The following is a 72,089-nucleotide window of genomic DNA, read 5'->3' on the forward strand; positions in this document are numbered from 1 at the left end:
AACATTCACATATAGAGTGTCTATGGTTGTTCCGAAATATATATAGATGTGTCGACATGATAGGTCGAAACATTGTATACGTGTCTATGGTATCTCAAGATTACATAATATACAATACAAGTTGATTAAGTTATGGTTGGAATAGATTTGTTACCAATTTTCACGTAGCTAAAATGAGAAAAATTATCCAATCTTGTTTTACCCATAACTTCTTCATTTTAAATCCGTTTTGAGTGAATCAAATTGCTATGGTTTCATATTGAACTCTATTTTATGAATCTAAATAGAAAAAGTATAGGTTTATAGTCGGAAAAATAAGTTACAAGTCGTTTTTATAAAGGTAGTCATTTCAGTCGAAAGAACGACGTCTAGATGACCATTTTAGAAAACATACTTCCACTTTGAGTTTAACCATAATTTTTGGATATAGTTTCATGTTCATAATAAAAATCATTTTCTCAGAATAACAACTTTTAAATCAAAGTTTATCATAGTTTTTAATTAACTAACCCAAAACAGCCCGCGGTGTTACTACGACGGCGTAAATCCGGTTTTACGGTGTTTTTCGTGTTTCCAGGTTTTAAATCATTAAGTTAGCATATCATATAGATATAGAACATGTGTTTAGTTGATTTTAAAAGTCAAGTTAGAAGGATTAACTTTTGTTTGCGAACAAGTTTAGAATTCACTAAACTATGTTCTAGTGATTACAAGTTTAAACCTTCGAATAAGATAGCTTTATATGTATGAATCGAATGATGTTATGAACATCATTACTACCTTAAGTTCCTTGGATAAACCTACTGGAAAAGAGAAAAATGGATCTAGCTTCAATGGATCCTTGGATGGCTCGAAGTTCTTGAAGCAGAATCATGACACGAAAACAAGTTCAAGTAAGATCATCACTTAAAATAAGATTGTTATAGTTATAGAAATTGAACCAAAGTTTGAATATGATTATTACCTTGTATTAGAATGATAACCTACTGTAAGAAACAAAGATTTCTTGAGGTTGGATGATCACCTTACAAGATTGGAAGTAAGCTAGCAAACTTGAAAGTATTCTTGATTTTATGAAACTAGAACTTTTGGAATTTATGAAGAACACTTAGAACTTGAAGATAGAACTTGAGAGAGATCAATTAGATGAAGAAAATTGAAGAATGAAAGTGTTTGTAGGTGTTTTTGGTCGTTGGTGTATGGATTAGATATAAAGGATATGTTATTTTGTTTTCATGTAAATAAGTCATGAATGATTACTCATATTTTTGTAATTTTATGAGATATTTCATGCTAGTTGCCAAATGATGGTTCCCACATGTGTTAGGTGACTCACATGGGCTGCTAAGAGCTGATCATTGGAGTGTATATACCAATAGTACATACATCTAAAAGCTGTGTATTGTACGAGTACGAATACGGGTGCATACGAGTAGAATTGTTGATGAAACTGAACGAGGATGTAATTGTAAGCATTTTTGTTAAGTAGAAGTATTTTGATAAGTGTCTTGAAGTCTTTCAAAAGTGTATGAATACATATTAAAACACTACATGTATATACATTTTAACTGAGTCGTTAAGTCATCGTTAGTCGTTACATGTAAATGTTGTTTTGAAACCTTTAGGTTAACGATCTTGTTAAATGTTGTTAACCCAATGTTTATAATATCAAAAGAGATTTTAAATTATTATATTATCATGATATTATGATGTACGAATATCTCTTAATATGATATATATACATTAAATGTCGTTACAACGATAATCGTTACATATATGTCTCGTTTCAAAATCATTAAGTTAGTAGTCTTGTTTTTACATATGTAGTTCATTGTTAATATAATTAATGATATGTTTACTTATCATAATATCATGTTAACTATATATATAACCATATATATGTCATCATATAGTTTTTACAAGTTTTAACGTTCGTGAATCACCGGTCAACTTGGGTGGTCAATTGTCTATATGAAACCTATTTCAATTAATCAAGTCTTAACAAGTTTGATTGCTTAACATGTTGGAAACATTTAATCATGTAAATATCAATCTCAATTAATATATATAAACATGGAAAAGTTCGGGTCACTACAGTACCTACCCGTTAAATAAATTTCGTCCCGAAATTTTAAGCTGTTGAAGGTGTTGACGAATCTTCTGGAAATAGATGCGGGTATTTCTTCTTCATCTAATCTTCACGCTCCCAGGTGAACTCGGGTCCTCTACGAGCATTCCATCGAACCTTAACAATTGGTATCTTGTTTTGCTTAAGTCTTTTAACCTCACGATCCATTATTTCGACGGGTTCTTCGATGAATTGAAGTTTTTCGTTGATTTGGATTTCATCTAACGGAATAGTGAGATCTTCTTTAGCAAAACATTTCTTCAAATTCGAGACGTGGAAAGTGTTATGTACAGCCGCGAGTTGTTGAGGTAACTCAAGTCGGTAAGCTACTGGTCCAACACGATCAATAATCTTGAATGGTCCAATATACCTTGGATTTAATTTCCCTCGTTTACCAAATCGAACAACGCCTTTCCAAGGTGCAACTTTAAGCATGACCATCTCTCCAATTTCAAATTCTATATCTTTTCTTTTAATGTCAGCGTAGCTCTTTTGTCGACTTTGGGCGGTTTTCAACCGTTGTTGAATTTGGATGATCTTCTCGGTAGTTTCTTGTATAATCTCCGGACCCGTAATCTGTCTATCCCCCACTTCACTCCAACAAATTGGAGACCTGCACTTTCTACCATAAAGTGCTTCAAACGGCGCCATCTCAATGCTTGAATGGTAGCTGTTGTTGTAGGAAAATTCTGCTAATGGTAGATGTCGATCCCAACTGTTTCTGAAATCAATAACACATGCTTGTAGCATGTCTTCAAGTATTTGTATCGTCCTTTCGCTCTGCCCATCAGTTTGTGGATGATAGGCAGTACTCATGTCTAGACGAGTTCCTAATGCTTGCTGTAATGTCTGCCAGAATCTTGAAATAAATCTGCCATCCCTATCAGAGATAATAGAGATTGGTATTCCATGTCTGGAGATGACTTCCTTCAAATACAGTCGTGCTAACTTCTCCATCTTGTCATCTTCTCTTATTGGCAGGAAGTGTGCTGATTTGGTGAGACGATCAACTATTACCCAAATAGTATCAAAACCACTTGCAGTCCTTGGCAATTTAGTGATGAAATCCATGGTAATGTTTTCCCATTTCCATTCCGGGATTTCGGGTTGTTGAAGTAGACCTGATGGTTTCTGATGCTCAGCTTTGACCTTAGAACATGTCAAACATTCTCCTACGTATTTAGCAACATCGGCTTTCATACCCGGCCACCAAAAATGTTTCTTGAGATCCTTGTACATCTTTCCCGTTCCAGGATGTATTGAGTATCTGGTTTTATGAGCTTCTCTAAGTACCATTTCTCTCATATCTCCAAATTTTGGTACCCAAATCCTTTCAGCCCTATACCGGGTTCCGTCTTCCCGAATATTAAGATGCTTCTCCGATCCTTTGGGTATTTCATCCTTTAAATTTCCCTCTTTTAAAACTCCTTGTTGCGCCTCCTTTATTTGAGTAGTAAGGTTATTATGAATCATTATATTCATAGATTTTACTCGAATGGGTTCTCTGTCCTTCCTGCTCAAGGCATCGGCTACCACATTTGCCTTTCTCGGGTGGTAACGAATCTCAAAGTCGTAATCATTCAATAATTCAATCCACCTACGCTGCCTCATATTCAGTTGTTTCTGATTAAATATGTGTTGAAGACTTTTGTGGTCGGTATATATAATACTTTTAACCCCATATAAGTAGTGCCTCCAAGTCTTTAATGCAAAAACAACTGCGCCTAATTCCAAATCATGCGTCGTATAATTTTGTTCGTGAATCTTCAATTGTCTAGACGCATAAGCAATCACCTTCGTTCGTTGCATTAATACACAACCGAGACCTTGCTTTGATGCGTCACAATAAATCACAAAATCATCATTCCCTTCAGGTAATGACAATATAGGTGCCGTAGTTAGCTTTTTCTTCAATAACTGAAACGCTTTCTCTTGTTCATCATTCCATTCAAATTTCTTCCCTTTATGCGTTAATGCAGTCAAGGGTTTTGCTATTCTGGAAAAGTCTTGGATGAACCTTCTGTAGTAACCAGCTAGTCCTAAAAACTGGCGTATGTGTTTCGGAGTTTTCGGGGTTTCCCACTTTTCAACAGTTTCTATCTTTGCCGGATCCACCTTAATACCTTCTTTGTTCACTATGTGACCGAGGAATTGAACTTCTTCCAACCAAAATGCACACTTTGAAAACTTAGCGTACAATTCTTCCTTCCTCAATACTTCTAACACCTTTCTCAAATGTTCACCGTGTTCTTGGTCATTCTTTGAGTAAATAAGTATGTCATCAATGAAAACAATGACAAACTTGTCAAGGTATGGTCCACACACTCGGTTCATAAGGTCCATGAACACAGCTGGTGCATTAGTTAAACCAAATGGCATGACCATAAACTCGTAATGACCGTAACGTGTTCTGAAAGCAGTCTTTGGAATATCATCTTCTTTCACCCGCATTTGATGATACCCGGAACGTAAGTCAATCTTTGAATAAACAGACGAGCCTTGTAGTTGATCAAATAAGTCGTCGATTCTCGGTAGTGGGTAGCGGTTCTTGATGGTAAGTTTGTTCAACTCTCGGTAGTCAATACACAACCTGAATGTACCATCTTTCTTCTTGACAAACAAAACAGGAGCTCCCCACGGTGATGTGCTTGGTCGAATGAAACCACGCTCTAAAAGTTCTTGTAATTGGCTTTGCAGTTCTTTCATCTCACTGGGTGCGAGTCTGTAAGGAGCACGAGCTATTGGTGCAGCTCCTGGTACAAGATCTATTTGAAATTCAACGGATCGATGTGGGAGTAATCCCGGTAATTCTTTCGGAAATACATCGGGAAATTCTTTTGCAATGGGAACATCATTGATGCTCTTTTCTTCAGTTTGTACTTTCTCGACGTGTGCTAGAACAGCATAGCAACCTTTTCTTATTAGTTTTTGTGCCTTCAAATTACTAATAAGATGTAGCTTCGTGTTGCCCTTTTCTCCGTACACCATTAAGGGTTTTCCTTTTTCTCGTATAATGCGAATTGCATTTTTGTAACAAACGATCTCTGCTTTCACTTCTTTCAACCAGTCCATACCGATTATCACATCAAAACTCCCTAACTCTACTGGTATCAAATCAATCTTAAATGTTTCGCTAACCAGTTTAATTTCTCGATTCCGACATATATTATCTGCTGAAATTAATTTACCATTTGCTAATTCGAGTAAAAATTTACTATCCAAAGGCGTCAATGGACAACTTAATTTAGCACAAAAATCTCTACTCATATAGCTTCTATCCGCACCCGAATCAAATAAAACGTAAGCAGATTTATTGTCAATAAGAAAAGTACCCGTAACAAGCTCCGGGTCTTCCTGTGCCTCTGCCGCATTAATATTGAAAACTCTTCCACGGCCTTGTCCATTCGTGTTCTCCTGGTTCGGGCAATTTCTAATAATGTGGCCCGGTTTTCCACATTTATAACAAACTACATTGGCATAACTTGCTCCGACACTACTTGCTCCGCCATTACTCGTTCCGACACCATTTGTTCCTTTCGTTCTATTAACCCCTGGTCCGTAGACCTCACACTTCGCCGCGCTATGACCATTTCTTTTACACTTGTTACAAAATTTGGTGCAGAACCCCGAGTGATTCTTTTCACACCTTTGGCATAGCTGCTTCTGATTGTTGTTGTTGTTGCGGTTATTATTGTTGTTGGGATGATTGTTGTAGTTGCTGTTGTTGTTGTTGTTGTAGTTGTTGTTGGGCCGTTTGTTGTAGTTGCGATTGATGTTGCGATTGTTGGGATAATTGCTGCGATTATTGTTGTAATTGCTGTTGTTGTTGTATTGGTGATTCTTATCACCGTTTTCCTCCCACTTTCTTTTGACTTGCTTCACATTGGCCTCTTCAGCAGTCTGTTCTTTAATTTTTTTCTTCAATCTGGTTCACTAGTTTGTGAGCCATTCTACATGCCTGTTGTATGGAGGCGGGCTCGTGTGAACTTATATCTTCTTGGATTCTTTCCGGTAATCCTTTCACAAACGCGTCGATCTTCTCTTCCTCATCTTCGAATGCTCCCGGACACAATAGGCACAATTCTGTGAATCGTCTTTCGTACGTGGTAATATCAAATCCTTGGGTTCGTAACTCTCTAAGTTCTGTCTTGAGCTTATTGACCTCGGTTCTGGGACGGTACTTCTCGTTCATCAAGTGCTTGAATGCTGACCACGGTAGTGCGTACGCATCGCCTTGTCCCACTTGCTCTAGATAGGTATTCCACCATGTTAACGCAGAACCTGTGAAGGTATGCGTAGCGTACTTCACTTTGTCCTCTTCAGTACACTTACTTATGGCAAACACCGATTCGACCTTCTCGGTCCACCGTTTCAATCCGATCGGTCCTTCGGTTCCATCAAATTCCAAAGGTTTGCAGGCAGTGAATTCTTTGTAGGTGCATCCTACACGATTTCCTGTACTGCTAGATCCAAGGTTATTGTTGGTATGTAGCGCAGCCTGTACTGCGGCTATGTTTGAAGCTAGAAAAGTACGGAATTCCTCTTCATTCATATTCATGGTGTGTCGAGTAGTCGGTGCCATTTCCTTCAAAATAGTTAAATGGAACAAGTTAATCATACAGAATATTAAGAGTAGTTAATAGTATTTCGTAGCATAATATGAACTCATTTATAAAAGCTTTTTCTTCATATTAGCGTTTTATAAGTTTAAATTTGGGTAGTACCTACCCGTTAAGTTCATACTTAGTAGCTAATATACAATTCAACTACTACAATTCTATATGAAAAACTGATTATAATAATATTTCGCGTTCAAACTTTTACACAATATTTTACAAACTTACAATACCGCTTATTTTACATATAGCATGAAATATAGCACACAATAAATTTGATACAAGATGGTTGTGAAGATAATTCTAGCTAGTACACAAGTCGTTCAGCAAAGGCAATAAAGACACGTAATTCATACGTCCAGAAACAAGTCATGCATTCTGGTTTTACTAGGACTACTTCCCATCCTTGGTCTTGTGGAACATAACTGTTATGGCCGTTGATAAGACAGCGTGTTGTAACGTCGTCAAAGGGACGAGGGTTACGTAATGTCCAACAGTCCCGTAACAATCTAAAAACCTCATTTCTTACCCCAATTACCGACTCCGTCACTTGTGGGAACGTTTTGTTTAATAGTTGTAGCCCGATGTTCTTGTTCTCACTTTGGTGAGAAGCGAACATTACTAATCCGTAAGCATAACATGCTTCTTTATGTTGCATGTTAGCCGCTTTTTCTAAATCACGAAGTCCAATATTCGGATATATTGAGTCAAAATAATTTCTTAACCCATTGCGTAAAATAGCATTTGGGTTCCCGGCAATATATGCTTCAAAGTAAACACATCGTAACTTATTGGTTTCCCAATGTGATATCCCCCATCTTTCAAATGAAAGTCTCTTATAAACCAAGACATTCTTGGAACGTTCTTCGAATGTCTTACAAACTGATCTCGCCTTAAATAGTTGTGCCGAAGAATTCTGACCGACTCTAGACAAGATTTCATCAATCATGTCTCCGGGTAGGTCTCTTAAAATATTGGGTTGTCTATCCATTTTGTGTTTTTATACTGTAAAATAGACAAGAGTTAGATTCATAAAAAAAAATACTTATTAATACAAGCAATTTTTACATATATCATAAAGCATAAGCACACTATATTACATATATTACACCACACGAATACAACTATCTTATTCCGACTCGCTTGTTTCTTCTTCTTCTTCGGTTTTAGTTCGTTTTGCCAAGTTTCTAGGGATATATGATGTTCCCCTAATACGAGCCGTCGTGATCCACATTGGTTTAGAAAAACCTGGTGGTTTAGAGGTTCCCGGGTCATTGTTACAACTTAAGGACTTCGGGGGTTGACGATACATATAAAGTTCATCGGGGTTGGAATTAGATTTCTCTATTTTTATGCCCTTTCCCTTATTATTTTCTTTTGCCTTTTTAAATTCAGTTGGGGTAATTTCTATAACATCATCGGAATTCTCGTCGGAATCCGATTCATCGGAGAATTGGTAATCCTCCCAATATTTTGCTTCCTTGGCGGAAACACCATTGACCATAATTAACCTTGGTCGGTTGGTTGAGGATTTTCTTTTACTTAACCGTTTTATTATTTCCCCCACCGGTTCTATTTCTTCATCCGGTTCCGATTCTTCTTCCGGTTCCGATTCTTCTTCCGGTTCCGACTCTTCTTCCGGTTCCTCTTCGGGAACTTGTGAATCAGTCCACGAATCATTCCAATTTACATTTGACTCTTCATTATTATTAGGTGAGTCAATGGGACTTGTTCTAGAGGTAGACATCTATCACATAATATCAAACGCGTTAAGAGATTAATATATCACATAATATTCACATGTTAAAAATATATAGTTTCCAACAAAATTTGTTAAGCAATCATTTTTCAAGTAAACACGGTCGAAGTCCAGACTCACTAATGCATCCTAACAAACTCGATAAGACACACTAATGCAAAATTCGGGTTCTCTAAGACCAACGCTCGGATACCAACTGAAATGTCCCGTTCTTATTGATTAAAAACGTTCCATATTAATTGATTTCGTTGCGAGGTTTTGACCTCTATATGAGACGTTTTTCAAAGACTGCATTCATTTTAAAACAAACCATAACCTTTATTTCATCAATAAAGGTTTAAAAAGCTTTACGTAGATTATCAAATAATGATAATCTAAAATATCCTGTTTACACACGACCATTACATAATGGTTTACAATACAAATATGTTACAACAAAATAAGTTTCTTGAATGCAGTTTTTACACAATATCATACAAGCATGGACTCCAAATCTCGTCCTTATTTAAGTATGCGATAGCGGAAGCTCTTAATAATCACCTGAGAATAAACATGCTTAAAACGTCAACAAAAATGTTGGTGAGTTATAGGTTTAACCTATATATATCAAATCATAATAATAGACCACAAGATTTCATATTTCAATACACATCCCATACATAGAGATAAAAATCATTCATATGGTGAACACCTGGTAACCGACATTAACAAGATGCATATATAAGAATATCCCCATCATTCCGGGACACCCTTCGGATATGATATAAATTTCGAAGTACTAAAGCATCCGGTACTTTGGATGAGGTTTGTTAAGCCCAATAGATCTATCTTTAGGATTCGCGTCAATTAGGGTGTCTGTTCCCTAATTCTTAGATTACCAGACTTAATAAAAAGGGGCATATTCGATTTCGATAATTCAACCATAGAATGTAGTTTCACGTACTTGTGTCTATTTTGTAAATCATTTATAAAACCTGCATGTATTCTCATCCCAAAAATATTAGATTTTAAAAGTGGGACTATAACTCACTTTCACAGATTTTTACTTCGTCGGGAAGTAAGATTTGGCCACTGGTTGATTCACGAACCTATAACAATATATACATATATATCAAAGTATGTTCAAAATATATTTACAACACTTTTAATATATTTTGATGTTTTAAGTTTATTAAGTCAGCTGTCCTCGTTAGTAACCTACAACTAGTTGTCCACAGTTAGATGTACAGAAATAAATCGATAAATATTATCTTGAATCAATCCACGACCCAGTGTATACGTATCTCAGTATTGATCACAACTCAAACTATATATATTTTGGAATCAACCTCAACCCTGTATAGCTAACTCCAACATTCACATATAGAGTGTCTATGGTTGTTCCGAAATATATATAGATGTGTCGACATGATAGGTCGAAACATTGTATACGTGTCTATGGTATCTCAAGATTACATAATATACAATACAAGTTGATTAAGTTATGGTTGGAATAGATTTGTTACCAATTTTCACGTAGCTAAAATGAGAAAAATTATCCAATCTTGTTTTACCCATAACTTCTTCATTTTAAATCCGTTTTGAGTGAATCAAATTGCTATGGTTTCATATTGAACTCTATTTTATGAATCTAAATATAAAAAGTATAGGTTTATAGTCGGAAAAATAAGTTACAAGTCGTTTTTATAAAGGTAGTCATTTCAGTCGAAAGAACGACGTCTAGATGACCATTTTAGAAAACATACTTCCACTTTGAGTTTAACCATAATTTTTGGATATAGTTTCATGTTCATAATAAAAATCATTTTCTCAGAATAACAACTTTTAAATCAAAGTTTATCATAGTTTTTAATTAACTAACCCAAAACAGCCCGCGGTGTTACTACGACGGCGTAAATCCGGTTTTACGGTGTTTTTCGTGTTTCCAGGTTTTAAATCATTAAGTTAGCATATCATATAGATATAGAACATGTGTTTAGTTGATTTTAAAAGTCAAGTTAGAAGGATTAACTTTTGTTTGCGAACAAGTTTAGAATTCACTAAACTATGTTCTAGTGATTACAAGTTTAAACCTTCGAATAAGATAGCTTTATATGTATGAATCGAATGATGTTATGAACATCATTACTACCTTAAGTTCCTTGGATAAACCTACTGGAAAAGAGAAAAATGGATCTAGCTTCAATGGATCCTTGGATGGCTCGAAGTTCTTGAAGCAGAATCATGACACGAAAACAAGTTCAAGTAAGATCATCACTTAAAATAAGATTGTTATAGTTATAGAAATTGAACCAAAGTTTGAATATGATTATTACCTTGTATTAGAATGATAACCTACTGTAAGAAACAAAGATTTCTTGAGGTTGGATGATCACCTTACAAGATTGGAAGTGAGCTAGCAAACTTGAAAGTATTCTTGATTTTATGAAACTAGAACTTTTGGAATTTATGAAGAACACTTAGAACTTGAAGATAGAACTTGAGAGAGATCAATTAGATGAAGAAAATTGAAGAATGAAAGTGTTTGTAGGTGTTTTTGGTCGTTGGTGTATGGATTAGATATAAAGGATATGTTATTTTGTTTTCATGTAAATAAGTCATGAATGATTACTCATATTTTTGTAATTTTATGAGATATTTCATGCTAGTTGCCAAATGATGGTTCCCACATGTGTTAGGTGACTCACATGGGCTGCTAAGAGCTGATCATTGGAGTGTATATACCAATAGTACATACATCTAAAAGCTGTGTATTGTACGAGTACGAATACGGGTGCATACGAGTAGAATTGTTGATGAAACTGAACGAGGATGTAATTGTAAGCATTTTTGTTAAGTAGAAGTATTTTGATAAGTGTCTTGAAGTCTTTCAAAAGTGTATGAATACATATTAAAACACTACATGTATATACATTTTAACTGAGTCGTTAAGTCATCGTTAGTCGTTACATGTAAATGTTGTTTTGAAACCTTTAGGTTAACGATCTTGTTAAATGTTGTTAACCCAATGTTTATAATATCAAAAGAGATTTTAAATTATTATATTATCATGATATTATGATGTACGAATATCTCTTAATATGATATATATACATTAAATGTCGTTACAACGATAATCGTTACATATATGTCTCGTTTCAAAATCATTAAGTTAGTAGTCTTGTTTTTACATATGTAGTTCATTGTTAATATAATTAATGATATGTTTACTTATCATAATATCATGTTAACTATATATATAACCATATATATGTCATCATATAGTTTTTACAAGTTTTAACGTTCGTGAATCACCGGTCAACTTGGGTGGTCAATTGTCTATATGAAACCTATTTCAATTAATCAAGTCTTAACAAGTTTGATTGCTTAACATGTTGGAAACATTTAATCATGTAAATATCAATCTCAATTAATATATATAAACATGGAAAAGTTCGGGTCACTACAGTAAAAACGTGACTTTTTAGCCGATATCAGTATTTATAGCCTAAAACAACGTAGAATCGCGATACAACGAAGAGTCCTAGTCAAATTCCAATTTCAGCCCGTCAAGTCAATCTCCCGATACGAGAGACTTTCTCCCAATACGCGAAGTAGTTCTGACCAACTCTCCCTATATGAGAGCCACCTTCCCATGCGAGAAACTTTCTCCTTGTATGGGAGACCTTCAGCTGCACCAAAACATATGTTCCCACTATAATATTATGATACGATTTAATTAAATAGCTGGATCCTTCGCACTTTTATCGAATAGAAATCAAACCACCTATAAGTCTGTTGAGGATCCAACTATTTAATTAAATCGTATCATAATATTATAGTGGGAACATATGATATTAGTTGGATCATCAACAGACTTATAGGTGGTTTGATTTCTATTCGATAAAAGTGCGAACTGAATCGGTTTTGTAATCTGATAGAAAATGAAATTGCAATTATTAACAGTTAATATTATAGTAAATTATACTGATGATCCTTATGATTTACGTGAAATTATACTCATAAGTCTTTTGAATTTAGCGGAAGTATCCTTGACTTTATATCAAACGCACGACTCTAGTTCTTTTGGTTAACGTAAATTACTAATTCTCATTAAATATTGCAAGTATATGTCAAAGGAGGCAATTTAGACATTTTCATTATTAGTGCCACATCATATTTTGGCATTAAAATCTTTTAACCATCCACGTGGTCATATTTTGTCGTTGGTCCATAAACTTTGTACTAAACATCGCAGGTAATTTTAAATTTTTTTTTTTTACTTCGGTGACCCCGATCTTTTAAAATATTCCATGGATGACCATGGATTTAACAGTTGTTAATTTTTGGTCGTTAATTTAAATCACGTGAGTAACACACGGGGGTATTTTGGCCAGTTTACGTTTTTATTGTATCCCCTAAAAACTTACGTGCGTATAAATATGTAATTCATAATCCTCAAATCTGAAACGCCCCCAAATTCGAAACCCTAATTTTTGAATCGTTTCTAAAATCAAAACCGTAACCCTTATTCCAAATGGTAGAGTGTTGATGTGGTCGAATCGCTATGATACGTACATCATGGACATACATAAATCTAGGTCGTAGGTTTTATGCGTGTCTGATTAAGGTAGCTGAACCAAGTTTTAGCAAGATTGTAACTTGTTTGACAAGATCTTTAACTTCTTTTCGTGTGCAAAACTCTTTAATTGGACATGCGTAAAACCTACCCATTGGATTTCTGTTTGTCCATGATGCACGTACGTATCACAACGATTCGACCACACTAACACTCTACCATTTGGAATACGAGTTAAGGTTTTGATTTTAGGAACGATTCAAAAATTAGGGTTTCGAATTTGGGGATGTTTCAGATTTGAGGATTATGCGTTATATTTATACGCACGTAAGTTTTTTTAGATATAATAAAATTGTAAACTGATTAAAATACCCTCACATGTTACTCACGCGAGCAATTGTTAACGGCTAAAAGTTAACAATTGTTAAATTTATGATCATTCGTGAAATATCTTAAAAGAGCGAGGTTAACAAAGTCAAAAAAATAGTTTAAGATAAACCGTAATCGTAAGACATCAACAAAATTTTATTTTTTTCTTACTATTTTTTAACAAGATTTTATTATTAAGGATAGCGTTTTGATGACTATTAAACAAGTAAATAAAAAACCCCACATTCACTCTTAAACACACTGCTCCACTACTGTCAAATACTCTGCACAGGCTCGAATCTCCAAGTATCAAAATGGACGCTTCCGTAATCGAAACCCTAATTCCATTTCACACTCCAAAACTCACGTCACTGCACAAATTCAAATTCCTAAATCCAAACATTCAAATTCAATTTAAAACCCTAAGCAACAACAGTGCGTTAGTAGTCAATGCAATCGACGGCACCGGCGGAGGTGATGTGGATACGGCGGTGGTGGAAAAGGAGAAGAAGCCGGAGGTCTCACGCCGACGGTTTCAGGTTTCGAATGGCTATCCGACGCCGTTTGGTGCTACTGCTCAGGAAGATGGTGTTAATTTTGCTATTTATTCACGTAATGCTTCATCTGCAACTTTGTGCTTATTGACTCCATCTGATTTGCCTGAGGTATAACACTACAATATTGAGACATACACTTATTGTATTTCCATTGAAGTATTTAATTTAATTTAATATAATCCTGAGACTTTGAAGTTAATAATGTCAAGTTTGTGATATATGATATTTAAAATTTTGATTGTTCATAAATGTATCTTCAAATATTTAGATTGAATACAGGATTTGATACATTGCTTACACATTTAAACTTACAGTTGACAGTTTGTACTTTCATTTGATGTAGAAAAGAGTTACAGAGGAGATACCTTTGGATCAACTTACGAATAAAACCGGAGATGTATGGCACGTGTTTCTGAAGGGCGATTTTACAGATATGCTCTATGGGTACAAATTTTCCGGGGAGTTTTGTCCAGAGGAAGGACACTACTATGATTCTTCTCAGATCTTGTTAGATCCTTACGCTAAAGTTGGTATTTCGTTTCATCTATGACATTTAAATATTAATAGTAATAGTATTGCTAAGTTGTCAAGATAAAGTTACTTCTTTTTCCTTTACCTGATTTTTCGACGTGCCTTGACTTTTTTGTTCATTTATTCAGGCTGTTGTAAGCAGAGGGGAGTTTGGTGTTTTGGGACCTGATGATGATTGCTGGAGTCAAATGGCATGCACTATACCTGTTATAGATGAGGTGTGATTTTGAAAAGATAAGATATTGGACACTAACGTACTAAAGTAATAAATCCATTTATTTTTCATCTTATTTCTATATCTTAAGCATAACGAGTAATTGAAAAATCCTTATAAGATAAATACACCGCTTAATGTTGTCTATTGGTTATAGACTCGAGTAAGAAATGATACTGTAATCTCGAAATCCAGTCGTTATGGCAGGACAGGATGACATATCAGATAAAATTGGAAAGTATAGTAAATAAAAGGAAATGTAGAATTAAAAATGGACATGGAGTATATTTTATCATCATACAATTTTGCAAATTTGAGAAATGTAAGTTATATTTCTTCTTTACTTGAAATAATCTGCTTTGGTATGTTAAACCTTATTTTCACTTCTAAACCACATTGTGCTGCGTTTGACATTTGTTCACCATGCATATGAATTTTATGTGATTTAGTTTGATTGGGAAGGAGATCTACCTCTGTCATTTGCGCAAAGAGATCTGGTAATATACGAAATGCATGTTCGTGGATTTACAAGACATGAGTCCAGCAATACAGAATCTCGTGGCACTTACCTTGGTGTAGTGGACAAACTTGATCATTTGAAGGTACATGCTGAATGCACTTTACCTCGTATGATTTCATCCTTGCTTTAGAGTTTGCATATGTATGTAAGAGCCTATGCGTGATATACTGGGGTTAATTTTTCTAAAAATACATCATTTATCACTATAGAGATATGTTAAATGAGTTTCTTTTTTTTGACATATTAATCGCAACCAAATTTGTGGAAGGTATCTGGTTAACACCTTACCGGTGTTAATTATCTTATGTTTTAGTGTACTATCGTAACCTATAATAAGATAAGTATGATATAATCTATAAGGGTATGTTAACACCAACAATCTTTACTATTGTGGCTTAATGTGTATTTTTGATGATGTAATAAGAACATGCTTCTTTATCCCCATGGTTTGATTTATTTGTGACAATAAATGTTCAACTCTGATGATGTACATCTAGGTTGAATAATTTAGATAACGAATATCTAATTAGATTAATACCTTCTTTGGGGCATGAGCTCTTCCAAACTATTTTTCACCCTTATATATTCGCCATATGTTTTCAAAACCTAGTTATTTTCTTCCCCATTTGTGGCCCACCCGAGATCAACTCATCCCATATCTGGCCTAGCTCCTACCCTGGATTAACATCCCTTAACATCCCTTATATGTACCTTGGGTGTCTAATAACACTTACTTGAATAAAATCAGTATCTGAATATTCAAGATGAATTTATACATAGAAAACACAATAATTCAACACATCCTAGTGTAGATTTTTATAAGGTATTCATCCAAGCATGATAGGAACACAATAACAAACTAAAAGAATTAATGAATACGACTCTTTTCTGACTAAGATCCTTCACATCACCCTGCTTTTTTTTTTTTTTTTTTTTTTTTGAAAGGCAAACCTACAATCTACACACGAAACCACGATCACCCTGCATTTTTTACCTAGATAGGGTTAGATAATAGAAGAAGCTAGACTTGAATACACTGAAATCACACAACCAGCATCTGGCGAGGATTCCCTAAACCAACTTTAATGTTATAATACGCGTTAACTCATAATTTTCCAGTTAATAATTTTGCAGAAGTCCATACTATGATTACATCTTGATTTTGATTGCATTTAGGCCATTTACATTTTCCGTGAAATTCTCAATAATTTTCTAGGTAATAATGTTTATGTTACTCGTTGGACATTCATTTCTAAAAGTCTAGGGTTTACCACTGTTTTCTTTCCCGGACGAAGTCTGCACCAATAAAATAACCACTTCTATACATCTTAAAGGGATTGTAGTAAGCTTTTTTAACAAAAATGTTTTTAATACATGTGAGTGTTTGTGCTTTTAATTGGATTCTTCACTGATGCTTCACACTACCATAGAAATTTCTCAATTGGTAGAGCATAGCCTTGCCAAGGCAGAGGGTTCAAGTCCCTACTTCTAATCCTGGCTTCATTGTTTATTTATTCAAAGTTTCATTTGTGATATGATATACTCTTATTATATTAATAAACATCAAAATTGTGTAGTTATTGCCATGTTTAACTAAGTTGTTATATTTATAAATCACTGGCAATAGCTTTGCTATTCATATTCTTCTCGAATAACTGTTGTATTCATACTAAAAATGATTGAATAATGAATAAGATTCTCTATATCTCAATTTTGTATTTCCGGCCGAAAATTGCCTACAATATGTGGTATGATGGCATTTCTACGCAGGCATAGCTTAACTGTCAACTCACCCGTCAGTCCGACTCTTGATCTTTAATCCAAAAGCATTGATCCTAATAACTTAATGATCTTTATAATTTGGCCCTGGATCGTCACATTTTGACATATATTTTTGAAAATATATGATGATGGTGGCCTGTTTATGTTTTGTTTCAGTTTCCTTGTTTATAGCTTCTTTGGGTTCATTGTTGCCTATTCTAATTTCTATTTCTATTTCTAATCATTTTGAAAGACAGGACTTAGTCTAGTATGAGGCATAAATTACCAAACTAGGAAATAGAATATTTGACACAAGATTTATGTCATCCTTATTCATTTTATTTTCTTGAACTTGTTATTTTTCCTTTAACACATGCTACACTAGGATACAATTTACGCTGATGTATTGGGATTTTGGGATCTCATATGATATTTCCAGTTATGGTTGCTGTTAATAAAAAAAACATTTTCCGTAATGTTTGTAGCATCATCGGGTATTATTGTAGTAATAACTTCATGTTCAGCATGAAAGGTTGATACCGCATGGTGATGTTGCAACTCTTATTTACGTTGTAGGAACTTGGTGTCAACTGCATAGAGTTAATGCCATGTCACGAGTTCAATGAACTGGAGTACTATAGCTACAATCCTGTCTTGGGTGACTATAGGTACACAAGTCCCCCCTTTCTAAGAATTGTTGCATCTATTTTGGTACAACCCCAAAGAAACTGTTGCATTAGTTCGCAATGTATATATTGAATTTTTATTGTTTTCTAAGTAGCAGTTGCATTCACAAGTGAAAAGTTTTTAGTGTACTTGCTAATGCTATTGAGCATTTATATCCTTATGTAGATTAAATTATTGGGGATATTCCACGATTAACTACTTCTCACCAATGTTGAGATATGCATCTGCTGGTGCCCGTAATTGCGGGCTCGATGCAATAAATGAGTTCAAACAGCTTGTTAAAGAAGCGCACAAACGTGGAATTGAGGTGATACTTTTTCAGCATAATATCTAATCGTTTCTTTATTTTCGCAGTATTCTCTTTTTAATTCTGATTTTTATAGGTGCTCATGGATGTGGTATTCAATCACACCGCTGAAGGAAATGAGAATGGCCCCATTTTGTCTTTTCGCGGTGTTAATAATAGTGTTTTTTACATGCTTGCACCCAAGGTATAGCACTATCATTGCACTACTTTATAAACTTTAAAGAATGAGAATCATGTTGAACCTGCATATTAGTATTTGATAATTTACTTAAAAGAAGCTTTTGGTCTATTTATAAACCGACATTGTCTAAGGTGCTGTTTGTTTTTTAAGACATTTTTGTCCGAAGATTTGCGGACCATGTCTATAAAGAAGATGTGGCTCAAAAGTGTTGAATAGTGAAGACTGTTTGTTTTTTATGTCTTTAAAATTAACTTAATCTTGTGTGCAGCACTTGGAAGCATATTATTAAGTCTGCAGCATATTATTAAGACATTATTTTATGTTCTGTCTGCAGAAAAACAAACGATATGCAGTAAAAACGTCTGCTAGCTTATATACAAGACGTAATAGGATTTGCAAACTGAAAAACAAACAACAACTAATATTTATACCTAATATTTATGATCGGATAATCTTATCTGAAGTTGGATAATTTATGTATGATTTGGTAGGGAGAGTTTTACAACTATTCAGGTTGTGGAAACACGTTTAATTGCAACCATCCAGTAGTCCGCCAATTCATTGTGGATTCCTTGAGGTAGATAACCTATTATGCATATATGCATAACGATCTTCGATGAACTTAAATATTTATTTACGGAATCTCAGTACAGATATTGGGTAACAGAGATGCATGTAGATGGATTTCGCTTTGATCTTGCTTCTATCATGACAAGAAGCAGCAGGTTATCTTTTCTAATATACTGCAAGTTTTATTCGTGTTTTGCTGACATTTCAAAACATCTGTATAACCTGTATTCATTTCCTTTTTTTTTTGACCTTTTGTTTCAGCCTTTGGGATGCAGTAAATGTGTATGGAACTCAATTGGAAGATGATGTGCTGACCACCGGCTCACCTCTTAGCAATCCACCATTAATTGACATGATTAGTAATGACCCAATACTTCGAGGAGTGAAGGTACTTTGTGTGGGTCCATCATCATTTATATACCTTATTATGATAAATCTATTTATATTTATGCCATTTAAGTTATACTTTGAGTTGAACATTTCTGGACGATTCTTCTCATCTTAAGAAGACTTTAAAATTTAAACTTTTTTGAAAATGTCTTTTATTTGAAATTTTCGACGTTAAGTGATGATTTCTACTTTTATGCGATATATTGACTTCTCTTGCAAAGTTTTGAAATTTGTGTGAAATTATCATATCATGGGAGAGTTTCCAAGATTTTTAGTATCTATATTTAATGTACCCACGTTGACTTCAATGAAATTTGGAGTCGATTTGGGTTAATTGTTCGCTGGTTGGGTTGGGTTTCTTTGGATTCGGCCGATCTCTATCTTAGTATGCGAAAAGAACCCGCATATAACAACCCTTCATCTGCAGATTCGGCCAAACTCTATCGATTTCACGTTGACTTTAACATTGTGTTTTTTAGCACTCGCAGACCAGAAGTGAAATCATTAAGATAGAGTTTGGCCAAATCTGCAGACGAAGGGCTGTTATATGGGGGCTCTTTTCGCATACTGGTGTTTGGAACTAGGTGATAAATTGTTAAAGTCGATTGTGGAGTGTGAAAATGTATAAGTTAGGGCCTAGATATGTAAACAAAGTTATATTTTCCATCTCTCATTTTTAGCATGCATATTATTCATCGTTAACCGATCACTATATTTAGCACCAACTATGGTTGATATAAATTTATTTAATGCCATTCTCGACAGCTTATAGCCGAAGCATGGGACTGTGGAGGGCTTTACCAAGTTGGTGTGTTTCCTCATTGGGGCGTTTGGTCCGAGTGGAACGGAAAGGTCTTATTTACATGCTTAAAATCTTTTTTTTTTGTCTTACATAAATTTTTGTCCCTTTTTTATTTGAAATGCAATGTAGGAATAAACAGCTGCAAAATCCTTTTTGTATACGTCTCTACTAGGTTTTTTTTTGTTTTTTTTTTTTTTTTTTTTTTTGCGTTTAGTGATTTCTTAAAATATTGGCAAACTAACCACATGTCACGTTCTCTTCGTTAAATATGGGATATTCTTTTCAAAGGTGGTAGTTGCTTATTTTGATGAAAAATATAAATTAGCCCGTAAAATGTTAGAAACACTGAGAACAATATAATATTGCAATACAGATTCAGTTCTCTTGAAGAAATTTGATGTGTTCTACAAATTTTAATTATTGCAGTATCGCGATACCGTAAGGCAGTTCATCAAGGGTACAGATGGATTTTCTGGTGCTTTTGCTGAATGCCTTTGTGGGAGCCCTAACCTATACCAGGTATATTATATTTTCTCTGTGTACCAAATGTTAAAAACTTATTAATATTCACTAACGATTTTATAAAAAGAGGAGTATATACGGTTTTCCAATTTTGATAAACAGTTGCTCTAATCATTTATAAAGAACTGCCGAAGTTCCTTACTTTGTTCACTACTTCATTAAGTGTTGTGTGATATTCTAATCGGATTTTGTCTCCATCTACTACTTCACGTTATGCACCAGAAAGGTGGTAGGAAACCGTGGCACAGTGTAAACTTCATATGTGCTCATGATGGCTTTACGTTAGCTGACTTAGTCACATACAATGAGAAACATAACATTGCAAATGGAGAAGACAATAAAGATGGGGATAGTCACAATAACAGCTGGAATTGTGGACAAGTAAATACGTCCCTATAATTCCGTTTAATGCTTCACTAGAATATGTAACATCTATTAACTTCTATTCCTTCTGACATGAATACATGACCATTTAGGAGGGAGAGTTTGTAAGCATCTCGGTAAAGAGATTGAGGAAGCGACAAATGAAAAATTTCTTTCTTTGTCTAATGGTTTCACAAGTAAGTTTATCAACTTTGAAATTAATTGTTAGTGTTATAATGTATAAAAATATGTTTGCATTTCTGATTAAGATAATTGCCTTCCAGGGTGTACCGATGATACACATGGGGGATGAGTATGGTCACACAAAAGGGGGAAACAATAACACTTATTGTCATGATAACCATGTGATAATCTGCTTCTTGATCATTCGAATTGTATGAAAGAACTATAAGTCTTGTGATCTAACTACAACAACTTTTTTCTTCTTTGTTTTTAATGCAGATGAACTACTTTCAATGGGATAAGCTAGAAGATTCTTCATCTGACTTCTTCAGATTTTGTCGTCTGATAACCAATTTCCGCCAGTAAGGACTTCTTTTACAAATATGCTTAACTTTTCACTTTGTAATTTGTACACATGAGGTTTCTAAAAATACTTTTTTTTTTTAAACAGTGAATGTGAATCACTCGGTCTAAATGACTTCCCAACAGCAGAAAGGTTGCAGTGGCATGGACACGCTCCCGAAACTCCAGATTGGACTGAAACAAGTAGATTTGTGGCCTTCTCCATGGTACGCATTGACCTAGTCAAACATTACATTAATCATCTGATAATTACGAACTCAATGTGAGTGTGTAATGCAGAAGGACTCGGTAAAAGGAGAACTATACATCGCCTTCAACACGGGTCATTTACCAGTTACCATTACATTGCCCGAAAGACCCGGCTACAAGTGGGACCCATTGGTGGACACTAGCAAGCCAGCACCGTTCGATTTCCTAAGTCATGACATTCCTGAAAGAGAGTTAGCTATCAAACAGTATTCACAATTTCTGGATGCAAATTTATACCCTATGCTTAGCTATTCTTCCATAATCTTATTACTAACCCCTGATGTATAAGCTGTTAATCTAAGCCTTACTTGTATCATACTCAATAATCGCACAGGCTCGAAAAGTAGAGGGCACATGTAAGTATTAATATCACAATCATGTTTATTGTCATATTTGCTAATCTATCTTTCACGTATGGTAGATTAGATTCAGCATATTTTGTTTCTATAAGCAAGTCCCAATGCTGATTCTATCGACAAATAGTGCATGAACAAATATCACCAAATCCAGATCATAAATAAATGGTATAAATAATAAATAATAATTTCTGTAAGGGTTAATTTATAGTGCTCCAACTGTTTATGACCTGTTGATGAAATGGAATAGAATTACCATATCTTCTATGGACAAGACTATAAACTCTGGTCATTGCTTCTAATGGTGTTATATGATTGGTGGTGACAATATCATATTTTTTGGGCAAGTTCATGTGGACTGCTGCTATTGGACCTCCTTTCATTGTGACTTGTTACATCAAAGTTCATCCACCTTCACATATTGTTGTAAATTATTATTATTATTATTATTATTATTATTATTGTTATTATTATAATAATAATAATAATAAACTAAAAAACTTACAAAAAATTAGTGGGAAGCCTAGAGACAATCTGGGCCCCCACACCTCTAGCAATAGCAAAATCTATTCTAGTAAAAATATGAACAGCAGCACCGGCACCAATATCTTGCGCCATCGAACTCTTCTGAACCTGCTTTAGCAAAGAAACAGCATCATTTTCTAATTCTCCAAGGGAAGAAAATGAGAAAGGAATGAAACCATAACCAATCGCCTGACAGCTAGATTCGTACTTGACCCGCTTCCGACGAGCCGCATCAACCACAGCACGTCCATGGACAAAGTCAGAAAGCCCAGACTGTGTTAAAGGAGAAGACCCTGTCAAGTCAACACAAACATCGCGATCACAATCCCAGGAATAAAGTAACACTGTTATTATTATTATTATTATTATTATTATTATTATTATTATTATTATTATTATTATTATTATAAATTTATGGAGTTAATCTCAGCCTCGAATGGTAACACTGTTCGTACCAGCCCAGCAATCATACCTGATTTTTTTTAAAAATGCTTTTTAATAGCAAACAAACACCATTTTTAAAATGCTTTCTTATAGCGAACACACACACACACACACACCATTTTTTGTCCACAACAAGACTCGAACTCACAACTTCAATGTTGTTGAGTTTCCTTGATACCGTTAGATCGGAAGCTAGTGGCTTACATGCGCATTTCTCAATCAATCAGATGACCCAGGTTCGAGTTGTGGGGTCCTCTTTATTTAATTTTTTTATTACTATTAACTTCTTCCATTTTTTTTTTACATATTTTTCTCTCTTTCCCATTTTTTATAAATTTAAGTTCTCTCACTATTGCAATTCATTTTATTTTTTATTTTAAACCCTCAAACCTTTTTATATTTTAATTCTTTTCTCAACATTTTTTACAATAGTTTTAAAGATTTTTTTACCAACATTATATCATATATATATATATATATATATATATATATATATATATATATATATATATATATATATATATATATATATATATATAGGAGCAGGATCAATGTGAAGTAAACAATCGGGGGGAAGCGGGGGGAAGCAAAAATATTTTTTTTTTTCGTTTTTTTTGGAATTTTTTTTTTCCAGCATCAAGATCACACGAAAATATGAACATTTAGAAGAGACACTTCGTGATGAATGTTATTATTTAGGCGGAAAAACGATCGACAAAAATAACATTCAAGATAATATTGTTCAAGATAATAGTGTTTAGGGTTTAGGGTTTAGGGTTTGGTGTTTTGGGTTTATGCCTAAACTCTAAACCGTTCGTGTTAAAAACTCAATCTAAACCCTAAATCTAAACCCTAAACCCTAAATTTCTAAACCCTAATATCTAAACCCTATAAACCCTAATATCTAAACCCCAATAACTAAAACCTCAACATACGCTCGAAAAACACGATAATTGTTATATATTACTTTTTCGAGCGTTTTCCCGCCAAAATAAAAACATTTATCACAAAGTGTCTCTACTAAATGTTCATATTTTCATCCAATCTATAATGTTCGTGAACAAGGTTTTTTCAAAAAACAAAAAAAAAAATTTTTGTTTCCCCCCGCTTCCCCCCGATTGGTTACTTCCCTATTGATCCTACCACTATATATATATATATATATATATATATATATATATATATATATATATATATATATATATATATATATATATATATATATAGGTGCATGATCAATGGGGAAGTAACCAACCGGGGGGAAACAATTTTTTTTTCATTTTTTTTGGATTTTTTTTTTCAGGCATCAAGATCACACGAAAATATGAACATTTAGAAAAGACACTTCGTGATGAATGTTATTATTTAGGCGGGAAAACGATCGACAAAAATAACATTCAAGATAATATTGACCGTGAAAAATGTTAACGTTTTTTTTCTTCACGTTTTGTGAAGTAAAATTTAGCCCGAATAAACCCAAAACCCTAAATCATAAACCTAAACCTAAACTCTAAACCGTTCGTGTTAAAAACTCAATCTAAATCCTAAATCTAAACCCTAAACTCTAAATTTCTAAACCCTAATACCTAAACCCTATAAACCCTAATATCTATGTAACGACCCAACCCGTATTTAACCGGCCCGTAATTTTTTTTTTGTTAATACATTAATATTTAGGTCTCAATTATGTTTCTGAAACATCTTTAACACAAATAATAAGTTCAATAAACTTTTAAAATATTTAATACATAGTTTAAATATCCGAAAGGGCGAACATGACCCGACTATTTTAATTTCCAACAAAATCAAGCATGGTGATTGGGATTACGCTACCCAATCCTAAATCGAGTCCAAAAGCAAGATCTTCTAAAGCAACCTAGCCAAGATCTCTAATCCCCACGCTTACCCGAGCCGCCAATCATGCGAACCTATAAAAATGTAAACAACGAGAGGGTAAGCTAACGCTTAGTGAGTGAGAATTACTACGTACATATATATGCATAAAATGGACACGCCACACAAATAATCAAATAACACATACCGGCGCATCCAAGTATAAGGCAAGCTAATCTAAGCATACCGTACAACCGCTATACACAATCTAAGAAATCAACAAGGTAAGTTCACCAACGACGATATGAACAACTCCAACAAGCTACACCCGGAGGGTTAGCTACATCACAACAATACAACGATATTTATAACAATAAAGCGTACAACGCCCAAGGTTAACCCCTTAACCCAATATCAAAAGTCAATTACCACAATGAAGATTGACCGAACTACACGAGCCTTAGTAAATCCGCATCCACACGAGACTACTATCTCCAATATCAACAACACATCGAGGTTGGCCGAACTACACGAGCCTTAGTGAATCCGCAACCACACGAGATCACTACCTCAATAAGATGACCGAACTACACGCGTCACCGTGAATCCGCATCCACACGTGATCCACTTCTCCAATCACAACTCAATACCAACCCTTCGCCATTGGGGTTATATAATCTACAGCACAAGCACATGTGATAACGTACACACAAGGTGTGCACCTCGCCAAAGGTGGTCAACCAAAACGCACAACCGTCAATTGGACCTATACACAAGTCCATCAATTCCACGTATATGTGAAGTGAGCTCTATAACCGAGAACCACTTCACCCGACCCGCACCCATCCTACACATACACATGCACATAGGATATTAACACTCACCTTGTCGCCTTGAAGAATGCCACCGAAATAATTCGCAACTCGCCGATGGAACGTACCTATCCCATTATCACAAATACAACAACACAATTAGGGTGGATATACAAATCGACCCAAATTGACAACTAGTGCAATTTCGACCCAAATACACTTCTAAGCACAAACCGTGCCCTAACTAACCAATAATCACTAACACTAGTGAGAATGGTCCTAATACGCCAACTAAACCCAATGATAAGTGTTAAACACCAACTTGCCCATTTTGACCCTTAAAAGTCGATATCTCGCCATTTGTTAGTTTTGACACCAAAACACATTTAACTCGTGTTCACACTTCAACTAAATTCATTTTAAGTTTATAAACCTTCTAAATTTGACAATTGGGTCATAATCATCACCAAACCCTAATTTTAACTATATTCAAAATTAGTCAACCACATGACCCTTAAAGGCTTCCAACACCTCAATAATCACTATACACTAGTGATTACACTCATTTGTAAGTCTTACAAGCTTACACTTGCTCACCAAACCCAAAACCCGCCAACATCAACAATAAACCCGAATCTTGGTGTTAATCTTCCATTAACAACTAATGGGGTTTCATTTATGAACTCGCAATCAAAAATCCCTAAAATATGAACATGAACACAAAAATAAATTTCGGAGTCAGAGCTTATCGCTAGTATCACCTTGTAGCTTAGAACGAGGAGAACAAAGTTTCCTCTTACGCCTTCGATCGAATCCCGCTTCTTCCTTTCCAAATCTCACTTTGAATCAAATGAGGTTTTGAAGTTTTGAGAGGAAATGAAGAAGAAAAGGAAAAAGAAATAAGAGAAATGAGATGAGTGGATGAGATTTAAGATCTCAAATCTGGCACACACGCAAAATGACCTAAATACTGTGACGACCCGAAAATTTCCGACTAAATTTAAACTTAATCTTTATATGTTTCTGACACGATAAGCAAAGTCTGTAATGTTGAGTCTTGAAAACTTTGGAACAGTTACATGAATACATTTGCCCTTTTGACCATTCCCGACGATTCACGAACTATTGTGTGTAAATAAATAAGAAAATAGATAAAATTATATATATATATATATATATATATATATATATATATATATATATATGTTATTAAGAATCTATATATGATTTCTATTAAATATATAAAATATATAAATATTAACTATTATATAAATGTCGTCATATAATATAATATTACATGAATAATAAGTTGTATTATGTTAAATTTCAAATTTGAATATAACTGCTATATTAATAGTATCATTACTTTCATTATTATTATTGTTGTTATATTAATATTAATATTTGTACTAATAACATTATTACTTTTAAAATAAAAAAAATATATATAAACAATTTGATATGTTTAAGATGTATTATTATTACTATTAATGTTATTATTATCATTATCATTATCATTAATTAAATTTATCATTATCATGTTATTATTTATCATATATTTTTATTAGTCTATTTATCAATAATATTATTATTAATATTAGTAATATTATTATTTGTATTATTAATAGTATTATTACTATTAATATGTTTATTATTAATATTAATTAAATTAAATATAACACTATAAGACAGATAACAGAATTGATTCATATATCACTTTCTGATTTAAAATGTTCTGTCTTCTTCCTCTAACCGTGATTCCCCTTGTCGACCAAAATCCTTACTACAGACAACCATTGATCCAATCTCGTTGCTGTAACCATTGTATATTCACACCTTATAAATCCCTACAATAATTCGAATTAAGAAAATGAGAAATCAGCAGAAGCCCAAATTACTTCCCTGTTCGGGTTATTAATTTTTTTTTTAAAAAAGCTCGAATATGATTTAATCTTCAAAAACTGAAAATGCAAGGTTGTTAGAAATCGTCTAATTATACTGATTGTAAGTTTTCAGACCTCAATTTTATCTATTGTTTACGAATTTTGAAGTCAAATTTTAAACTCAAAAAGTCAGACCTCAATTTTATCTATTATTATTGTATCTTTAACGACATCATTATTATTGTTAGTATTATTATTATTGCTACCATAAGGAATATTATTATTACTATCATTATTATTACTTTTACTATTATTAATATTATCTCAACTATATTATTATTACTATCAATATCATTATTGTAAAAACTATTATGATTATGAAAATAAAAGTTTTAAAAATGTTGTTAAGATTATAAATATGAAAATTACAAATATGAATATCAATGTTATTATGAAATTTATATGTAAGATTAAAACAAAATATTATTATTATTATTATTATTATTATTATTATTATTATTATTATTATTATCATTATTATTATTATTATTATTATTATTAATATTATTATTATTATTATGATTATTATTATAATTATTATTATCACTAATATCATTACTGTTATAATTACAAATAAAAATATATATAAAAACACATTACCATTATATTAATCATACTTAATACTATATTTTGTTATCAATTAAACTATATTAAAATTTAATATGGTAAGTATTAATTATATACAAAGTATGAACTAAATATATAAAGTTTATCTACATAACATAATATAACAAGTATATTATTAATAATAATAACATATAAATTTATTCGATTACAATTATGTATATCAATAAGTACACAAATGATATAGGTTCGTGAATCCGAGGCCAACCCTGCATTGTATACTTGTTCAATGACGTCATATGTATTTTTACTACGAAATACAGTATTGTGAGTTTCATTTGCCTTTTTTACCCTTTATATTTTTGGGTTGAGAATACATGCGCAATTTTTATAAATGTTTTACGAAATATACACAAGTAATTGAAACTACATTATATGGGTGAATGATCAAAGCCGAATATGCCCCTTTTGCTTGGTAACCTAAGAATTAGTAAACCGATCAACTAATTGACGCGAATCCTAAAGATAGATCTATTGGGCCTAACGAACCCCATCCAAAGTACCGGATGCTTTAGTACTTCGAATTCGTTTTATATCATGTCCGAAGGATTTCCCGGAATGATAGGGGATATTCTTATATGCATCTTGTTAATGTCGGTTACCAGGTGTTCACCATATGAATGATTTTTGTCTCTATGCATGGGACGTATATTTATGAGAAATGGAAATGAAAATCTTGTGATCTATTAAAATGATGGAAGTGATTATTTATGTTAAACTAATGAACTCACCAACCTTTGGTTGACACTTTAAAGCATGTTTATTCTCAGGTATGAAAGAAATCTTCCGCTGTGCATTTGCTCATATTAGAGCCATTACTTGGAGTCATTCACGAGATATTTTAAAAGACGTTGCATTCGAGTCATCGAGTTCATCAAGACTATTATTAAGTCAATTATTGATGGATATATTATGAAAGGGTATGCATGCCGTCAACTTTCGATGTAAATGAAAGTTTGTCTTTTAAAAACGAATGCAATGTTTGTAAAATGTCAAGTACCTCGAAATGAAATCAACTATTGTGAATCGTTTATAATGTATATGAACGGGTCCTTTCAAATACCCCTAAAAACCCTTTAAAAATGCAAATCCGGAATCAGACTGCCAGTCCCGCCGCGCCGCGGTCCTCATTTCTCGCGCCGCGATGATTACCGTGGTCTGGCGTCCATTTTGAACGCCTGCTGATCTTGATTCAGGTTTAATGCCGCGCCGCGACCGGCAGCTCCGCCCCGCGACATTTAGCACAGCCTGATCCATCTTCGCGTACTAAAACCCATTCACTCGTACACACTTGGTTCCCTTCATTTATGCAACGTACATACACGATACACCTATATATCATATACGGGGAAAATGGGTGTTACAACTCTCCCCCACTTTGATTCGATCACGTCCTCGTGATCCTAGTCACTTAACCCAACTGAACTTACACGCTATGGTTCTCATACAATCATTCCAAGCCGACTTCCAACACATTTCTCATTAACCCGAAGATTAATCCATTTACTAAATACACACTTGCACGCATTTCGAGACGTGCAATACCCAAAACATCCGAAGTCTATCACGATCCCTTAGATTACACTGAATCGCCACGTATTCTTCCAACTCCTCTAGGCAATTCTTCTCAAAGAGTCACCATTAGCAACACTAAATCGTCACCCGTGATTTATTAAAATCCACAAATCCGAGCGCTGAAACTTGCTCAATCCCTCACATCTGGAAAACTCAACCAATCTCGTACCGAGACATTAACTCCTAGCGTACCATACCAAGTACAATGCCAAAAGTAACCACGTCCCAAAATAAGGTCAACAACCAAACCGAATGAAGACTAAACAAAAACGAATCCTTTCGGATAACACTTAACACTAAACATCCCTTGTAGTGCGCAATACGACCAATACGCAACTACCGTAACCTCATAAGCAAACGGCTAAAACCGATAGCGCCCAAAACAACTATGGCAACGCTAATTCCCAAGGTGTACAAAATCGACCATTGTCACACCCGTAACATGTGAGCGAAACTCGGCTATCGCATCACTATTCACACATCATGGTCCTCATGACCCCACCATTGGTGTATAAAACAACCAATAGTTCTCAACACAAACCACATGAAGGCTGGCCGAAACTACACGCGCCTTAGTGAATCCGCACCACACGTGACTCACTACCTCCATCGCAACAACAATCGGGATTGGTCGAACTACACGCGCCCTAGTGAATCCGAACTACACGAGAGTCACTATCCCAACAGAATGACCGCATCCACACGTGTCATTGTGAATCCGAACTACACGAGACTAACTTCCTCAATATAATGACCGCATCCACACGTGTCATTGTGAATCTGAACTACACGAGACTCACTTCCACAATAAGATGACCGAACTACACGTGTCATCGTGAATCCGCAACCACACGTGATTCACCTCCCAAATTTTAACACAGGAATGGTACTCCCATTCCCCATCGGTACTCGCATTTCCCGATACGTTATACCTTACCGATATAACACTACTCCCATGATGAAGTTAGCGGACCGAGTTACGGCCATAACCCACCAATCACTCACGCTCTTTTGGCCTCATACGACGAGTAGTGTAACATCGCGCACTGCTACACCATAGTGAATCCTAACGGAATACACTAACCATCAACACACGCTCTTTTGGCCTCAATCACAACGAGTAGTGTAACATCGCGCACTGCTACACCATGGTGAATCCTAACAGATTACACTAACCACCCACCCCAAAATAATATCCATTAGTGTACTTAACACCGTGTAACACTAACCACCAGGTGGTGTCCTAACACCGCGACTAACCCACCCAAGTAAATCCATCATATACGTACGCGCATCATACATATGCGTACACAATGCCATCACAATCCAGCAAGAACCTCCCATACCGTACATAGGCACAAAACATTAATTCTCTAGAAGAGAATCAGACACGCACATCCCTTAACCGAGAGATCTCACTTGCTCGTCAATCACGTCCATTATCTCTAAATGAGATTCACCACATTACCACCTCGGTGATAATTTAAATCTAAACCCATAAGTACAATTTATTCTAAATCGTACTTTTACCACAATCGACCAGCATAAGTCTCAACGCTAGCTCCGAATCCATACGAGCATCGTCCCATAACAATACACTAGAACCTCTTCGTGCGAGAGTTCCAACTCCCCCACTTAGAATTCCATTCCATAACCACATCACAATACCTTACTCCAACCTTGAGCACACGAAGGATTTTAACCTATCCTTAAACACTTCGAACGAAGAGTTTGCCACAATTACACAAACTTAAATCTTGCAACCTTCCGATTGCTCTAGTTTGTCAAATTTCCACCTAGTCAATCATGTACCTAAGGGTTTCTCTTCGGTACCCTAAGTACAATGTAACCGCAATACCATCGGAGTCGAATACCACGCTAGTAGGTATGAAAGAGGCACCTAACATCGCGTCACGTAGACTCCATTACCGACATACTTCGAGATCAAACACTCGATCTTTAGGGTTTTATCCACCCGTCGAACCTCATGGTTCATCGACTTCAACACAAAAGCGAACACACGCTTAATGACCGAACACCAAAACCCATACCCATGGCTTGGTAAAAACATTCTCAACACTAAGGAATGCTTGGTTGCACCAAGTCTTACGCCCCTTGCCCATTAAATCAAAACGTCTCCGCAGGGTAATTCCATTAGGAACGTCACCCATATCAATATTATGCACAACACAAGGCATTTAACAAACCCGAACTCAATCGGTGCATGTTAATAAATAATCAAAGGACATATTTATTAAACGAAAAGTACCTTAACGTCTTCTCGCCACACCCGTCCCTGCTAACTCGGGACACTCTGACTTACGTTATCCTTCTTCTTGGCAATTGAAGCACACCATGCCATCATCCTTTGGCACCGAACATTCCCAAGACTTGTGACCCCTCACGCCATAATTGTAACATCTAGACACACTAGAATCCGATATACTCGTCCGTGTACCACCCGTGCTCACACTTGCACCCCTATTTCTCTTGCTTGGAGCACCATACGAAACAACTCTTCTCTCACTTGAAGGTTCACTAATCTTTGATCGCGAATACGATTCAAAACTCCTAGCCACCGCGAATAACTCCACAAACGACTTCGCGTGACCTCTGCTAATTTTGTTCTTCCAGTCATCATTCAGGGTTCGATAGAAATCTTTCATCAACATACGATCATTCTGAGACATCCCGTCCTAATCCATAAGGACGAATACAATAACATATGATTACATCGCGAGGTACTTGACCTCTATATGATACATTTTACAAACATTGCATTCGTTTTTAAAAGACAAACTTTCATTTACATCGAAAGTTGACGGCATGCATACTCTTTCATAATATATCCATCTATAATTGACTTAATAATAATCTTGATGAACTCGATGACTCGAATGCACCGTCTTTTGAAATATGTCATGAATGACTCCAAGTAATATCTCTAAGATGAGCAAATGCACAACGGAAGATTTCTTTCATACCTGAGAATAAACATGCTTTAAAGTGTCAACCAAAAGATTGGTGAGTTCATTAGTTTAACATAAATAATCATTTTCATCATTTTAATAGACCACAAGATTTTCATTTCTCATAAATATACGTCCCATGCATAGAGACCAAAAATAATCATTCATATGGATTGAACACCTAGTAACCGACATTAACAAGATGCATATAAGAATATCCCCTATCATTCCGGAAAATCCTTCGGACATGATAAAAACAACATCGAAGTACTAAAGCATCCGGTACTTTGGATGGGGTTCGTTAGGTCCAATAGATCTATCTTTAGGATTCGTTTCAATTAGTAGATCGGTTTACTAATTCTTAGGTTACCAAGCAAAAGGGGCATATTCGGCTTCGATCATTCACCCATATAATGTAGTTTCAATTACTTGTGTCTATTTCTTAAAATATTTATAAAAATTGCGCATGTATTCTCAACCCAAAAATATAAAGGGTAAAAAGGCAAATGAAACTCACCTAATGTATTTTGTAGTATACATATGACTATATTGAACAATGCAGGGTTGGCTTCGGATTCACTAACCTATATATATATATATATATATATATATATATATATATATATATATATATATATATATATATATATATATTAAAACATATACTTGTAATCGAATAATTGTAACTTTATATATTATGTAATTAATTTGTATATATTTGGAAATGATTATATATATATATATATATATATATATATATATATATATATATATATATATATATATATATATATTAAAAATACTTAATTTGTTATATATGGATATTTACATAAAGATTGTTAATCTAAATAATTTATACTTATATGTAATTTACTTATAAGTATATTTTTAATTATATTGATAATAACATTACTACTAATGATATTCGTATTAATAATATTTTTGTTAATAATAATTTTAATAATAATAGTACTAAAAATGGTACTAATCCTAATATAAATGAAAATAATAATAATTTGTGTTACTTTCATAATAATAATAATAATAATAATAATAATAATAATAATGAAATTGAAAATTTAAAAGGGTATACCCTCTTTTAAAGCTTTCCTAAAAAGAGTTGCCACAGACCGGATTCAAACCCATAACCTCCTGGTTAAACATAAACACCCATGACCATCTGATCCCGTCTGTTTTTCTGTTTTGTTTCCAGACTCAATTCAACTTAAACCATTTTTCTATTTCTACCCCTTTTTTCCTTCTTCTTCACCATACAAATTGACCCAATATCAATCCTAACTCTATTTAAAGATTAATTTATCCTTGATACATAAATAGAAATGACGTATCTATAATTAACAGACTCAATAAAAATAAAAATAAAAATAACAGATTGCAGATGCTGTGTCTGTCACTGTCGCGAAGAAAAAAAATAATTTTGGAACTCAAATCTTGATTTTAAATTCTAGATGTTTTCAGCTCACGATTACTACACAAAATATGTTTTAAAACTCTCCTAGTGTGACGACCCGGAAATTTCCGACCAAATTTAAACTTGATCCTAATCTGAAATCGACACGATAAGCAAGTCTGTAATGTTGAAGTCTCAAAAACTTTAAACTGTGTTCATGTATACATTTGACCTTTGATTATACCCGACGATTCACGAACAATTGTTTGTAAATAAACAAGTATATATATATAAAAGTAAGTGTATATAATAATTGAAAAGTTTAAAATATAATTTAGACATTTGAGTAAAATATGTAAAATAAGATACATAAACTAATTAAGCGTAATGTAAAATGACTCTATATATGATTTCAAATTTATTGTAATATATATAAATCTTAGAAATAATAAATAATCAATAAAAGTTATTATACGATATGTGAATAATAAATATTACATAAGTAATATTACATATAATATAGTATAACTAAAGTGGTTATAATAATATTGTTATTACTTTCAATATTAATATCAATACAAGTATTATTAATATTATTTTAAATATATATAATCTATAGATGTGAATTGGATATATGTAAATTGATATATTATTGTTATTACTAATATTATTATTATCATTAATAACATTAGTATTATTAAAATCATTATTTAGTTGAGATTTATAAATTATTAAATTTAGTATTATAAGTAATGATATTATTATTTTTGTTGGTATATTAAAATTAAAATTATTTGTATTATTTGTTTTTATTTATTAATATTAGTAATTCTTATTATTACAAATGTTAATAATATTATTATCATTAATATTAATACATTGATAAGTATTAATATTAGTTAAATTTAATTTATGTAAACAGATATATAAACTACAGCTATATATAAATACATATACATAAATAAAATACAGTTACATAAGTATATATATACTGATATACATATACAGTATTCTCATACAGATATTCGTATACAAGGATAGATACATAATTGTGTATTCTGTTTCCTTTCACCATCATACTTTATTAAATGATATTCCTGTCTGGTCGATCTTGAAGCATGTTCACTCAATCGTACAAATTAGAATTCAATCACTGGAATCAAACAAAAATCTGTTAACAACCTACTCCATCTTTCTATTTCTTTATTTATTTACTTCTGTTCTTGACAAAATATCTGTCGACTTCAAACTTTTATATAATTTGATCAAAACCTGGTGTTAGACAATCCATACGACTTTCAGTCACCCAACCACTCCCTATAACACCTACTGCGATTGTTTTTCCTGGTTTCTAGTTTCCAGTCATCACCAAACCCACAACTTGTAAATTGCAGCTGCTATTGTAAGAAGTATTGTTATTGCTGCAGTCGTCAAACAGACTCAAACATCATTAAACCATCACAAACTATTTCTAGAACTATTCCCTTTCTGTTTTGCTACGGTTCAAGAAGAACAACCCAACAAACAACGCACATAAACAAATTGCTGGATTCTTTGCTTTTATTCATGATCGAGCAAACCAGTGTTGTTTCCTGTTACCAACGAAAATCAACCAACTCACCATTTTTATATATCACCACCATAAACAAGCTTGCAAATTCTTTTCTCTCGAACCCTGCTGCAGCTTCTAATTTTTCTGTCTCCTTCCTATTTCCTTTTTTGAACGCCACTACATCAACCACCTCGTTTTCCTCCTCTTTCTTCTTTGTGATCATAAACCGCCAAGATTGTTTTTGTTTATAACTGCTGCTACTACCTTTGTCTCCATGCTACCTTTTTCTAAAAACAACGAATACATACAAGGTAAATGGTGTGAGATAATGTAAAAGATGATAAGGAACCAGAATCAAAACTTACTATTTTTTTTTTCTTCTTCCTTCTGCGTTGATCACCATATCAATATGTATTGATTCATTGCTAGATATATACTGCTATATATTCAAGTATGGGTACGACTAAACACGATAATGATGATGATGATTTAACAAGTAGGGCCGTTGTACACATCCTTTATAATTCGGTATCCTATGTGTTTTCCACTACATTCAATTTGAAACTCTTGTTTAAAAAAGTGGGGCTGCTGTATAACTCTTTCTAGTAAATCAACATCCACTGACGGTTCTTTTGCTCTTTTCTCTTAAACTATTTCGATTGATCAAGTGGGCTTCAAGTATCACAGTTGGGCCACCATATTCTATTTTCTTTTGGGCTGCCATTGAATAATATACTGAGTTATCAAAGAAGCTGTTGTTGGGCCGTGTTAAAAGCCCAAACTTGCTAGACGAAATTCTGCTAGGCTACTGCCATTTTTGTTTGCTAGTTTCTTCCTGTTTTGGGACGAGGCAATATAAGGAATGAAGAAGATGATGATGGAAGATAAGATGATGATGACGTAGATGATCACATGATGATAAACGCGAACGTACAATGGATGATGATAATCGAAGATGATGATGATTATAACGATGATGACAGTGATTAATTAAATGGTGATGATAAACACGATTATGATCATGGTAATTATTCACGTATGTTAATTGATGTGATAATATTGATATACGAGATAAAATAATGATGGGATGAGGGGTAAATTACGATGTTTTGTGACGATGACAATGAAGATGTAATTGGGGTTATGATAAAGAAGATGACAGAAAAATCGGGTTATATTTAAAAAGGGTAATATAAAACCAGAAAAAGATAAGCAGCACGGATGGTTTGGGGTGGTGTGGAGAAACCGAGAGGTCACCGGTTCGAGCCCGGGCCGTGACACTTTTTTTTTAAAGCCTTTTCCTTTGAGGTAGCCATTATTACTATTATTATTATGATTAATATTATTATCATTATTATTGTTATTATAATTATTGTTACTAGTATTATTATTATTATTATTATTATTATTATTATTATTATTATTATTATTATTATTATCATTATTATTATTTTAATCACTACTAATATTATTTTGGTACTATTATAATTACTATTTTAAAAAAAAATATATATATATATATATATATATATATATATATATATATATATATATATATATATATATATATATATATATATATAAAATAGTTAATGCATATAACCTAACGAAAATTAATATTTTATATAACAAAACGAATATATGAAAAATATATATATATTATTAATATAAAAAGTATATAAATAATAAATTTGTATATGTATTGTTCGATTACAATTATGTATATTAATAAATATACAAATGATATAGGTTCGTGAATCCGAGGCCAACCCTGCATTGTTCAGTTGTTCAATATAGTCATATGTATTTTTACTACAAAATACATTAGGTGAGTTCATTTGATTCCCTTTTACTCTTTACATTTTTGGGGCTGAGAATACATGCAAATGTTTTATTAACTGTTTTACAATAATTATATGCGTGAGTTTCATTATTCCCTTTTTATATATATTTTTGGGACTGAGAATACATGCGCTGTTTTTATAAATGTTTTACGAAATAGACACAAGTAATTGAAACTACATTATATGGTTGAATGATCGAAATCGAATATGCCCCTTTTTATTAAGTCTGGTAATCTAAGAATTAGGGAACAGACACCCTAATTGACGCGAATCCTAAAGATATATCTATCGGGCCCAACAAGCCCCATCCAAAGTACCGGATGCTTTAGTACTTCAAAATTTATATCATGTCCGAAGGAGGATCCCGGAATGATGGGGATATTCTTATATGCATATTGTGAATGTCGGTTACCAGGTGTTCAATCCATATGAATGATATTTTTGTCTCTATGCATGGGACGTATGTTTATGAGAAATAGAAATATGAAATCTTGTGGTCTATTAAAATTATGAAATGATTATTTATGTTAAACTAATGAACTCACCAACCTTTTGGTTGATACTTTAAAGCATGTTTATTCTCAGGTATGAAAGAAGTCTTCTGCTGTGAAATTGCTCATATTACTTGGAGTCATTCTTGACATATTTTGAAAGACGTTGCATTCGAGTCGTTGAGTTCATCAAGATTATTATTAAGTCAATTATAGTTAGATATATTATAAAATAGTATGCATGCCGTCAACTTTTGATGTAATGAAAGATTGTCTTTTCAAAAACGAATGCAATGTTTGTAAAATGTATCATATAGAGGTCAAGTACCTCGCGATGTAATCAACTGTTGTGAATTGTTTATAATCGATATGGACTTCGTCTGGATGGATTAGGATGTGTCTTCACAGTTGGTATCAGAGCGGTGGTCTTAGCGAACCAGGTCTTGCATTAGTATGTCTAACTAATAGTTGTTAGGATGCATTAGTGAGTCTGGACTTCGACTGTGTCTGCATGTCAAAAGTTTTGCTTATCATTTCGTGTCAAAAATTACCTGTTTATCATTCTTAGGGAATCACTTGCTTATCATCTTAAGTCTAGACACGTCTTACTGCATTTAGTGCATCGATAGTGTATAAACAAAATTCATATCTTAGCGTATCTGCTAATTCATATCTTAGCGTATCTATTATTTTTACCTTTTCCTGACAGCTTTCATAGATTCCTCCGTAACTTATGGGATTTTAGTATTATATATGCATACGTAAATTATATATTGCAGGGTACTAATCTACATCCTATAATCTATTTCTTATCGAAAATTCTTCATCTGATCGTACGAGATGAATCCCTCAATTCGTTCGAGTCCCTCAGATTCCGATAGCTATTCCGATAGTTATTCCGACAACTATTCTGACACGAATGTTCACATAAGCTCCGAAAGGAGCGTTCCCAGAATGAATCAACCAATCAGCCATCCCCAATTCATCTGATGGGTTCGTAGACGACTTAATCAATGGAGACGCGAAGAAGGCGATCCTTTCCACCAACCAAATTGCTCTCTTAGCAAAGAACCTGAAGCACTTACCGGCGAACCTATCCGAAACACCATTTTCTCTCTCATTTCCAGAGTATCTCGTCATGATTATATACTATCTCAAATTCTGAACCTTATTCATCCGCTCATCCGAACCGACAATCATTCCGGTGTAATTGAAGAAGTCAACGAGCTTCGCGCTCAAGTTGTGGCCTTGGAAAATATAGTGCAAAACGTACCAGCATCAGCAACATCACCGGCACCAACAACCCAAGTTTCAACATCACACACCTCAACATCACAATCTATACCCCGAGCATAATCTTCGTTCTACATGGCGATTATGTAATCTCTAATGTTTTAGAGATTATATATTCTTGTTCTAATGGTAAATCAAATGAGATTAATAGCACATTAACTCATTAAATCCGTGAGTATATCTGAAGAAAATATATGTATATATGTTTTCACAAAGATTGTAATTAAAAATTCTTTTGTACAAACTGTTAATGGTGAAAATATTTTAACGGGTAGGTAATACCTGAGGAATATTTAGATTTCACCATAATAAGTTACACTGTACATTCTTCAAAGCTGATTCAACAGTCATTTACTACCCTACTTACAATCACCGATATACGTATTCGTTCACCGCAGAATAACCATTTTCATTCAATTTCATATTTGGATTTTAACCTATCAGAATCCAACAAGTGGCATAATGAAGAAAACATTGGACAAAATAAAATTTGTTAGAAACAAACAAATTAACTATGAGAAATTTTGTTAAGAATCCACGCTAACAAAATCCTAGCTAACTGCACCTAGCTAACTATTAATTTCGTATTACCTTTTAGTTATCGCAATTTATTTATCGCATTTTATTTATCACAATTTTAATTCTCGCAATTTTATTTATCGTCATTTAATTTCTGTTATTTATTTTACGCACTTTAAATATCGGGACACGTATACAAGGTTTTGACATATCATATCGACGCATCTATATATATTATTTGGAATAACCATAGACACTCTATATGCAGTAATGCTGGAGTTAGCTATACAGGGTTGAGGTTGATTCTACAATAATATATATAGTTTGAGTTGTGATCGAGTCTGAGACATGTACACGGGTCACGATACGTATTAATTAATTCGAATATTATATATTAAACTACATATGAATTGTTGTACTACAAATTGTGGACTATGAACTGTGGACTAATGACATTGGACAATTAAAATGAATTAAAATATTGATTATAACATATGAAACTAAACATCTCTTCAAGTTTGCCACTTGATTTCATCTTAAACCTCATTTGTATCTTGACGATTTCAATCTGCGTTCAAATCTTTCATAATTCTTAAAAACACCTCAATCGAGAGGATGAGCTAACCGCACTTCATTTACGGAAGAAAAGATTGATGCGTATAGTTATGCACCTGAAAACTCTCGGAAACTGAGTAAACGTTTAACGCGTAGCTGTGCTAATTCCTTTAGCGTTATTATTACCTAAAATAACTTTTCAATCTCTTTCCAAATTAGCCAGTTTTATCACAGCTCCAGCAAGTCAACTTCGACTTTTCATTCGAAACAACCTTATTATAACCTCGATATATACGTTGCCCTTTCGTCACCGTTACCGGAGGACCTCTTATATTCCACTATATTATCAGCAGATGTACCAGCAACTTCGGCTTAGTCTCTCTGAAAAATATCTGTATTATTCATAAAACTTCATCATATACTCATCCGCATCTTGTAACGAGAATTGCCATACCAGTTATTGAGAATCAGCAATCAGTATTTTGAAATCTCGCAGCATGGCTACATCAACAGTTATATACATATAACATCTATCTCCTAGACTTACATACTTCGAATGTGAAGTTTCTGAAAACACCCCAAACTGCGAACTAGTTCTTCGAATTTTGGAAAAATGCTGATGAAGCAGCAAAAAAAAAAAAAAAACTGTAAACGACCTTAATAGTCAAAAGTTTGATAATTGATGTGCGCAGAGGTGTACGTGAAATACTATATATTTTTTATACGAAAAGCGATACAAATTACACAAGTTTTTATTATTTATTTACAAAATGGATATACCTAAACCTTGCTACAACACTATAGGCAGTGTACCTAATCGTAGATTAGTATAGTTTTTAGTAAGTCCGGTTCGTTCCACAGGGAGACGGTTACACTATATTTTTATATAATTACATTTGTACAAAAATATATAAATATATGTATATAATAATATATAAAAGGGGGGTTTACCGTTTAATGACCGGTTTGTCGATTTTATATTTTAAGCGAAGCGTAAAGTAAATTTAATTAATAAAATAAAATAAATAACAAAAAATATAAATGACGAATAATTAAAGGTGCGATAAAATATAAAATAAAATAATTATGCTTATTTAAACTTCCGTAATCATGATGTTTGATGTGTTGATTTTAGTTTTATGCCCATGGGTTAATTGTCCTTTGTCCTGGATTATTTAATATGTCCGTCTGGTTTTTGTCCATAACAGTCCATTAGTCATAAATATAAAGTGCGAGTGTCCTCGTCAAATTATCCTTATACCCGAAGTCAAATATTCCAACTAATTGGGGACTTAAACTATAACAAGGTTTTAATACTTTGTTATCAATTATGCCAAGTGTCCTTGTACATAATTTCACCCCTGTTTTAATAATTCTAGTGACTATTAATCCATTCCCGTGTCAGGTTAAATGAACTATTATTCGTACATATAAATTCAACGCCCATCGTGTCCGATCGAGTGTATATGGTTATTTATAGGGACGTCCAATTGTAAATCTTTATATTAAAATTAACAAACTATCATTTAGTTAAACAAATATAAAGCCCATTAATAGCCCATAGTCTAATTTTCACAAGTGTCGTTCTTTTGTCCAAACCCCAATTATGGTACAAAGCCCAATTACCCCGTCTTTAATATTTAGTCCAGCATCATGATTACTTTGGCTCAAATAAGCATAATAATAACTTAAGTACGAGACATTAATTTAAAAAGGAGAACATAACTTACATTGAGTATTTATCGCGTAGTGTTACACGGACAGAATTTCGACTTCAAAAACCCGTAAAAATAACCTTTACATAACCCGAACTAATCTAATATAAAACTAACCTATATTTATATATATATAATATATATATTTATTTATTATATATTATGGAGTATTATTATTATTGTGTGTTGAACTCGGCCAGAATTCGTTGGCTTTTATAGGCCTTTTCTGATTTTTGAAACTCCGCGAGTGCGGCCTAATTGGCCTTCAAACTCCGCGAGTCGCGGAGGTCCCAAATCCAGCTCACACTTGTTTGGCCATTAGCTTGTCGACATAATATATATAAATATAAAATATAAATAATTAATATAATTATTTATATATTATATTATATTCTTGTGCATAGTTGACTTATAATTTTTGGTCCATTGCGCCGGGCGTTGATAGTTGGCTCAGGTCCCGGTTCCGGATTTTCGAACGTCCTTTCGTACAATTTTATATCTTGTACTTTGCGTTTTGTAACTTGTACTTTTGTCATTTTTAGACGTTTCTCATCAATAAATTGAACCACTTGAATTGTATCTTGTACATTTGAGCTTTTTGGACGTTTTTGTCTTCGAATCTTCGTTTTCGCCTTTTGTCTTCGCACTTATTTAATATAAACGATTACAACTTAACATAGAACAATTACAACTAAATAATTTACATATTGGGAGGATATTGCTACAAAATATATGTTCATTTGGAGCACTATCAAATATCCCCACACTTGAACGTTGCTTGTCCTCAAGCAATACATAACTTGAAATAATATAATACATCACACGAATCACTTCTTTATTCTTCACACTTTGTACATCAGTGATTTTAATATGGCGGTATAAATAATGATAGTAACGATAGAACCATGGTTAAAGGTGGGTGTGTCATCCACAGTTGTCTCGGGTTTAGGTCAACGACACTTGCAATCAAATAGCCGATTTACTCTCGGTTTCCAAAGCAAAGTGCACATTTGAAAGGCGGTTTACAGTCCCACATGACTATGAAAATGTAGATCCTTAAGGAAATTGGATCTTTATGAAAACATTTGATCTTTTGAAAATTCAATCTAGCTTTTACCCTAGATAAGTTTTCCGGAATAACCCTTCACCGGTGTTTGCAAAATGATTTTTTTTTGTGGGTTTTGTGGGTTTCAGATTTAAAAATTTTAGCTCAAAACTTATAGTTTTGTGTTACCCACTTGCTAACCTTGTATTAGGAAAGCAACACGTCCAGTTTACTTGTCCCGTATATTACCTTTCGGTAAACTACCGTCCGGTTGTAAAGGAAAGCGATGAACAAGCAACTGTTAAGGCAATGTCCCCTGACATGCTTTTAATTATGGTCTATAACATATCGGACGCAATTACTATCCTTTGTAGGAGCAATAGTAAAGCTCACCCTTATAATTTTTCGGTCTGGCACAAGGTCCTGTCTTTGACCATGCTATGCAACCGCCGTTCTTACGGTTGACACCCGATTTGGTTCAGGTGTCCTAATGAATTCCAGGTGAATTCCTAGGATTTTACGTTCAATGGTAATGAACACATTGAAAATAGGTTTTCAGAAAACAAATCGGTTTTAATTTTGATCAAAATATTTTCTCGTTCAAGCTCGAGTTTAGATATCATTGAATTCCACGAGTTTGTAATTCTCAATCTTTAAGGTCAATCTCAAGGATTGAGTAATATCAGGCTTAAAAGCTGATTTTTGATCTTTAAGGAGATTATCCTTTCTGGGGATCTGATTCATTAGTCTTATCCAGCTAATTTGCACGGCGTCCTCCCCTTTTTACGAGACAGATCCTCTCATGGTTAGGATAAGTTTGACCACTTGGCGACCCTGTTTTATGCTGAGGTCCGTGGATTTCCTGCTGATTTTAGAGATGACTTTTCTAGATTTTTCGTCAACCTACAGCTGGTCTGGACGACAACTTCTTGACCTAGATCAAGAAGCGCGTGTCTTTTTCGGAAGACTTACTTCCTTTTAATGATGGAATTGATTCATCGTGTAGATCCATCTTTTCTTTCAAATATATTACAGTAAATCGGGTAAAACTGATTAAAATCGTCCAAAACAAAAGTACCTGCAATAACTTTACAGAAACATGTGATAGATAGTTTTTAATTGAATAACTTGGTACATTCTCCCCACACTTAGTTTCTTTCTTTGCCTTTTTATTCTCCTTTATTCCATTTTAAATGAATTCAATCGTTTTAGGGTGTTTCTCAATTTATGTCCTTTCCGAGGTAACGATAATTTCGGTATTAACACCTAATTTTCATTGTTCATAAATATGTATAAACATGATTTTGAATTCATTTAGTTGAAAAATATTAAAATTTTCACAAAATTTGGCAAATAAACTAAGTGCAAACCCGAGAGAATTTATAACCCTTCCCCACACTTGAGATCATGCAATGCCCTCAATTGCATGAAATCAGACTATAATTATAAATTCACGAAGGTGATAAGTGTAGAAAAGTGATTAAAAATACCCAGTTTGTAATTACAAAGCTCGTCGAATGATAGATGGCGCGCCTCATCGTCATTCCTTTTTGTTTTATCACACATATTTTTCTTAAAAAATGGTTGCTTTTCTGAACTGTTTGATAATTTTTGAAAATGCGTCTTTTACCCTAACTTATCATGCATTTTTATTAACGAGTTATGCATTAACCCGAACCCCGAATTTAATGTTAAGTGAGGTTAGACTTCTCCACACTTAGCTGACGACATGTGAAGTCGGTAGAATAAGTTCCATGAATTAAAATAGTGAGCCAGTTATTTACATCTCGGGTGGTATAAAATATATCAATGGGTTTAAAGTTTAAACCCACCCGATCGTCACTACTTAATTCTTTTTTAAGTGTAGCTTTTAGTAAATGGATATGTCTCTTTTCTGGTTCTTGGTCAAATGGATCGATATACACCGACATACATATTTCTATAGGGTGGATAATTCCTAACATTTCCTTCCGTTTATTCTTGGGATCAAAGTTTTCACCTCTATTACCCAATTGGGTGAAATTCGAGGTGTCAATATCTATTACAGCTTGTAGTTCATCTTTGGTAGATGACTCGTCTATTGAGAATATTGGGTTGGAAGGTTGTGGAATGGTGAATTTTGGGATCAAAGCAAATTCTTCTTCATTAATCGGTCCCACCATTTTGGTCTCGGGGGTAAAATTTTCAACGTTATCGTTTTTCCAAGAGTACCAATTTGTCACCCTTACTTCTTCTTCTTCATCCATTGATGGATCGTTGATTTCGTCGGTAGAGGCTAATGTGTCGATATGTTGTGAAATTGGTAAAGCTGAATAAAAAGTATCATCGGGATAATTGGTGATTTCGGAGCTCTCGAATTCATCAAAATTCGATGATATGAGATTTTCTTGCACAATACTCCTCAGATTAACAGGTGTGTAATCTGATAGAGTTTCAGCTTGCCGATTTACAAACTCTCTCATTTGTTCATTTTGAGCATCGAGTTCTTCGAGTTTGATTTTCATATTGTCTAAAAGATTTTCAGACACATAATTTTTCTCACCTTCTGGTTGTTGAGTTTGAATATATTCTTGGGAATAATCCCAATTTGAATTGTATTCTTCATAATCATTCCATTCAGGTTCCGTGGGTGCGTAATTTTCCATAGGAACGTAATAATAACATTCCCATGTTGAGTGATAATCTCCACAGATTTCACAACCAGTTATTGTTTCGTCATTCGTGATCCAAGATTGACCGAACGAATTGTCATCAACACTCAGTTGAGAGTATTGATTTCGTATGTCGTAAAGAGTTTCTAAGATATTTTAGAGATTTTTCATAATGCGTTTATTACCAAATTTTAGCTACAATGTGGTGCATTTACTAATTATCCTCTTAGTTATAAAATAAAATAAAATAAATTATATAAGTTATCAAATTAATAGACTTTTCTGCTTTTGCCCACGTTTCGAATAGCCAATAGATGTAGCAGGGAGCCAGAACCCTTTAAATCGGAAGCTCACAACTCAGCCACTAACAAATCCAACTATTACTACGAAGCAGAAAATTTGGATGTCTATGAATTTAACCGCTTAAAATAATTTTTCGTTTTTGAAATTTTAGAGAAGAAATAGAAAATTCTAAGTCCTAAAAACTAGATCGTCGAGAAATAAGAAAGAAAAAGAGCGCGTCGAAAAAAGTCGAAAAATAAAAGGTTGAAAAATAAAAAGAAAGTAGCGCGTCGTAACTTAAAAAGCACTAAAATTTTAAAATCGCGTCGCAAAATTCTAAAGCACCTAAATCTTAGTCTAAGAAATAAGCACTTAAGAGATTTTACGGCAAAGCCTAAACATCTAGAAATAAAAATAAGCTACGGCAAACTAAACTTAAAACTAGGATTACGAACGATAAAAATTAAATATTACGAAAAAAAACTAAATAAAAGGATACAAAATATAAAAAGAAATAAAAAGTAAAATTACATATTTTTATAAAAATATTATTTTTATATTTATTTTATAATAGTATTAATTTTTATATATAAATAAAACTAATTAAAATTAATTATTACTAATTAATTAAAATTAAAACTAAATATTAAATTAATTAAACTAATTAGGGTTTTAAAAATAATAATAATTAATATACTCCGTATTAAATGCGATTAGGGTTCCGTGGTCAGGTCTGCCAGGGCGGCTCCGCGAGTCGCGGTGATCCGTACCAGAAAACCTCCGCAATTCACGGAGATTGAAAAACGTGTTTTTTTTTTAAAAATTTTATATTGTTTTTCTAAAAATATATATAAATATATTTATACAAAAATAAATTAAAAATATAGCGTTTTGCCGATTTCCCCGGCAGCGGCGCCAAAAATACTTGATGTGCGCAGAGGTGTACGTGAAATACTATATATTTTTGATACGAAAAGCGATACAAATTACACAAGTTTTTATTATTTATTTACAAAATGGATATACCTAAACTTTGCTACAACACTATAGGCAGTGTACCTAATCGTAGAGTAGTATAGTTTTTAGTAAGTCTGGTTCGTTCCACAGGGAGACGGTTACACTATATTTTTATATAATTACATTTGTACAAAATATATAAATATATATATATATATACTATATATATATATATATATATATATATATATATATATATATATATATATATATATATATATATATATATATATATATATATATATATATAAAAGGAGGGTTTACCGTTTAATGACCGGTTTGTCGATTTTATATTTTAAGCGAAGCGTAAAGTAAATTTAATTAACAAAATAAAATAAATAACAAAAAATATATATGACGAATAATTAAAGGTGCGATGAAATATAAAATAAAATAATTATGCTTATTTAAACTTCCGTAATCATGATGTTTGATGTGTTGATTTTAGTTTTATGCCCATGGGTTAATTGTCCTTTGTCCTGGATTATTTAATATGTCCGTCTGGTTTTTGTCCATAACAGTCCATCAGTCATAAATATAAAGTGCGAGTGTCCTAGTCAAATTATCCTTATACCCGAAGTCAAATATTCCAACTAATTGGGGACTTAAACTGTAACAAAGTTTTCATACTTTGTTATCAATTATGACAAGTGTCCTTGTACATAATTTCACCCCTGTTTTAATAATTCTAGTGACTATTAATCCATTCCCGTGTCCGGTTAAATGAACTATTATTCGTACATATAAATTCCCCGCCCATCGTGTCCGATCGAGTGTATATGGTTATTTATAGGGACGTCCAATTGTAAATCTTTATATTAAAATTAACAAACTATCATTTAGTTAAACAAATATAAAGCCCATTAATAGCCCATAGTCTAATTTTCACAAGTGTCGTTCTTTTGTCCAAACCCCAATTATGGTACAAAGCCCAATTACCCCGTCTTTAATATTTAGTCCAACATCATGATTACTTTAGTTCAAATAAGCATAATAATAACTTAAGTACGAGACATTAATTTAAAAAGGAGAACATAACTTACATTGAGTATTTATCGCGTAGTGTTACACGGACAGAATTTCGACTTCAAAAACCCGTAAAATAACCTTTACATAACCCGAACTAATCTAATATAAAACTAACCTATATATATATATATATATATATATATATATATATATATATATATAATATATATATATATATAATATATATATATATTTATTTATTATATATTACGGAGTATTATTATTATTGTGTGTTGAACTCGGCCAGAATTCGTTGAATTTTATAGGCCTTTTCTAATTTTTGAAACTCCGCGAGTGCGGCCTAATTGGCCTACGAACTCCGCGAGTCGCAGAGGTCCCAAATCCAGCTCACACTTGTTTGGCCATTAGCTTGTCGACATAATATATATAAATATAAAATATAAATAATTAATATAATTATTTATATATTATATTATATTCTTGTGCATAGTTGACTTATAATTTTTGGTCCATTGCGTCGGGCGTTGATAGTTGGCTCAGGTCCCGGTTCCAGATTTTCGAACGTCCTTTCGTACAAGTTTATATCTTGTACTTTGCGTTTTGTAACTTGTACTTTTGTCATTTTTAGACGTTTCTCATCAATAAATTGAACCACTTGAATTGTATCTTGTACATTTGAGCTTTTTGGACGTTTTTGTCTTCGAATCTTCATTTTCGCCTTTTGTCTTCGCACTTATTTAATATAAACGATTACAACTTAAAATAGAACAATTACAACTAAATAATTTACATATTGGGAGGATATTGCTACAAAATATATGTTCATTTGGAGCACTATCAATAATAAAGAATGGAAGGATGGGAACGCTCAATATAAAATTTAGTACTGAAAAACGGATTGAGCTAACCCTGAAGGAGACTAAGGACAAATACAAGGACCAAACTCTATATTCAAAGAATCCAGGTAATTCTGGATTCAATGAAATCTTCAACAAATATCTTGTTCTGAAATCATGTTAAATCTTGTGGAACCATCGAACTTAGAAATTCCAAAATATCATCATCTATATCTTCGATATTTCTGAGGATATTTTCATAAATATTCTCGTCCGAAATTATATACCTCTTCGTGCTTCCTGTGTATCATTATATTGGAAACATTCAATAGAAAATTTAGTACCGAAAAGCAGATTATGCGAAACTATGAAGAAAGCCGTGGACAAATCACAAAGAATAAGTTTGACTTCAAAGAATCCAAATGATTCAATGTCTGCTAAAGTCTTTAGTGAATATCTTGCTCCTTACTCTAAACCCTTACAGACAATAGTTTCTATCATCCTCCGAGCTTAGATATTCTGAGATATTATCGTATCTTTCATTATAAATATCCTCCATATTTCTGGAGATATTTTCATAACTATTTTTATCTGAAATCATTAATCTCTTCCTGATATCAGTGTTACATCATATAGAAACTGTTAGTTTCTATATTCTGTAAACTTTCGAGCTTAAAATATGAATGTTATTGAAGTAATGTTGGGAACTGATGCATGAGATAGTATAATATAATGACACTTGATCAACGTGATTATATTACAGTAAGTCATGCTGAGTTTCTAAATGAAACATGATGATTCACAGATTATTACGTCATCATGTGTCATGTTACATAACTCTTTCATTTAAATTAACTTCTGAACATATCAAGAAAATATATTCTTGATAGTTCTGTTCTCAGTGATTCTGGTAATTTGACAAATCAAATCGTGCTATTACGTTCTTTCTCGTTTAGAACATTAAGTTCATTCTAAACTCCATACTTACGAATTCTGGACCGTTACTCGCTTTACTAGAGGTCGGGAGGATAATAAAAAGGCAAAGAGCTCCAAAATATAAGAGAAAATATAAAGCCCAATAACAACACGGAAGTTACAAACCATGGATATTAATAGCAACATAAAGACACGGTATAATTAAGAATAGTATCACCTCAAGGCAATAGTAGAGGTAAACAGATTTTTCTGGTGGAAGATTGAAAAGAAGGATGACAGAAATGATAATTAGGAAAATATCAAGGATTAGAATTGGATTAAACATTTTTACAATCTTTTGGATGTATAAACTAAGTAAGAAAGTATAGGAATGATGAGAATAATAGAACGGAAGAGTTTAATTTATAATGGAAATATCAGACAGTGTAAATCAAGGTAGATCACCGTATTTAATTCTAGAGATCTAATTTCCTTATTCGCCGAAGAATCAAATCTTTTAAATTTCGAATATTTTCTTTAAATCCCTTAAATTCCGGAATTCAATCGTGACTACGTCATAAGATATGGAAAATCTCCATTTCTTCATCTCGATCTTTTGTGATAGCTTCATTCATACATTTCGAATAATCGAATTATTTCATCCTTATTACTCTTTGGTAATAAAACTCTATTTATCAGCTTATATGAGTCATGAAAACATACTTATTGTTAGCCATGACAACCTCACTCAAATTTCGGGACGAAATTTCTTTAACGGGTAGGTACTGTGACAACCCGGAAATTTCTGACCAAATTTAAACTTGATCCTAATCTGAAATCGACACGATAAGTAAGTCTGTAATGTTGAAGTCTCAAAAACTTTGAACTGTGTTCATGTATACATTTGACCTTTGATTATACCCGACAATTCACGAACAATTGTTTGTAAATAAACAAGTATATATATATAAAAGTAAGTGTATATAATAATTGAAAAGTTTAAAATATAATTTAGACATTTGAGTAAAATATGTAAAATAAGATACATAAACTAATTAAGCGTAATGTAAAATGACTCTATATATGATTTCAAATTTATTGTAATATATATAAATCTTAGAAATAATAAATAATCAATAAAAGTTATTATACGATATGTGAATAATAAATATTACATAAGTAATATTACATATAATATAGTATAACTAAAGTGGTTATAATAATATTGTTATTACTTTCAATATTAATATCAATACAAGTATTATTAATATTATTTTAAATATATATAATCTATAGATGTGAATTGGATATATGTAAATTGATATATTATTGTTATTACTAATATTATTATTATCATTAATAACATTAGTATTATTAAAATCATTATTTAGTTGAGATTTATAAATTATTAAATTTAGTATTATAAGTAATGATATTATTATTTTTGTTGGTATATTAAAATTATTATTATTTGTATTATTTGTTTTTATTTATTAATATTAGTAATTCTTATTATTACAAATGTTAATAATATTATTATCATTAATATTAATACATTGATAAGTATTAATATTAGTTAAATTTAATTTATGTAAACAGATATATAAACTACAGTTATATATAAATACATATACATAAATAAAATACAGTTACATAGGTATATATATACTGATATACATATACAGTATTCTCATACAGATATTCGTATACAAGGATAGATACATAATTGTGTATTCTGTTTCCTTTCACCATCATACTTTATTGAATGATATTCCTGTCTGGTCGATCTTGAAGCATGTTCACTCAATCGTACAAATTAGAATTCAATCACTGGAATCAAACAAAAATCTGTTAACAACCTACTCCATCTTTCTATTTCTTTATTTATTTACTTCTGTTCTTGACAAAATATCTGTCGACTTCAAACTTTTATATAATTTGATCAAACCTGGTGTTAGACAATCCATACGACTTTCAGTCACCTAACCACTCCCTATAACACCTACTGCGATTGTTTTTCCTGGTTTCTAGTTTCCAGTCATCACCAAACCCACAACTTGTAAATTGCAGCTGCTATTGTAAGAAGTATTGTTGTTGCTGCAGTCGTCAAACAGACTCAAACGTCATTAAACCATCACAAACTATTTCTAGACCTATTCCCTTTCTGTTTTGCTACGGTTCAAGAAGAACAACCTAACAAACAATGCACATAAACAAATTGCTGGATTCTTTGCTTTTGTTCATGATCGAGTAAACCAGTGTTGTTTCCTGTTACCAACGAAAATCAACCAACTCACCATTTTTATATATCACCACCATAAACAAGCTTGCAAATTCTTTTCTCTCGAACCCTGCTGCAGCTTCTAATTTTTCTGTCTCCTTCCTATTTCCTTTTTCGAACGCCACTACATCAACCACCTCGTTTTCCTCCTCTTTCTTCTTTGTGATCATAAACCGCCAAGATTGTTTTTGTTTATAACTGCTGCTACTACCTTTGTCTTCCTGCTACCTTTTTCTAAAAACAACGAATACATACAAGGTAAATGGTGTGAGATAATGTAAAAGATGATAAGGAACCATAATCAAAACTTACTATTTTTTTTTCTTCTCCCTTCTGCGTCGATCACCATATCAATATGTATTGATTCATTGCTAGATATATACTGCTATATATTCAAGTATGGGTACGACTAAACACGATAATGATGATGATGATTTAACAAGTAGGGCCGCTGTACACATCCTTTATAATTCGGTATCCTATGTGTTTTCCACTACATTCAATTTGAAACTCTTGTTTAAAAAAGTGGGGCTGCTGTATAACTCTTTCTAGTAAATCAACATCCACCGACGGTTCTTTTGCTCTTTTCTCTTAAACTATTTCGATTGTTCAAGTGGGCTTCAAGTATCACATTTGGGCCACCCTATTCTATCTTCTTTTGGGCTGCCATTGAATAATATATTGAGTTATCAAAGAAGCTGTTGTTGGGCCGTGTTAAAAGCCCAAACTTGCTAGACGAAATTCTGCTAGGCTACTGCCATTTTTGTTTGCTAGTTTCTTCCTGTTTTGGGACGAGGCAATATAAGGAATGAAGAAGATAATGATGGAAGATAAGATGATGATGACGTAGATGATCACATGATGATGATCATGATGATAAACGCGAACGTACAATGGATGATGATAATCGAAGATGATGATGATTATAACGATGATGACAGTGATTAATTAAATGGTGATGATAAACACGATTACGATCATGGTAATTATTCACGTATGTTAATTGATGTGATAATATTGATATACGAGATAAAATAATGATGGGATGAGGGGTAAATTACAATGTTTTGTGACGATGACAATGAAGATGTAATTAGGGTTATGATAAAGAAGATGACAGAAAAATCGAATTATATTTAAAAAGGGTAATATAAAACCAGAAAAAGATAAGTAGTGCGGATGGTTTGGGGTGGTGTGGAGAAACCGAGAGGTCACCGGTTCGAGCCCGGGCGGTGACACTTTTTTTTTTAAAGCCTTTTCCTTTGAGGTAGCCATTATTACTATTATTATTATGATTAATATTATTATCATTATTATTGTTATTATAATTATTATTACTAGTATTATTATTATTATTATTATTATTATTATTATTATTATTATTATTATTATTATTATTATTATTATTATTATTATTATTATCATTATTATTATTTTAATCACTACTAATATTATTTTGGTACTATTATAATTACTATTTTAAATATATATATATATATACATATATATATATATATATATATATATATATTTAAAATAGTTAATGCATATAACCTAACGAAAATTAATATTTTATATAACAAAACGAATATATGAAAAATATATATATTATTAATATAAAAAGTATATAAATAATAAATTTGTATATATATTGTTCGATTACAATTATGTATATTAATAAATATACAAATGATATAGGTTCGTGAATCCGAGGCCAACCCTGCATTGTTCAGTTGTTCAATATAGTCATGTGTATTTTTACTACAAAATACATTAGGTGAGTTTATTTGATTCCCTTTTACTCTTTACATTTTTGGGGCTGAGAATACATGCAAATGTTTTATTAACTGTTTTACAATAATTATATGCGTGAGTTTCATTATTCCCTTTTTATATATATTTTTGGGACTGAGAATACATGCGCTATTTTTATAACTGTTTTACGAAATAGACACAAGTAATTGAAACTACATTATATGGTTGAATGATCGAAATCGAATATGCCCATTTTTATTAAGTCTGGTAATCTAAGAATTAGGGAACAGACACCCTAATTGACGCGAATCCTAAAGATAGATCTATCGGGCCCAACAAGCCCCATCCAAAGTACCGGATGCTTTAGTACTACGAAATTTATATCATGTCCGAAGGAGGATCCCGGAATGATGGGGATATTCTTATATGCATATTGTGAATGTCGGTTACCAGGTGTTCAATCCATATGAATGATATTTTTGTCTCTATGCATGGGACGTATGTTTATGAGAAATAGAAATATGAAATCTTGTGGTCTATTAAAATTATGAAATGATTATTTATGTTAAACTAATGAACTCACCAACCTTTTGGTTGACACTTTAAAGCATGTTTATTCTCAGGTATGAAAAAAGTCTTCCACTGTGAAATTGCTCATATTACTTGGAGTCATTCTTGACATATTTCGAAAGACGTTGCATTCGAGTCGTCGAGTTCATCAAGATTATTATTAAGTCAATTATAGTTAGATATATTATAAAATAGTATGCATGCCATCAACTTTTGATGTAATGAAAGATTGTCTTTTCAAAAACGAATGCAATGTTTGTAAAATGTATCATATAGAGGTCAAGTACCTCGCGATGTAATCAACTGTTGTGAATCGTTTATAATCGATATGGACTTCGTCCGGATGGATTAGGATGGGTCTTCACACCTAGAATTTATCTCAATCCTCAATTTCACTTAATTCCTAACAGGAAGTTTGAATTTAATTAAAGAACAATTGTTGACTTTTTTAAAATCAAAACTTTGACTCAGAAATTCGCGATCAAAATAAGGAATTGGATCATGAAACCTTGCAGATAGTTTGGTTAGAAGATTTCTAACATAACTGCATTATTATATTTTTAAAATTTTTAAAAATTCAAAATGTTGCATAAAATATACACGAACAAAGGACTGACATAGCTCTTCGACTTTTCTGAATTAAATTCGATCTAATTGAAAGCTGTAAAAGGGTGTTTATGATTACTAGAAGTGGTAGTAGGTTGAATGATGTACCAATCGACTGACTTGCTCAATAAAATATAGAATGTGGTTCTCAATTTTATCAATCAGACAAAATTGACTGAATTTTTAAAAGAATACATGGTACGATTCGAATATGACCTCTAACAGAATTTGGAATTGAATCTGTTCCTGCGATTTGTTGTTATCGATTTATTTACCAATTAAGGAGACAAATTTAACAGAAGGATAGTGACTAAGAACTGAATACGCAAGTAAGCCATTTATTTGTATTATATACGTGTATATTTCTGTATATATATTAATATCTGAATTCTGTTATATCTGATTATATATCCATTCATACAGCTACACTTATATAACTGTAACTATATGTATATCCGCTTATATATATCTGTTTTATTAAATTCTGTAATATTAACTTATGATATTAATCTATTAGTAATTTTAATAAATATAGGAACTAATAATAACAATAAGAATTTTAATAAGTTTAATAATAATTAATAATAGTGAGAACTAATAATATTTGAATTACAATTAAATTATAATTTTTATTATTCTTATAATAATATTTATATTTAAATCTTTATTTTAATAATCATAACTTTAAAATTTACAGTTGTAATCATAATAATAATAATAGTAATATTAATATTACTAATTTTGATACTAATACTAATAACAATAATGGAATAAATGAAAATTTTACAATGACAACTTTATCTTTAACTTGTAATTATATTTAATATATTAATATTTTCATTTACTAATTACGTAATATTTAATTATCACATAATAACATATATTGAATACTTAATATCTAAATGTTTTATATAAAATATAATATACATATAATATTAATTATATATTACAATCATATATATATATATATATATATATATATATATATATATATATATATATATATATATATATATATATATATATATATATATATATATATATATATTCAACTATTATATATATATAATATTGTTTTAAATATTAAGTTTTGTTACTTAGATAAATATATTAATTATTTATTTTGAAACGAATAATTCAAGGTATACATTTAATCCTTTGTTAGTGTTTGACAATTCATGTTCGAAATCAATTATATTCAATATACTCTACATATTCAAATAACAAGTTCTGATTATTTTATGTTATCTTATAATAGCTTAGTAACATATTTAATTTATTATAAATATAATTATTTACATATATAATCATTCATATATACATTAAAGGTTCGTGAATCGTCGAGAACAGTTAAAGGTTAATTGCATAAATGAAAACACTTCAAAAATTTTTGAGATTTAATAATACAGAATTTGTTTATCGTGTCAGAATCATTTATAAATTAAGTTTAAATTTGGTCAAAAATTTCCGGGTCATCACACATTCCCCATATACTCCGGGCAAAAATGAGCCTTCTCCATAAAGGTCGTCTTGAGAGTATTCAAGTCCATAGATCCTTGTCGCAAATTTCGCAACTCATCTCGCAATTCCATCAAATCGGCTCCAGTCCGGAACTCCTCGAAGAATTCCTCCTTAAATTCGTCCCACGATAACCCCATAAACATCTCGCTACCGACAAGATCAATCTTACCATCTAACCAATCCTTCGCCCTACCCCGCAACAAGCTAGTAGCGAGTCTTGTCTTTTTCTCGGAAGGGCAATCAATGGTACAAAAACACCCTTCGACATCCGAGATCCAAGTTGTGCTTACCAAAGGATCCAGTTTCCCGTCATACATCGGGGGTTTAGTCCTCATGAAGCTCTTATGACAACGCTCCATTTCACTACAACTCCAAAATTCGGAATACTTCCTATCCATTTCTCTTGAAACGCACCCATTTTCTCCGCAACGGCGGCCGCAACTCTAGCGTTAAACTCCTCGTCATTCGTCTTGATCTTGTTTCGCGTCGTCATTCTAAAGAATGCAAAAATAATTAATCACGAATGTAAAAAACAACACGCATAACACCGCCCCATCTTGCTAAACACTCGTCGTACATTACTTGTTAGACACGATTTGCACCCGTAATAAGGTTTGCAAGTCCTTATTATGCACACACACCGTATCAACTCATTAGTACAACGACCGCCTCGCTCGATGATATAACCAACACAAACAAAAATTCTAGGCGATATAAACACACGCAAGAATTACATCACAACACAAGCCACAATCCTAGTTAGTTCACCTACACGCTAAGGCACTAACCAAGTCCCCATCCGACCCGTTCACCTACAAGTCCCGTAACAAATAAGCACACACAAAAGTCTAAGTCTAGGCACCTATCTCAAGTCGCCTAAATCCCTTAGACCATGCTAAGATACCACTTGTAACGACCCAACCCGTATTTAACCGGCCCGTAATTTTTTTTTTCCGTTAATACATTAATATTTAGGTCCCAATTATGTTTCCGAAACATCTTTAACACAAATAATAAGTTCAATAAACTTTTAAAACATTTAATACATAGTTTAAATATTCGAAAGGGAGAACACGACCCGACTATTTTAATTTCCAACAAAACCAAGCATGGTGATTGGGACTACGCTACCGAATCCAAAATCGAGTCCAAAAGCAAGATCTTCTAAAGCAACCTAGCCAAGATCTCTAATCCCCACGCGTACCCGAGCCGCCAATCATGCGAACCTATAAAAATGTAAACAACGAGAGGGTAAGCTAACGTTTAGTGAGTGAGAATATACTAGGTACATATATATGCATAAAATGGACACGCCACACAAATAATCAAATAACATATATCGGAGCATCCAAGTATAAGGCAAGCTAATCTAAGCATACCGTACAACCGCTATACACAAGCTAAGAAGTCAACAAGGTAAGTTCACCAATGACGATATGAACAACTCCAACAAGCTACACCCGGAGGGTTAGCTACATCACAACAATACAACGATATATATAACAATAAAGTGTACAACGCCTAAGGTTAACCCCTTAACCCAATATCAAAAGTCAATTACCACAATGAAGATTGGCCGAACTACACGAGCCTTAGTAAATCCGCATCCACACGAGACTACTATCTTCAATATCAACAACACATCGAGGTTGGCCGAAATACACGAGCCTTAGTGAATCCGCAACCATACGAGATCACTACCTCAATAAGATGACCGAACTACACGTGTCATCGTGAATCCGCATCCACGCGTGATCCACTTCTCCAATCACAACTCAATACCAACCCTTCGCCATTGGGGTTGTATAATCCACATCACAAGCACATGTGATAACGTACACACTAGGTGTGCACCTGGCCAAAGGTGGTCAACCAAAACGCACAACCGTGCCAATTGGACCTATACACAAGTCCATCAATTCCACCTATACATGAAGTGAGCTCTATAACCGAGAACCACTTCACCCGACCCACACCCATCCTACACATACACATGCACATAGGATATTAACACTCACCTTATCGCCTTGAAGAATGCCACCGAAATCATAAGTGTTAAACACCACCTTGCCCATTTTGACCCTTAAAAGTCAATATCTCGCCATTTGATAGTTTTGACACCAAAACACATTTAACTCGGGTTCGCACTTCAACTTAATTCATTTTAAGTTATAAACCTTCTAAATTCGACAATTGGGTCATAATCATCACCAAACCCTAATTTCGACTCTATTCAAAATTAGTCAACCACATGAACCCTAAAGGCTTCCAACACCTCAATAATCACTATACATTAGTGATTACACTCATTTGTAAGTCTTACAAGCTTACACTTTCTCACCAAACCCAAAACCCGCCAACATCAACAATGAACCCGAATCTTGGTGTTAATCTTCCATTAACAACTAATGGGGTTTCATTTATGAACTCACAATCAAAAACCCCTAAAATATGAACATGAACACAAAAAAGAATTTCGGAGTTAGAGCTTACCGCTAGTATCACCTTGTAGCTAAGAACGAGGAGAACAAAGTTGCCTCTTACGCCTTCGATCGAATCCCGCTTCTTCCTTTCCAAATCTCACTTTGAATCAAATAGGGTTTTGAAGTTTTGAGAGGAAATGAAGAAGAAAAGGAAAAAGAAATAAGAGAAATGAGATGAGTGGATGAGATTTAAGATCTCAAATCTGGCACACACGTGGAATGACCTAAATACCCCTAAAAACCCTTTAAAATTGCAAATCAGGAATCAGACTGCCAGTCCCGCCACGCCGCGGCCCTCATTTCTCGTGCCGCGATGATTGCCGTGGTCTGGTGTCCATTTTGAACGCCTGCTGATCTTGATTCTGGTTTAATGCCGCGCCGCGACCGGCAGCTCTGCGCCGCGACATTTAGCACAACCTGATCCATCTTCGCGTACTAAAACCCATTCAATCGTACACACTTGGTTCTCTTCATTTATGCAACGTACATACACGATACACCTATATATCATATACGGGGAAAACGGGGTGTTACTACTCTCCCCCACTTTGATTCGATCACGTCCTCGTGATCCTAGTCACTTAACCCAACCGAACCTACATGCTATGGTTCTCATACAATCGTTCCAAGCCGACTTCCAACACATTTCTCATTAACCCGAAGATTAATCCATTTACTAAATACACACTTGCACGCATTTCGAGACGTGCAATACCCACAACATCCGAAGTCTATCACGATCCCTTAGATTACACTGAATCGCCACGTATTCTTCCAACTCCTCTAGGCAATTCTTCTCAAAGAGTCACCATTAGCAACACTAAATCGTCACCCGTGATTTATTAAAATCCACAAATCCGAGCGCTGAAACTTGCTCAATCCCTCACATCGGGAAAACTCAACCAATCTCGTACCGAGACATTAACTCCTAGCGTACCATACCAAGTACAATGCCAAAAGTAACCACGTCCCAAAATAAGGTCAACAACCAAACCGAATGAATACTAAACAAAAACGAATCCTTTCGGATAACACGTAACACTAAACATCCCTTGTAGTGCGCAATACGACCAATACGCAACTACCGCAACCTCATAAGTAAACGGCTAAAACCGATAGCGCCCAAAACGACTATGGCAATGCTAATTCCCAAGGTGTACAAAATCGACCATTGTCACACCCGTAACAACATGTGAGCGAAACTCGGCTATCGCATCACTATTCACACATCATGGTCCTCATGACCCCACCATTGGTGTATAAAATAACTAATAGTTCTCAACACAAACCACATGAAGGCTGGCCGAAACTACACACGCCAATCCGCACCACACGCGACTCACTACCTCCATCGCAACAACAATCGGGATTGGCCGAACTACACGCGCCCTAGTGAATCCGAACTACACGAGAGTCACTATCCCAACAGAATGACCGCATCCACACGTGTCATTGTGAATCCGAACTACACGAGACTCACTTCCTCAATATAATGACCGCATCTACACGTGTCTTTATGAATCCGAACTACACGAGACTCACTTCCACAATAAAATGACCGAACTACACGTGTCATCGTGAATTCGCAACCACACGTGATTCATCTCCCAAATCTCAACACAGGAATGGTACTCCCATTCCCCATTGGTACTCGCATTTCCCGATATGTTATACCTTACCAATATAACACTACTCCCATGATGAAGTTAGCGGACCGAGTCACGGCCATAACCCACCAATCCCCCACGCTCTTTTGGCCTCATACGACGAGTAGTGTAACATCGTGCACTGCTACACCATAGTGAATCCTAACGGAATACACTAACCATCAACACATGCTCTTTTGGCCTCAATCACAACGAGTAGTGTAACATCGCGCACTGCTACACCATGGTCAATCCTAACGGATTACACTAACCACCCACCCCAAACTAATATCCATTAATGTACTTAACCCCGTGTAACACTAACCACCAGGTGGTGTGCTAACACCGCGACTAACCCACCCAAGTAAATCCATCATACACGTACGTGCATCATACGTATGCGTACACAACGCCAACACAATCGAGCAAGAACCGCCCATACCGCACATAGGCACAAAACATTAATTCTCTAGAAGAGAATCCAACACGCACATCCCTTAACCGAGAGATCTCACTTGCTCGTCAATCACGTCCATTATCTCTAAATGAGATTCACTACATTACCACCTCGGTGATAATTTAAATCTAAACCCATAAGTACAATTTATTCCAAATCGTACTTTTAACACAATCGACAAGCATAAGTCTCAACGCTAGCTCCGAATCCATATGAGCATCGTCCCATAACAATACACTAGAACCTCTTCGTGCGAGAGTTTCAACTCCCCCACTTAGAACTCCATTCCATAACCACATCACAATACCTTGCTCCAACCTTGAGCACACGAAGGATTTTAACCTATCCTTAAACACTTCGAACGAAGAGTTTGCCACAATTACACAAACTTAAATCTTGCAACCTTCCGATTGCTCTAGCTTGTCAAATTTCCACCTAGTCACTCATGTACCTAAGGGTTTCTCTCCCGTACCCTAAGTACAATGTAACCGCAATACCATCAGATTCGAATACCACGCTAGTAGGTATGAAAGAGGCACCTAACATCGCGTCACGTAGACTCCATTACCGACATACATCGAGATCAAACACTCGATCTTTAGGGTTTTATCCACCCGTCGAACCTCATGGTTCATCGACTTCAACACAAAAGCGAACACGCGCTTAACGACCGAACACCAAAACCCATACCCATGGCTTGGTAAAAACATTCTCAACACTCAGGAATGCTTGGTTGCACCAAGTCTTACGCCCCTCGCCCATTAAATCAAAACGTCATCGCAGGGTAATTCCATTAGGAACGTCACCCATATCAATATTATGCACAACACAAGGCATTTAACAAACCCGAACTCAATCGGCGTATGTTAATAAATAATCAAAAGACATATTTATTAAAACAAAAAGTACCTTAACGTCTTCTCGCAACACCCTTCCCTGCTAACTCGGGACACTCCGACTTACGATGTCCTTCTTCTTGGCAATTGAAGCACACCATGCCATCATCCTTTGGCACCGAACATTCCCAAGACTTGTGACCCCTCACACCACAATTGTAACATCTAGACACACTAGAATCTGATATACTCGTCCATGTACCACCCGTGCTCACACTTGCACCCCTAGTTCTCTTGCTCGGAGCACCATACGAAACAACTCTTCTCTCACTTGAAGGTTCACTAATCTTTGATCGCGAATACAATTCGAAACCCCTAGTCACCGCGAATAACTCCGCAAACGACTTCGCGTGACCTCTGCTAATTTTGTTCTTCAAGTCATCATTCAGGGTTCGATAGAAATCTTCCATCAACATACGATCATTCCCCATATACTCCGGGCAAAAACGAGCCTTCGCCATAAAGGTCGTCTTGAGAGTGTTCAAGTCCATAGATCCTTGTCGCAAATCTCGCAACTCATCTCGCAATTCCATCAAATCGGCTACAGTCCGGAACTCCTCGAAGAATTCCTCCTTAAATTCGTCCCACGATAACCCCATAAACGTCTCACCACCGACAAGATCAATCTTACCATCTTACCAATCCTTTGCCCTATCTCGCAACAAGCTAGTAGCGAGTCTTGTCTTTTTCTCAGAAGGGCAATCAATAGTACGAAAACACCCTTCGACATCCGAGATCCAAGTTGTGCTTACCAAAGGATCTGGTTTCCCGTCATACATCGGGGGTTTAGTCCTCATGAAGCTCTTATGACAACGCTCCATTTCACTACTACTCCAAAATTTGAAATACTTCCTACACATTTCTTCTCGAAACGCACCCATTTGCTCCGCAACAGTGGCTGCAACTCTAGCGTTAAACTCCTCGTCATTCGTCTCGATCTCGTTTCGCGTCGTCATTCTAAAGAATGCAAAAACGATTAATCCACGAACGTATAAAACAACACGCACAACACCGCCCCATCTTGCTAAACACTCGTCGTACATTACTTGTTAGACACGATTTGCACCCGTAATAAGGTTTGCAAGTCCTTATTACGCACACACGCTGTATCAACTCGTTAGTACAACGACCGCCTCGCTCGATGATATAACCAACACAAACAAAAATTCTACGCGATATAAACACACGCAAGAATTACATCACAACACAAGCCACAATCCTAGTTAGTTCACCTACACGCTAAGGCACTAACCAAGTCCCCGTCCGACCCGTTCACCTATAAGTCCCGCAACAAATAAGCACACACAAAAGTCTAAGTCTAGGCACCTATCTCAAGTCGCCTAAATTCCTTGGACCATGCTCTGATACCACTTGTAACGACCCAACCCGTATTTAACCAGCCCGTAATTTTTTTTTTCGTTAATACATTAATATTTAGGTCCCAATTATGTTTCCGAAACATCTTTAACACAAATAATAAGTTCAATAAACTTTTAAAACATTTAATACATAGTTTAAATATCCGAAAGGGCGAACACGACCCGACTATTTTAATTTCCAACAAAACCAAACATGGTGATTGGGACTACGCTACCCAATCCAAAATCGAGTCCAAAAGCAAGATCTTCTAAAGCAACCTAGCCAAGGTCTCTAATCCCCACGCTTACCCTAGCCGCCAATCATGCGAACCTATAAAAATGTAAACAGCGAGAGGATAAGCTAACGCTTAGTGATTGAGAATATACTACGTACATATATATGCATAAAATGGACACGCCACACAAATAATCAAATAACACATACCGGAGCATCCAAGTATAAGGTAAGCTAATCTAAGTAGACCGTACAATCGCTATACACAAGCTAAGAAGTCAACAAGGTAAGTTCACCAATGACGATATGAACAACTCCAACAAGCTATACCCAGAGGGTTAGCTACATCACAACAATACAACGATATATATATAACAATAAAGCGTACAACGCCCAAGGTTAACCCCTTAACGCAAAACCAAAATTCAATTACCACAATGAAGATTGGCCGAACTACACGAGCCTTTGTAAATCCGCATCCACACGAGACTACTATCTTCAATATTAACAACACATCGAGGTTGGCCGAACTACACGAGCCTTAGTGAATCCGCAACCACACGAGATCACTATCTCAATAAGATGACCGAACTACACGCATCATCGTGAATCCGCATCCACAAGTGATCCACTTCTCCAATCACAACTCAATAACAACCCTTCGCCATTGGGGTTGTATAATCCACACCACAAGCACATGTGATAACGTACACACAAGGTGTGCACCTCGCCAAAGGTGGTCAACCAAAACGCACAACCATGCCAATTGGACCTATACACAAGTCCATCAATTCCACCTATATGTGAAGTGAGCTCTATAATCGAGAACCACTTCACCCGACCCGCACCCTTCCTACACATACACATGCACATAGGATATTAACACTCACCTTGTCGCCTTGAAGAATGCCACATAAATAATCCGCAACTCGCCGATCGAACGTACCTATCCCATTATCACAAATACAACAACACAATTAGGGTGGATATACAAATCGACCCAAATTGACAACTAGTGCAATTTCGACCCAAATGCACTTCCAAGCACAAATCGCGCCCTAACTAACCACTAATCACTAACGCTAGTGAGAATGGTCCTAATACGCCAACTAAACCCAATCATAAGTGTTAAACACCAACTTGCCCATTTTGACCCTTAAAAGTCAATATCTCGCCATTTGCTAGTTTTGACACCAAAACACATTTAACTCGGGTTCACATTTCAACTTAATTCATTTTAAGTTTATAAACCTTATAAATTCGACAATTGGGTCATAATCTTCACCAAACCCTAATTTTGACTCTATTCAAAATTAGTCAACCACATGAACCCTAAAGGCTTCCAACACCTCAATAATCACTATACACTAGTGATTACACTCATTTGTGTGACGATCGCTCCAAATCCATATGAACAATACGTCATTCATCGATTTCATTGCGAGGTATTTGACCTCTATATGATACATTTTGTAAACATTGCATTCTTTTGAAAAGGCACACCATAAATGAATATTTAAATCAAAGGTTTTCGACATCTGATGATTTATACATATAGACAATCATCGTAATATAATAGTTTACAATGATACTTCCGTTGACAATGCAGTCAAAATAAGATACATGGTGATGATTTGGTGAATGCAACGTTTCCTTGAAAAGTATGTCATGTAAGACTCCATGCACATAGCTTGTCTAACATATAAGCAAACAGCGGAAGACTTCTAGGAAACCTGAGAATAAACATGCTAACAAGTGTTAACACAAAGGTTGGTGAGTTCATAGTTTTATTGTTTCGTATAATCTGTATATAAAAGTGGATCACAAGATTTCAGTTGTTTCATCCAGAAATGTTTATCAAAAGTTTGTCAATAGATTCTACGTAACAGAGCACCCTGGTAACTAAGCTTTAACGTTATAATGATAAATACCCCATTCGTTTTAATACACGCAAACCAACGTGTCCTAAAATCAAATAACACACGTCCGTTAAAAGGCTAGCGCTCTAGCTCAGACGGGGATGTCAAGCCCTATGGATTCATATATTGTTATTCGCGCCCACCAGCCATATCCTATGTACTGGCAGCTACTAGTTACCAAAGCTAAGGGATTTTCGGTTCAAACTCAGTGTAGAATTTAGTATGTACTTGTATCCATTGCGTTTAAAATAAAGTGCATGTATTCTCAGCCCAAAAATATAGATTGCAAAAGCAATTAAAAATGGAGCAATGAAACTCACCTTAGCAGCACATAAAGTTGTTCATCGTAATGTGACCGAAACTCGGAATATCAAATAATCCTAGATCTCAACCTAGAGAACATATGTTGGTCAATAAATGTCTATCAAGCTAGGTCAGGTCATAGTGTATCACAATCCTAATGCTCGAGATCGACATACAAAAGTTATCCAAAATCATTTCAAAAAGTCAATTTTGACAATAGTTCAACAAAACGAGACGTACCTTATATAAGGATTCATTTACTCGGTTGGTAATATTCAAAAATCCAATTTCTCAATCTTACAAACAAGTTGTTTAAATATTAATTGCAGATTCAAAAGCAATTCCAATTAACGTCAATTATAATTCAGTTGATCATATCTTTTAATCCGTTCATCGAAACTATTCGATATCTAAATGAAAAGTTATTGATTTTTCGCCAGCTTTCCAAAAACATGTATATCATATACCTTTTACCAGTAATATATGTATTTAATTTGTGATCTATTATAAACTGTTTAACGACGAAATTTAGCATACACGTATGTATAAATATATATACTCGAGCACTAGACATGGATACACAATTAATATATAAAAGATAAAATATGAGTGCTTACGTATCAATATTGAGATTCAATATTGTAGGAAAGTACGTAGATGTAAAGGAGATGATAAACACTAGGTTTGATTCATAAATATACCCCCGAACATTACCCATAATTTCCTTAGCTCTATCCCGCTTGAAAACCCATTTTGAAAGTGACACGCTCAAGACCTCGTCGTAGTATTTTATGTATAATATTAATACTACTAATAATAATAAGATTAATAATAATATTAATCTTAATAATAATAATAATAATAATAATAATAATAATAATAATAATAATAATAATAATAATAATAATAATATAAATAATAATAATAATTACAGAGGGAGTAATATGTATAAGAAAAACTCGAGCAGAAACTGGCATTTTATAGGCAACTTTTTGGAATCTGATGCCCATGCGATCGCATGGGGTTTTAGTGTATTTTCCATGCGATCGCATGGCCGCCTGATCCAACTCAAAATGTTTTTGTTTGCTAGTTCGTCGACATATTTAAATATAATATATAAAATATATATAATTTAAATAATTAATTATATATTATATTAAATTCATGTGCATAGTTAACTTGTAATTTTCATTCCAATGACTCGTACAATGTCACTCGACTTATGTCCCGGTTTCGGTTTCTCGAACGCATTTTCATACGCTTAGAAAACTTGCAATTTACGTTTTGTGACTCGTACCTTTGTCAAAATATAGTCTTAAATTATCAATAAACTATATCATTCAAAGTGTATCTTAAACTTTCGAGTGTTTTGGTCATTTACTTCTATAAATCATTGTCTCGCTATTTGTTAATATATATATATATATATAATAACAAATCGTTTTATGACCAAGTTAATATATATTTTCAACATTCATAAGAAAGTTTTAAATATACGACGCAAGTTATTCATACAATTAATATTCCAACTTATCATATATATTCAAATAAATATTTAAACCAATAAGTTTAATGTACGGTATCAAACAATTAATACATTGTTACGTTTTCAAGTTATAGTATATATATATATATATATATATATCTATATACATATAATTGTTCGCGAATCGTCGAGAACAATCGAAAAGTATTTGAATATATGAAAGTAGTTCAAAAAATTTGAGATTCTGTTTTACAGACTTTGCTTATCGCGTCGGAAATATTAATCATACAAAGATTAAGTTTAAATTTGGTCAGAAATTTCCGGGTCATCACAGTACCTACCCGTTAAAGAAATTTCGTCCTGAAATTTGAGTGAGGTCGTCATGACTAACAATAAAAATGTTTTCATGCCGTATATATGTTGATAAATAGAGTTTTATCACCGTTGAATAATATGGATAAAACAATCCGATTATTCAAAGCGTATGAGAGAAGTTATCGTAAAAGAGTGAAATGAAAGAATAGAGATTCGTCTTAACTTTTGATGTAGTTACAATTGATTTCCGGAATTTAAGGAATAGAAAATTTTCATAATCTAAATAAGATTTGATTCTTCGAAATTTAAGGAAATTAAGATTTCCTTTAAATGCGTAATCTGCCTCGATTGTTATGTCTGATATTTTGCTATAAATTAACCACTTTCATTTCATTATTTTCACCACTCCTACATCTTCTTCCTTATTTCATACTTCCAAAAGATTGTGAAATGCTTAATCCAGTTCTAATTCTTGATATTTTTTTGGCTATCGTATCCTTCATTCTTCTTTTTCATCTGCCACCAGATGAAGTTATTTTCTTCTACTATTACCTTGGGGTTATAGTATTTTTCATTCTCCCGTGTCTTTATATTGATATACGCATTGATATACACGGTTTGTAATATATGTGTTGTTGTCAGGCTTTATATTTTCCCTTATATTTAGGAGCTCAATGCTTCTGTTTTTCCTTCCCGACTTCAAGTCAAGCGAATAATGGTCCAGAATTCGTAGCTATACATTTCGGAATGAACATAGTTAATGTTCTAAGAAAGAAATTGTATTGGCACGATCTTGATTTGTCAAATTACTAGAATATCTGGAAAAGACCGAATCATCAAGAAAAGTATTTTCTTGATATATTTAGAAATTAAATAGAATGAAAGAGTTATGTAACATGGTTCATGATGAGGGTATGATCTGTGAACCTTTGTCACGTTCTATTAGAAACTCATCATGACTTACTGTAATATAATCACGTTGATCAAGTGTCATTATATTGTACTAATTCATGCTTCAGTTCCCAACACTACTTCAAAACATTCATTTTTTTTTTTAAATTTTAGAAACTAAAATAGTTTCTTTTATGATGTAACACAGATAGCGCGAAGAGATGAATGATTTCATATAAGAATAGTTATGAAAATATCTTCAGAAATATGAAGGATATTTATAATGGAAGATACGATGATATCTTAGAATTTTTAATATCAGAGGATGATGCAGAAAATCTGTCAGTGAAGGTTTAGAATAAGAAGTAAGGTTCTTACTAATGGTTTCAGCAGACACTGAATCATTTGGATTCTTTGAAGGTAGATTTCGTCCTTGTGATTTGTCTACAGCTTCCTTCATACTTTGCTCAACCCGTTTTCCAGTTCCAAACCTTCTCTTTTTCTGTGCTTTTCCAACACACTACTCTTTATCATCAAACTTTCGACTGTTAAAGTCGTTTACAGTTTTTGCTGCTTCATCAGCATTTTTCCAAAATTCGGAGATCTAGTTTCGTAGTTTGGGGTGTTTTTCAGAAACTTCACATTCGAAGTAATTAAGTCTAGGAGATAGACATTATATGTATATATATAACTGTTGGCGTAGAATTGCTGCGAAATTCGAAATACTGATTGCTAATTCCCGGTAGTTGGAACGGCAACTATTGTTACAAGATGTGGATGAGTACATGATAGGGTTTCAATGAATAATTATAGTGACTTTTCGAACAAACTTAAGTCACAGATTAATGAAGTTGCTGGTAAATTTACTGCTAATGTGGTGGAACATGAAAGGTTCCCCAGTAACAAGAACATTTATGTCAAGGTTACAATAAAGTTAATATGAAAAGTCGAAGTTGACTGGTTGGAAGTGTGATGAAAATTGATATCTTGAAAAGAATTGCAAGATTATTTTCGGTATTAACAACATTAATGGATCTTGCACAGTTTTGAAGTCAAAGTATAGCTTTGAAAGATGTAGAGATATAAAAATGATGTCACTGGTTCAGAGTTATGACTTGGATTCTGATCCGTCAATATCAGAATATGTAATTGAATTTGTATGAAAATGATTGTATATCGTTGTGAGTATTGTTAATAATTTTTGAATCAAAGTTGAAGAATGTACAGTGTAACATATTAATTGCAAACTTAAATATTTCTCGGGTATTACCTACCCGTTAAAAAAAATCACACTTAATACTTTGTACAAAGAATTTTCGTTACAGTCTTTATGAAAATATCTGTATGTATATTTTCTTCAGATGTGATACAGATTTAATGAGTTAATATCATATTAAGCTCATTTGATTTTTGGCTTGAATTAGAAATGAATAATCTCCAAAACATTAGAGATTACCTAATCTTCGCGGAGTATTTCACTAATGAAATCAATACTTCATTATTTATTCTTATTGATATTCCTCGGTGAAGGATGTTGATGCTCGTGGAATTTTTGTGAACCTTATAAGGCACAGATGATGTTTTCTGGAAAGTTTCGAGTACATCAAAAATGAAAATGTAAAATCAATTATGTAATTAAATAATACACTTGGTTTATTAGGAAATGGAATTCATTGAGTTGAAACAGAGATTGTAGTTAATGATTGTTAAGTCATTAACGAAGGATATATAGCATATTAGTAACATGAACTAACCGAGTAGTACCTACCAGTTATGATTCACATGTAATAGCTTAGTACGAAAAGATTTATTTTGTTTTCAAATTTCACACACACACATATATATATATATATATATATATATATATATATATATATATATATATATATATATATATATATATATATATATATATATATAAAATATACATATAATTTCTTCAGGAAAAATGAGTTAATACTTCATAACTCATTGATACAATATACGCGTTGTTGATTTGTGATAATGTTGGTGATTATGAAATTGGCGGAACTTGTAGTGCTACAGGTTTTGCCGGTGTTGGTGATACTGACGATACTGTTGATGCTGCTGGTAAAACAAGTCTAGCTTGTAAATCGTGCACCATTCCGGTCAGGGTTTCTACTCTTCCTTCTATCATTTCGGTCCACTCATCTGATTTACGGTTACGGTTGGAATAGATTATCTCTAAGACTTTAGAGATTACATAATCTCCGCAGAATATTTCTCCAATGAAGTTATGAATCAATACTTCATCGGTTATTGTTGTTGGTACTCCTTGGTATCTATGGTGCGTATGACATTGATGTTCGAGGTACATGTTGTGATGTTGAGGATTGCGGTGCGGATGTTGTTGGTGGTGGTAATGGTACTGTTGGTGTTGTTGTCGGTGGTACTGTTGATGCCGGTGATTCTGCTGGTGCTTGTAACCTTTGCACCATATCCTCCAAAGCCACTACCCGAGCGCGAAGCTCGTTGATTTCTTCTACTACACCGGGATGATTGGCGGTTCGGACGAGCGGATGAATAAGATCCAGGATTTGAGAGAGTATATGATCATGACGAGATATTCTGGAGATGAGAGAGAAAATGGTGTTACGAACAGGTTCGCCGGTAAGTGCTTCAGGTTCTTCGCCAAGAGGGCAATGTGGTGGATGGAAGGGATCGCCTTCTTCTTGTCTCCAATAATTAAGTAGGCTACGAACCCATCCCCAATTCATCCAGAATAGATGATGGCTAATTGGTTGATCCATTCCGATTACACTGTCTTCAGAATTCAGGTGAATATCCATATCGGAATAGCTGTCAGAGTTTAAGGAATTTGAACTAGATACGGGATCCATCTTGTATAATTAGGGAGATGATTTTTGATATGAATTAGATTATAGAATTTAGTTTGGCATTATTCAATACATAATTTACATATGTATATATAATACCAAATTCCATAAATCACGGAGAAATTTTCGGAAGATGTCAGGAAAAGTTTACAGTAACAGATACGCTAAGATATGAATTTTTGTCTATAAACTATTTATGCAATAAATGCAGGAAAACGTGTCTAGACTTAAGAATGATAAACATGTAATTTCTGACAAGAAATGATAAGCAAAACTTTTAACATGCAGACACAGTCGAAGTCCAGACTTACTAATGCATCCTAACAACTATCAGTTAGACACACTCATGCAAGACCTGGTTTGCTAGGACTAACGCTCTGATACCAACTGTGACGATCGCTCCAAATCCATATGAACAATACGTCATTCATCGATTTCATTGCGAGGTATTTGACCTCTATATGATACGTTTTGTAAACATTGCATTCTTTTGAAAAGGCACACCATAAATGAATATTTAAATCAAAGGTTTTCGACATCTGATGATTTATACATATAGACAATCATCGTAATATAATAGTTTACAATGATACTTCCGTTGACAATGCAGTCAAAATAAGATACATGGTGATGATTTGGTGAATGCAACGTTTCCTTGAAAAGTATGTCATGTAAGACTCCA

General features: G+C 33.6%; 1 protein-coding gene across 2 annotated transcripts; it reads left to right on the forward strand.

Annotated features, from left to right (window-relative positions):
• The first annotated feature begins 13,705 nt into the window (after positions 1 to 13,705).
• On the forward strand, positions 13,706 to 22,096 carry LOC139885593 (isoamylase 1, chloroplastic). 2 transcript variants are annotated; one of them, XM_071869345.1, is made up of 18 exons: positions 13,706 to 14,095; positions 14,331 to 14,513; positions 14,647 to 14,736; positions 15,182 to 15,334; positions 17,590 to 17,681; positions 17,866 to 18,007; positions 18,084 to 18,191; positions 18,680 to 18,765; positions 18,842 to 18,913; positions 19,020 to 19,146; positions 19,914 to 20,000; positions 20,377 to 20,469; positions 20,695 to 20,853; positions 20,949 to 21,032; positions 21,120 to 21,200; positions 21,298 to 21,380; positions 21,470 to 21,587; positions 21,661 to 22,096. In XM_071869345.1, exons 1-18 carry the CDS (start codon positions 13,745 to 13,747, stop codon positions 21,916 to 21,918), a joined length of 2,367 nt encoding a protein of 788 aa, XP_071725446.1. In that variant the 5' UTR covers positions 13,706 to 13,744; the 3' UTR covers positions 21,919 to 22,096. The 2 variants fall into 2 exon arrangements, with proteins under 2 accessions (XP_071725446.1, XP_071725447.1); XM_071869346.1 differs by having other exon boundaries at positions 14,020 to 14,095; positions 14,336 to 14,513; positions 21,661 to 22,094.
• The last annotated feature ends 49,993 nt before the right edge of the window (positions 22,097 to 72,089 follow it).

This window comes from Rutidosis leptorrhynchoides, chromosome 1, assembly GCF_046630445.1.
Source record: "Rutidosis leptorrhynchoides isolate AG116_Rl617_1_P2 chromosome 1, CSIRO_AGI_Rlap_v1, whole genome shotgun sequence".
Taxonomy (NCBI): domain Eukaryota; kingdom Viridiplantae; phylum Streptophyta; class Magnoliopsida; order Asterales; family Asteraceae; genus Rutidosis; species Rutidosis leptorrhynchoides.

Coding starts and splice junctions, on each gene's coding strand:
- LOC139885593 (XM_071869345.1), top strand. CDS start 13,745: ATGGACGCTTCCGTAATCGAAACCCTAATTCCATTTCACACTCCAAAA. Junction 18,192..18,679: donor TTTACATGCTTGCACCCAAG/GTATAGCACTAT, acceptor ATGATTTGGTAG/GGAGAGTTTTACAACTATTC. Junction 21,588..21,660: donor GATTTGTGGCCTTCTCCATG/GTACGCATTGAC, acceptor TGTGTAATGCAG/AAGGACTCGGTAAAAGGAGA.